Raw genomic sequence first — 72,089 nt, 5'->3', positions numbered from 1 at the left:
ACAATCTTGCCCAAAACGCCTCTTCGCAAGCTGATTTTTGGACGGCATTTTCCACACACAAATGAATAGGCAATTTGCCCGTTCGAATTCGCGTCGAAAAAAATTGAAATTTGTTCACTTCTTCTTGTCTATACGAGATCAAATTTTAACCCCCAAAATGGATTTTATTACATGTCGGACTCTACTTGTTCTATTAGGATACTTTGATTCGCTTCATAACAAGATAAACATAACATTTTTCTGCATTTTATAATGCGTTTTTTTTTGTCATTTTGGAACGTCATTTTTTGCTACCAACCGCAACGTAATCGCCTTACAGTAATTCCACGATTGACCAATTCACAATAGATTTCACCCTCTAGAGGGCATAATAACCGATTTTCGACTAGTGTAGCTTGCTGTTCGCGTTCCCGTGTCACGTTTCACGTAAATTTCGCAATCTCTCTACTTTGACTGATTGCACGCGGTCTGTTTCTCTCTCGTCTGTGATCTGTATTATATATAATATCCGCACAGGGTCATCATACCTATATCTTCGTGTCAAACATTGCCCTGATAGTACGGCGAATATACTCGTTCTTCAAAAGCTACGCATGGCGATTTTGTTCGAGATAGGTCGAGCTACTTAGGCTAAGCATATTTCTGTACAACTTTCTTTATCTGCGTCAATAATAGAATATTGATTTAAATGTAATTGACTACATCTCTACATCTCGAGTTTGTACACTCATCACTGAGCGATCTAGCGATCGGTTTCTAACCAATCAGATAGGACCCCTTTCTTGCGTTCGGAAAGGTGAGCTATCTTATTGGTGAAATACCAATCGCCCGTCCCTCGCCAACGGAGTATTAGGACGTGATTCATAAAAGAAAAAAAAATATTTTATAGAGGCTGTCGACACTGTGATCCGCCTCACAATTCGGTCTCCAAAGACAATAGACATTAAGTTTATCATAATTATTAATTATTATTATAGTCATTTCCATAATTATGGTTAACATAGCAAAAGCAAGCACCTTGTTGGTCTTATGTGGTGGGTTTGTACAAAAAAACTATAGAACTAAGGTGTAAATTATTTTATAGAGGCTGTCGACACTGTGATCCGCCTCACTATTTGGTCTCCAAAGACAACATAAATTAAGTTTATCATAATTATTATTATAGTCATTTCCATAATTATGGTTAACAAAGCAAAAGCAAGCACCGTGTTGGTCTTATGTGGTGGGTTTGGACAAAAACTATAGAACTAAGGTGTTTTTTCACATATATTGGAAATATCTGTGGTTTATTTCATTTTGACACGTTTCAAGAATGTATATCCCGTAATGCTTTGAGTACAATCGACCCGAACAATCGGATAATAACCAACTGATCTGCTATCTACTTTATAGAAGGCCTGGCCTGAAGGAATGCCTGAGTTGAGGGAAAACGTGGAAGATCTGCTGCTTACGGGAAAAGAACTTCTACATCGTGTTTTAGAGGTCATTGCCAGAGGGTTGAAATACGAGGTAAGTACGTATGCGTACACGCACCCGGAGTATAATTGTAGGGCGGTTGACCTGGGCGATGACAAAAAAACACGGCAAAAACCTCCGTCACACGCATATTTTTACATCAGTACAACAATAAAGGGCACCGTTTACATGAAAATACACATAGTATATATTTCACGGATTTGAATTTTTGTGGGCCACTGGAAATTGGTAACTGAAAAATTATTGACACTTACTACAGGTGTGAGCATGTACATTGGATGTGCTCAATTGGCAATATTATCAAGTCAATGGAATGGAAAGGTGAGAATAAAAAAATCCATATCTTCAATATGAAAGGTCAAAATTTTCAATTGACCGTCGGCTTTTCCTCCCTGCTACATACACTTTAAGAATATGTCATTAGATTTATATAATTTACTTCGAGGACTGTTATATATCAAAAATTTGAAAAATATCAAATTTTTATAATTTGTCATAAAATTTGTATTATATTGTGATTTTCAAAAATGAAAATTATTTGATATCAGAGAGACATGCTTCGTATTCAGAATGCAATTCGATAGCTCTGAGGTGCTCTCATGTCCCACAAAAAATACTGTCGAAACGCAATAAACGCTCATTTTAGATCCCTTAATAAGCCGTCATAATATGCGGTAAATTAAACTTTGCCTATTTTACTTCTCTGTGTGCCATATTTTTACCTATTTGAATATATTCTTTATGTGAATGGAAAACATGTAGGACCCACTGATTTTTGTAAAGAGTCATCAGAAAACAGGAACTGCTGAGGGCTGTTCGTCTATACGCTTGAACCATTACCCGCCTACTGCTGACATCGAAGTGGAGGAAAAGCAAGTGAGATGTGGAGAACATTCTGATTATGGCAGTATCACCCTCCTATTTCAGAAGGACCAAGGTGGATTAGAGGTATGGTTAACAGTGTCGTAGCGTGTGTCATCCGGGACGCGAATTAGTTTAGGAGTTATTTGAACAGGGTGTTTCATTAGGGGTATGGTTAGGGTCCTCTTATTCAAATGTTAACTACGGAAAAAATATTGCATCCGGGACGCTTAATTTATTTCTGCAACCATAATGGACCGCAATGCACATAACCCCGGGGGTTCTCCCTGGTTGAAGGTATACGGGGATATGCCACGGTTTTAGGGTACACTGATAGCCAGAATGGAGTCAAGTGATTCTCAAAGTGGAGTAAACTAGCACTGACTCTCAAAAAGAGTCGCCTGACTATCACAACAGTCAGTTGATCTACCCGTGGAGTCAATTATCTATGCCCGTGCAACGGGGCATAGATATTGTATTTGTTGTGTTTAGTCTTCGGCTTCTCCTTCTCCGTCTTCTCCTTCTTCTTCTCACGCTTCCTTTGCACTCCTCTAGCTCAAGAACTAAAGTATCCCCGGGGCCCATACTTGGTATAATGATGGCCCATGACCCCTAGAAATTTCCTAGCGTGGCCCCGACCCCAGAGGTCAAAGGTCATGGCTGTAGGGGGCAATATGTGTAAAATTTGAAGCATCTCTAGTCCAAGAACTATAACGCTCTCAGGGTTCATACTTAGTATAATGATGGCCCATGGCCCCTAGAAGTAACTTATGGTAGCCACGACCCCAGAGGTCAAAGGTCACAGGCTACAGGGGGCAATATATGTAAATTTTTAAAACCACCTTAGCTCAAGAACTATAGCGCCCTCAGGGTTCTTGCTTGGTACGATGATGACCCATGACCCTTAGATATTTCCTGCAGTAACATCGACCCCAGAGGTCAAAGGTCATGGGCTACAGGGGGCAATATATGTAAAATTTCAAACAGCTCTAGCTCAAGAACTATAGCGCCCTCAGGGTCCATACTTAGTATAATGATGACCCATGACCCCTCAATGTAACCTATTGTAGCCACGACCCCAGAGGTTAAAGGTCATAGGCTACAGGGAGCAATATGTGTAAACTTTTAAAACAGCTTTAGCTCAAGAACTAGAGCGCCCTCAGGGTTCATACTTGGTACAACGATGACCCATGACCCTTAGATATTTTCTGCAGTAACATCGACCCCAGAGGTCAAAGGTCATGGGCTACAGGGAGCAATATGTGTAAAATTTCAAACAGCTGTAGCTCAGGAACTACAGCGCCCTCAGGGTTCATACTTGGTACAGTGATGACCCATGACCCTAGATGTATTCTATGTTAGCCGCATCCCCAGAGGTCAAAGTCTAAAGACGTTAAAAAGCAAACTAGGTACGACATATTAACACAGTGTAGCGCAATAGGTAGTATTTTGTTAGCTACCTGTGTTTGCAATGATAAAGGTCTGAATCGTACGTCAAGGAAACTCATCACTTGACAAAAACTCCCTGAAAAGGGAATGTGTAGGTATTTTGATTTTGGTTCCTTGGACCACCTAGTACCTCAAAAGGTTGTCATGATGGGACAAGGGGTGTGGTTGGTTAAGGGGTGGGGTATTAGAGAGAGTGTGGTCCAGGCTGGTGGTGTTTTAGAGAGAGCGAGGGTCTGATGGGGTATAAGAGAGAATGAAGGCTTGGTAGGGTATTAGAGAGAGTGTGTGCTAGTCTGCTAGTCTGATGGTGTTTTAGAGAGATTGATGATCTGATGGGTATAAGAGAGAGTGAAGGCTTGGTAGAGTATTAGAGAGAGAGAGTGCGGGCCAGTCTGGTGGTGTTCTAGAGAGAGTGAGTGTATAGTGAGTATAAGAGAGAGTGAAGGCTTGGTAGGGTATTAGAGAGAGTATGGGTCAGTCTGGTGATGTTTTAGAGCGTGTGAGTGTCTGATGGAGTATAAGAGAGAGTGAGGGTCTGGTGGGGTATTAGAGAGAGTGTGGTCCAGTCTTGTGGCGTTTTAGAGAGAGTGATGGTCTGATGAGGGTATAAAAGAGAGTGAAGGTCTGGTGAAGTATAAGAGAGAGTGAGGTCTGATGGGGTATAAGAGAGAGTGTGGTCCAGTCTGGTGGTGTTTTAGAGAGAGTGATGGTCTGATGAGGGTATAAAAGAGAGTGAAGGCTTGGTAGGGTATTAGAGAGAGTGTGGGCCAGTCCAGTGTTATGAGCATTACATGTATATCAAATGAAAGCTTAAAACAAGTGCTTTCACATGGTGCTCACCAAGTTTTCGTTTGTGAATAGGGGAAGGGGGTTAGGTGTGGTCACGGGCATAGATATTCGTGTTTGGTAAAACACATTACTGTGGCATCTAGTTGAATCTGCTTGTGTAGTCGCGCACGACGTGATAGTTATTTGACACTGACTCTCAAAAGAAGTCGGACCTGACTTTCACTACAGAGTCAATTGACTCTACATTCAGAGTCATCGACGCGGTACACGTGTATTGCTATGGTAGCGGTCATTTTGCATTATGCTGCTGCTCTTTGCTGCTGTTCAGCAGTGCATCATATGTGTTGGTGTTCGGACAGTGTGATGAAATATTTTCATGCTGTAGGCTAACTTGGTCTTGAGCTGGATTCCACAGGAAACTTTTAACCTGATGGTGAGGTAAAGCTAATAATAGTAATCTTTCCTACCTGGCGTCGGACTGTCGAAGTGACCCTATAATAATGAAGCCGGGTGATTCTATAAATGGAGTCTGGGTTACTCTAGAAGCCAGAAACTGCGTGACTCTATGTCTAAAACGACTCCATCTTGGGAGTCATTAACGGTGACTGGCGACTCTTTAGTGGAGTCGGCAAATTATGACTCTTCAAGGAGTCAGATGACTCCTAATTTGGGGTCATTTTAGACATGGAGCTGCTTTTAGATTCTCCCTGACTCTTGTTTGGTTTTCAGTGTACATAAGGGAACTGGTTCTGAGTGAGGGGGCAGCAGATGTTTTTATTGTGTTGAAGCATCGTTCGTTTTCCTCCTGATTCAGTTTTTACAAAAGTATTGCACAATGAACACTGCAACCCTTTTTATATTATTTAATTTCATTACAGTTTTTATACTAAAGGTTTGATACCCGTGCGGGCGCATGTCTGTCTATTTTGAACTTTTATTTTATTTTTGGTTCAATATTGACAAAGCGCCAAAATCAAACTGTATGTTCTACGGCGCTTTGTATTGTGTTGGGAGTTTCACCATTTTCAATTTAAGATTATTGTGGGGTCAAAATTATCAATTCACAAAATCGCTCATGATAAATGGTTAGATACCACCCTTTGTCAACTGTCACTATCATGACTACACCAGGCACAAAAAGAAACTCGTCAGTTATATTCATCCTTGCTTTTCAATAACTTGATAATTTTGGATTATTCTGAAATATACATTTTGTTAATTTTGTTAAGACTTTTTTTTCTCATTCTCAACCCCCAAAATGAAAAGTTGCAATTTTAACGATTCAATTGTGCCTGTTACACTGTGTGCATTATTGATTGACCCGTGGTGCTTGTGTGCAATACAACGATGCGTTCCCATTGAAAATCGTTGAAAATGCAACTTTTGATTTTGGGGTTTGAGGCTTTGGAGATGCATATCTTGGTCAATTCTTGTTCGTTTTTCACGAACAGGGTGTCAAATGAGAAAGCAAAGTCCAATTAACAAAATGTATATTTCAGAATAATCCAAAATTATCAAGTTATTGAACAGCAAAGATGAATATAACTGACGAGTTTCTTTTTGTGCCTGGTGTATATCGATATCCTTATGGTTTATGACTTACGAACGTGATTGATTTGTACACGGTTACAGATTTTGAATCGTCAAGGACAATGGGTATCAGCTCCACCAATTGATGGGACTATTGTTGTCAACATCGGCGATGCTCTGCAGCGTTGGTCTGCTGACAAACTGCTTTCATCGGTATGTGTTATTAAAGCCAGACTATTCGCCGTAGAGGTGACGTAATAATTGGATTAACTACCATAGCAATAGATGAATACAATTTTGAGTCGATCGCCCTGCACTGCAAGCAGATTGCACTAATCACATGTGTATGTCACACAGCATCGTCATCCCTATATCTTCGTGTCAAAAATTGCCATGACAGTAGGGCGAATCCCCTAGTTGTTCAACAGCACAGCATGTTGATTTTGTTTCGCCGTGATAGAATAGTTTTGAGATAAAGGCGGGAGCACTCCAGGCAAAGTATAACACACCTCCTGTACTTGTACGAACACCACCTGTACGATAGATACATAACATTTCTTTTCCACCACGCATATACGTATGCTCCACTGCTGAAATCACGGTCTGCGCGCACATTACCATGTTACTAAGAAAATTCGATTTTGTTTTGGTTAGTTTTTGTTTTCAAGATGCAGGCGGGGAATTCAATACGCAGAGTAAAGGTTATCATACTCTTTCAACACATGTATTCAAGTGCAAGCCTTACAATTGTTTTTTACAGAAAGCAAAATAATTGGATATATTCAGAATTTTGGGGAAAAGGCATTCACAAATCTAAGCATGAATATCAAAAGGATATGGCACCCCCATATGAATGATATGATAGTAGCATGCAAAACTCAGGTAGCCAATTCAGACACACGTGCTGACAGCACTGGCTTCCCTGTTGACATTATAGCTATACAGGGTGTCTCAATAAAAATAGGCCCTATGGAAAGTGGTGCATAGCTTAAAATATCGACAGTAAAATAAAAAAATTCTTAAAGATTCAAAAACCATGAAGTGTCTGCTTAACAGTGGTGCAAAAATGATCCAAATCCATTCATGCGTCACTGAGATAATTAAGTTTGTACAAATAGACACATTTTTTTACCATTCCAATGGGGGTAATACACGTTAACAATAATTGTAGTTTAAATAAAAGAAATAAAAGAAAACGCCAAGTGTTGCTGAGTAGGAGTTTAAAATCAATAAAGAATGTTTTTCACATGTTTCTCTTTGGGTTAAAGGCTCGGATAGCAACGTTTGCACAGTATTTACTACATAACTCGAGAACCACATGACCTACAGAAGTAAATCTGTAATATCAATGCAATATTTGCAAAACTCTCTACCATTCGCAATATGATGTGAACTACCAAATCCCAATGATGCCTCTTTTCTCTTATTGATGTTGTTTATCAATTTTTGTTTATTTCACCATCAATATTATCACCTGGACATTTCATTTTAAGGGAATCAATTTCTTTTGAATCAAATATTTCAGCCACTTCAATATAAAGTTCAGCCCTACTGTTGCTTGACAAATGTATATATGAACAGCGACATTTTAACGTATTTTTTGTGGGACCTGAGAGCACATCAGAAATATTGTATTGCATTTCGAAAATGAGGAATGTCCTTCTGATATCAAACATTTTTTAATACGCGACATAATGCCGTTTTATGGCAAATGATTACAAATTTATATTTTTGAAATTTAACGGTCCTCTAAGTGAATTGTATAAACTTATTGATATGTACGTACTTAAAGTGTAACTGGGACGAAAAACTGTCTATCATAAAATCGAAAATGTTGACCTTTCATATTGAAGATTAAGATTTTTTCCCCAAATCACAAAACACACACAAAAAATGGGTCTTTTTGGGAAAAATCGATATCTTCAATATGAAAGGTTTTCAATTGATGGTCGGTTTTTCATCCCAGCTACATACCCTAAGTACATATTATTAGATTGATGAAGTTTACTTCGAGGATGGTCAAACATCAAAAATACAAAAAATATCAAATTTTAATAATTTGCCATAAAATGTGTGTTGTATCGCGAATTTCAAAAAAGTAACAAAAATATTTGACATCAGAAGGACATTTCTCGTATTAGATATGTCTGGTGTGCTCTCAGGTCCCAAAAAATACTGTGCAAACGTTGCTATCCGAGCCCTTAACCCAAAGAGAAACATGTGAAAAACATTCTTTGGGAGATTGATTGATTGATTTTAAACTCCTACTCAGCAACACTTGGCGTTTTCTTTTATTTCTTTTATAATAAACTACAATTATAGTTAACGTGTACTACCCCATTGGAATGGTCAAAAAAGGTGTATATTTGTACAAACTTAATTATCTCAGTGACGCATGAACGGATTTGGATCATTTTTGCACCACTGTTGAGCAGACACTTCATGGTTTTTGAATCTTTAAGAATTTTTTTATTTATTTTTTATTCTATTTTTATTGAGACACCCTGTATAATATATTTAAATCATAAGGTTAACAATTATATAGTACAATGGAACATAGTGAAACACTATACATGCTATGCAAACGTCTTTATTGTCTGCGTCAACAATAGAATATTGATTCTGTTAAATGGAATAGAATCTCTACAACTGAGTTTGTACTACATCACTGAGCGATAGCTATCGGTTTCTAGCCAATCAGATAGGACTCCTTTTCTTACCTTATGGTGAAATACCAATCGCTCGTCGCTCACCAACGGAGTATAGGCCTATAGTTCAGTATATTTAGTAAAGTGGCACTTGATGGTGTTATTACAATTCTTGCTAGGAAAAAATAATTATTTACCTGCGTGGACGCTGTGTGTCAGCAAACATAGATTGAATACAATACCGCTCTTTTCAAATAAACTTTTTATATAAATATTTGCAAACATCTAAAACTATATTTTCTAGAATTTCAGAGAATACTTTAAATATTGGCTGGTTATTTTTCACACAGTGATGTTAACTAGGCAATGGCCTATACTTCTAACATACACTATTTGTAGAGGTCACGCGTCAATGGTGAGAGCACTGTGTATTGTGTATAGGAAAACGGACAGTAACTGCAGTATGTATGGTTGAATGCATGGTACTGTGGAAACGTTTGTTGTATAGCCTGCCCTCGAGTCTATACAACAAAAGAAAAATTGGTCCATGATACACTACATGGATTATAATTGCATTTTTTTTAAATTGGTATCGTTTGTAAAAAAAGCAGCAGCAGCAAAATAAAAAAGAAAGAAAGAAAGAAAAAAGCGGCGTGATCTATAGTGCGCTACGCACAGACACAACACACTGACCACAACAGCCTCACATCATTCCACATAGACATTCCACAATTGACCTACCTAGTCCAGGGAATTTCAAACTCAATTTTCCACGAAAGCGTAAATGATTCGTCAACAATAAAACGTATTAATTATTAAATAACATTTTCCATTCAACTCTATACTTCAAAGGCAAATCAGGAATGTTTTGATGTATGTACTTGTCGGACAATCTGTGGTGGTTTAGGTATAGGCTAATGCGTTGCGAAACCCATTTCCACATATGGGCCCGTTTCACAGAGCCTTGCGACTGATTTTCCACACTTAAGCCCTCATTAAATCATGTAAAAATCATGTGCCCTCTGGCTATGTGAAACGGTTCCTGGTCCTCGTAATCAAATATTAGTTTTGATGAGAAAAATGAATTTGTATTTATTTCACAGAAACATCGTGTAGTAAACCCAGTCAGTGAGTCGGACAAGCGAGCCGATCGTTATAGCATTATCTACTTCGGAAGTCCCGACGTGGGAACCACCTTGGAATGTGTTGACGGTAGCAATAAGTACCCACCTATTAACTTGAAGGAATATAATGAGCAGCAATATAACAAACAGTACAATATATCGTGAAGATCCGTAACCAGCCTTGTTGAAATCAGTATAGGCATTTTGTACACACCTTACCTTTTTGCCAGAATTAATTATAGATTTGCTTTTTTGTGTCATTTTTATGTCACATAATTCTACTCGAGTAAGGAAGCTGATACAGAATCGATGTTATTTGTGTTTCAAGTTGAAACACATACTGTATTACCCCATGAAACAAATGTAAGAAAGGTAACCTACATGTAGTGGCGGCGCCAGGAATTTTTTTCGAGGGTGCATTGGGGGTGGGGGACAATGAATTTTAAGGGAAAATCAACCATTTTGCCCAAAATATCCGCAAAATGGGAAATTGTAAATATAAACAATTATACATAATATAATAGCCCCGATATCAACGTATTAGACAATAAACGATAGAAATTTGTAATTTTATTATGCTTTATCGTGTGAAAGTAGATAGGCAGGTATATTTTTTTATAGTGGATGCCCGGGGGCACTTCCATGACAGATATGCATCATGTGCCTCGGGATAGACTCCCTTTTTCAAACCGGCTTGTACCCAATGACCCCCTTTTTTGTGTTATGGTCCTACCTTCCTTCCTTCCTTCCTTCCTTCCTTCCTTTAAAGTGCAGCCTCAATTATGAGGAAAAACGCACTGCTTGTGTGCATGGGTAGGAACAACTTGAACATAAAATTGTAGACAGGTGCGTAATATACAGTGCAGGTTAAAAACTGGGTGGTGCGGAGCTACATCAGGAGACGATCCCTCAGCGCAATCTTGAAGGCGTCGAGGGATGAGTACTCAGCTGGATCCTTCTTCAAGATGTTCCAATCCTTGATGGTACGTGGGAAGAAGGAACTGGCATAGACTGATGAGCTGGTCTGAGGGTACACGAAGCGAGACTTGTGTCCTCTTGTCCGAGATGTGGATTGGGTAAGGTAGTTGGTCCAATCAATGTCGACTAAGTCTTGGTGGATCTTATACATCATTACAAGGCGGCTTTGTTGGCGTCTCTCTTGTAGTGATGGCCATTCTAGGTGTTTCAGCATGGCAGTCACACTGCTCTCCCGACTGTAGTCACTGGTGACGAAACGTGCAGAGGTACGCTGAACCTGTTCAACTTTGCGGATGTTACGCTGGGTGTGGGGATCCCAGGAGGTTGCAGCGTACTCCACGATTGGTCTTACAAAGGTTGTGTATGCAGCTGCCTTGATCTTACGGCTACAGTGACTAAGGTTGCGATTCAAGAAGGCCCGGGTGGAGTTAGCCTTCCTGGTGATGGCATCAACATGGGCATTAAAGCTAAGTCGTGAGTCCAAGTGCACTCCAAGATATTTTGCCGAGCTCACATTCTCCAGGCTGTGTCCATGGATGGTGTAGGATGGAGGGATTGGGTTGCGTTTGTTGGTGATCTGCAGGACCTGGCATTTAGATGCGTTGAATTTCATCAGCCACTTGTCTTCCCATGCTTGGAGGGAGTTGAAAGCAAACCTTTCTAGTGAGACACTTCAAGACACTATACCCAATGACCCCCTTTAAAAAAATTCATGTACTCAATGACCCCCTTTTTCTATTTCCTGCTATACCCAATGACCCCCCTTTTAATTCCCAAATTTAGGTGGTATTTGTGTTCTCCTCCAGAAATAATGAGATTTTTCACATTTCCAAGGTGGCCAGGTTGTTTTTACGCAGTTTGGCACTTATTTATGTGTACTTAATGATACTCTTTTGGCAATCCTGTACTCAATGACTCCCATTTTACTTTTTGTTACCCCAATGACCATCCTTTTTCAAAGTTTCATACCGAATGAGCCCATTTTTTTCAGGTTGTGTACTGAATGACCCCATATTTTTGTAATTGTACATTGGACCTGAATGCCCCCTACTTTTAACATGGCCGAGGCACATCCCAGCCATTTCAGATAGGGAGTGCCCCCCCCTGGAGTGGATGCTGGCGCACACTACATACGTGCATGCCCGACAAGAGGGTTCCGTGTCACCAAGGTCAATAGTCAGAAGGGTCAGTAGTCCAAAAACCCAATAACTAGTCAATAACCATGATAACCCTAACCTTACCCAACCATAAATCTAACCTACCAATAACGGATCGAAACCCTACTCCTAACCCTAAACATAATAACCCTCTAACTTTATTCCTTTCGGACTAATGATCCTTCGGACTAATGGGCGACTGTTCTCGTTTTGGGAATCTCGGATGGGGATGGCGTAGGGTCCTGATAGACGACACCCGAATTCATGCAATTGTCCAATCAGATTTTGTGTCTACAAACTAGATCACAACCACTGAATAAGGGCAGCAGTTATTTTTTTGTTCTGCACATATAAATTCCCAATTTTTGTCAGTTCTTGATTTCAAAACACACGGTTGTTTGTCAATACCCACGCTTGCGACTATCATGTTCTTTCAACACATATATTCAAGTTCAAGCCTTACAATTGGTTTCCTTTGTAACCAAAAATGACGGGAAATATTCTTCATTTTCTACCCCGGTATCCAAAGATTTATCGTCTGAATATCAAATAGCAGATACACCACTTTACGCTAGTGCTCAACTCGGCTGCCCAATTTCCCTAGCCCACCTAAGAAGGACAAGAGCGCGAGCGGTTACTTGAAATTATCTCATTGCCACCGTGACGTGGTTTAATCGTTCAGGAATTCTATAGATACGTGCCCTTCAACAATGTAGGATTTTTATTTTGTTACTAACAATAGGGTAGTTATCATTGATTAGAAGCGATGGGAATGTCAACTCTAGTTTGTATTATTGTTATTAGCGACGTGATAATAGACACACGTGTATTGATTTAGTGTCCCTGCCTGTATAATAAAATTATTTACCTGACGTTGTCGCTGTGCCATATGAACAAGCATAACATTTGCGCATGATTTCATCCGATTCTGAGATTATACATTTCTAAAATAAATTATTTTTCTATTTGGTTTGCCGAGAGGAGTAATTTAATTTGGGCTGACTGACCATAGCAATTGTAATTTGAATTCCATCCATATCAAACAAAAGAGAATCATGCGGTTTATGTGCCGACTCCCATTTCCATGCACATTATACACCACCCTTGATTACCAAATTTAAAACTGTTACCATTCATGATATTCACAAGTTTCAAAAAGCCGTATCATAATGAATTACTTCCACAACAATTTTCTGATTATTTTGCCTTAGTTAATGCTATCCATGATTATAGGATCAGGTCTTCTGATTTGTATTGCCCAACCAATTTTGTTACAGATTTTGCACTAAATACATTCAGAATACAGGGTCCCATATTATGGAACGACATTGATATTTCTGTTCATAAAGTAACATCAATCAAACAGTTTAAGTCACTCTATAAGATTCATTTATTATCAAATTCATATTTCGTCGGTTTATGCCAACATACGTTGTCTGTATCACCTGTCTTGCCCAGGGCAGTCGCTAGAGGGGGGTATGGGGGTGACACCCCCCTCCCCCAATAGAGATTCTTGAGCGCCGTCCTGGCTAAAAAAAATTGGGTATACGATTCACCAAATATTTCCGTCGGCAAAACATGCTGTACACCCCCCCCCCCATCATATTGGTCTAGCGACGCCCCTGGTCTTGTCTTGTCGTTTTCACCATGTCTGTATCTTTGTCTTAAGTGACTTGTCCTTCGTCTTTTTGCACTACAATTTTTCATTGTTCTAGTGCGGCCAAATATTCTCGACTGTGCTCTCTTTTGACCATCTTTCCTCCATTGTTTGCTTATTATTGTATTTTGTATGACATGATGTAAAAATAAATGATACTGAACTTAGATTTAAGACTAATTTCGGTTGTTTCGAATTTTGAAAATGTGGCTTCTGTGCATGAGATATTTGACATTTGACCTTATTTTTTCTGTAACTCATGAACTAAGCACCCTAGTGCAATATGACAATTATTTTTTTATTCTTAGCAAGAGGAACAATTGGAGGTATATTACAACATGATGGAACAAGTTTTACATTTTGGCCCCATTATGACATTCGACCCGTCGTGGGAAGCACTGGGCCACAGAACAAAATGGAACCAATTCTAGTTTTATTCTTTGAGGGGTAAGGATGCCAAAAACATTGGTTCCACTAAATGTAGGAAAGCTAAATAGTAAATATTTAATATAGTAAATCTACGGATTGTTACGAATTTAGTTTTCAGATTTTTCAGATTTCTTACCATCTCGGCTGGCCACAGAGGGCCATAAATTTTCTGGAATACAGCCCTCGAATTAAATGGGAGGGAGATTTAAATTGGGATGTCAAGCGAGGGCGACATAATTTAGTTTGAAATTGGCGATCATTTTGGGGATCAATATTTTCCACCTGTGTTTTTTCTTCTTTTTTGTGTGTCTGAATGGGCTGCTTGGACAATCACAACTTTTGCTGATCAGTTTGAGTTTGACCAACCATCAGAGCCCTGACACTGAATAATTTGCATGGCAAAATGACCCGTCTCCTCCGCAGCCAATTTGGTTTCGCTCCATCGAAATCAAGCTGGCCATGGAGGAGACTACCCTCCTTTGTGTTTGTGCATTTGTGTATGGAGAGCCTTTCTTGGAGTCCATAATGACTTAGGCTACGCTCTCAGCTAGAGTACGACGCTGCATTGTACTAGAAATACCTTTTCTGTGAAATCGCTATAGAGCCAATCGGGAAAACGTATTCAATTTATAAATATAGCATTAAATTAGTATCACCCTTGTGGCCCCCGTGCAGTGGAAAACCTTAATTCTTTCATTAAAAAGAAATTAAAATTAAAAAGAACACGGATCTACCTGTGCACGTATAAAATGGACACAGCAAGTTGTCTCAAATATGAATGAATTTTAAGAAACATACGGGATATGATGAACCATTGACCTGACGCCATGATAGTAGGATCTATTAGTCGTTTTATAATATACAATGTATATACCGTATTGTCATAATACCAATATTTGTCATAATATATAATGAGTAATATTTAGCATCGTATATGTGCAGTCCATATGCACAAACGAATACTGATCTTTATGATACTCAGGTTTTGTACATCACATATAACATGTCACGCAGGAGGTCATACGTGCTGACCTTCATCTATTGTATTTGTTCATCTGTGTATGGAGAGGATTAGCGCCATTAAACGCCATTAAAACTCCATCAGTATTAGGGCGTAGTTCAGTGAACTCACCGGATTGCTATTCCAAGTACTTTAACAATACAGATAATATGTATTAATGGGTCGAGGCGATTGCATTGAAAAACCTAATAAATTATTCATAACAGTTACGTAATCAATCGATAGTGCGGACACTTTTCACTTGCAAACCACCAAAATTCGTTATCTTTTAGCGTTGGAAAAGAAACCACGTGAATTGAGTGCCCTCTCAAGAATAGGTTCTCTGTGCAACCATGCAGGCGGCACATCAAGTGGGTAAGAATTGAAGTTGCAATTTACTTGTGTAATTTGAATATTGAAACGAGTTCATATTGGATGTTACGCTTTTATACTTGATGATTATGTTTGACACAGGTTGATACTATATAGCACTTTGAAGATTTGCTGAACAAGATTTTGGCTGCACCATTTCGATTTTGTTGGTGAACTACTGTGTTTTATTGAGCTCTTGTTGTTCCTAGTCCTGCCAGCAAAACTTTATCATAATGACATCTTGCAGTGGTACATTATATCTGGTTCCATACAGCAATACGCAGTATTGCTGTCTGGTAAGCAGGTACGAATTGAGACGTTGTGAATTGAGACGTCGGAGCCGGTCAAACACAGAGGACTAGCCTACATCCCGTATCCTACTATCACTCAAACAAGCAAATCTCTTCACGAATTCACTCACCTTGCGATCCTACATCATCAGTTGAAACAAACATCTAAGTTTCCAAAAACAACTTTGTCATTCCTCAAAACTACAAGTAACTTCATTAATAAAAAATTGAAATCATACTATTACCCGTTATTGAAAAATTTTGTTCGATTTATGTGAACCAAAAGAACGCACGAGTCGAGTTCAGTTTACCAAAATGGTAGCTCCTGCCTCCTGGTCACCTCAGATATGACGTCAGTATCAAGCTGCTTATTAATTAAACGGTGGATCGGATTGGTTGAAATCAACGCCACGTTTTTGACCTTACAGGGGTCAGAGATATGCATATTCATGTATGAAAACAGCGATGCGGATATAGTATCATCACCGAGAACTGAGAATTGCGACATTTTCGATGTTTGTACCGGGAATTTCAGACACGGAGACTCCGCGGAGATTTCGAAAAATTCGTCCAAAGGTAACCAAAGGGTTGGGGATCGCATTTTTAACTATCACTAAATGTTTCGGAATTGAGGTCGGCTAAAAAGTAGACAGTTTCGGGGACTGTAATTGGTGTAGATGTCACATTTTGAACAGTGAGCGATAAGTGACCAATTTCATGCTCAGCACAAGTGACTATCTTTACACAGGGTAGTGGTACATATAGGGATGCACTGTACGTTAAGAAATCCAAACTTCAAACATCAAGAAATATACCTTGTATTTGTCAGTTATTCCTCAGAGATGTTGTAGACCCTCTCTACACAGTGGAAAAACATCACAAGGAGAATGCTGCTCAATATGATAAATCCAAATCATGAAAATTAAGAAATTTTACAGAGCAATATTTTGACCACTTTTGCACTAAGTAAATTACTCCCATGAAGATTGCAGGTTTTGCCAACCCACCGAAAAGATGAGATCAATCAGGGCGATGTGACTTCATAAGGGCAATGTCGGGGATTATAGGACACAATCGATGGGGAGAGATGAGGTCCGACCAGGTCCGACCGAGTCTCCTACACAGGTTACGCTCCCTGTGGAGGGCGGAACCAAACTGGCTGATGTGGAGACTAAGCCAGTTTGCGTCGGTCTGATACTCGTCTTTGACCATGCGCAGATCTGGCTGGTCAGGAAGATATTTAATATCCCGAATTTATAATATGCCTACCAGTTCCATCTATAACCGATTTGCTAGAGAATATTTGTTACCATGTTTAATAAATTCGTATTAATCGTATAATAAAATGTGGCCAAATGTATATTTGTGTACATAGTGTGTGGATCCACTCTTCTACGGACTTGGCTACTAAGCATGTCGGGAAGGATATGGCGGTATGCTGACCTGGGTCAATATGTTCTGGGCAGATGAGGTCCGACCAATTGCCTACGACCTTGTGTGCGATCATGTGTAACAGGCAATTCCCGATAATAATAGAGGTTCCCTGGATCAATGTAGATCAATTACCTCAATTTCGGTATGCGAGTATAATACACTGTGATTAAAATCATCCACGCACGCCCAATCCCTGGTACAATGGGATTCAAATCATCCATGCACGCCCAAACTGTGCTTGTGATAGTCCCACAGCTGCATCCTTGGAGCCTAAAATGAGCCCATATTATTATTGTGATGTTTCTTATTCAATTCGCTGTCGTAGTGCACGTTAGCATGGTTAGAATATGACCGTTGCTAAGTCAACTGGATCACGCTTTTTTTTGTTCCGAACCACTGATCGAAATGATCACAACACAAAGTCTATAGCATATCAAAATTCAGAACAGGTGTATGAGCCCCGGTATGAGCCCAGGCCTGGAACAGTAACCAATGGTTACTAACGTACACTACGGCAGCGAATAGAGGCCCTGTAACTTCAGTGTCTAATAACGTCCTAACAGTTAGGACGCGGGACTACCGATTGTTATTGTTCTGCAAGGCTCACTCAGTCATTTAATAAGGCAATACAAACGATCGAATTTGGTATTCAAATGAACAAAATTTTGAGTTACACCTTTTCAGTGTAAAATTTTTTTTTCTCGGTCAAATGAAAAGCAATAATTTTCATTTTTTCATTAAATGTCAGGAAAAACTGTAATGCTTGACACTGTATTTTTTTTTCAAATCCTTGACACTGTATTTTTTTTTTTTTTTTTATTGTTAAAATTAGTCGTGAAATTCAATCATTTAATGTAATTTTTTCGATTTTGATAGGCTTCAACTCTGCCCGCGAGCCTTTTTTTGGATCAATCTTTTAGCTTTTCAAAGTAATATAGTTCGCTAAAGAAGGATTTTTCCCAACTTTCTAATGCACATCACCGTGAGCGATATATCATAGTTTTGTTAGAATTTCCGTTTTGATTCCATAATTTTTGACTACCAGCTGAAAAATTTTCAAATCCACGCGTGAAATCTTAGGCTAATACTAGCATTGTGGATCGATATCTCTGGGTGCCCGGCCTGGATACAGTGTTGCCAGAACTTCAATATAGCAAAGAAATTACCTAGTGTTTCAATTGTCATGAAGGTGACTGGTATAGTGCCTTTTGTTTGTGTTTGTTTGAAATTGCTTAAACCCACCGAAAGTCATAATGAAGCAGCCAAAACAATACAAGGTTAAACATGGAAGTTTATAACAACCTATTATAATGACCTAAAGGAAAAATCATTTATGGCAACAATGAGCCTTGCATTGTAAGTCATGGTTAAAATGTGTTGAGTACCCACCCCACCCCCATAGGCCTACATAATATTACATACCGGTACCTTATAATATTTATATAGCACGGCTATAGCTATAGCCTACATTTAGAAAGTAGGTCCTATAGCGCTAAATTATGACAAATAGGCCAACACAAACCCGAACGCAAGTCTGAAGGGTGTAATGAAAATGCCAACCCGCGATGGGGGGGGGGGGGGGTCATTCAAAATTCACCTGGAGATAGGAGGGACAGAAAATTAAAATCCCCTCTAATAACACGCGAATTTTTCTAGGTTTGGACAGTGGATTTTCCCAAGGACCTCATCCTAGGTAAATAAACAAACAAACAAACAGACAAAATGGTTTTCATAATCATGGAATCCATAGCCCCTATAAATTGATATTGCAGGCTATCACGGGAGCAAATTTCAAAATTCACCTCATTTACCAGAATTGGGGATTTGGGCTACCAAATCGCTGGTCAGGCAATCCTGGTTTTCAATGGAAAAGGGACCTGGTTGACAACAATTGAAATATCGATTATTTCTGCTGGTTGTTCTCGAGATAAAGTACTGAGTTTGATATTTTCGGAGCACGAAGGGAAAAGGGTAAAATAAAAACGGAAATTCTGACAAAACTATAATATATAGACCCACACGATGTGCTTTACAGAGGTGGGAAATATCTTTCTTTAGCAAACTATATTAGTTTGAGACGCTAAAAATGAATTCCGTAAAAAGCTCACGGGCGAACTAAAGGCCTATAAAAATCAAAAATATCACACTAAAAGACAAAATATGATGCTTGAATTTTAACACCAGGATTTAAAAAAATGTATATCCAAGCACTATGTCTTTAACTGACATTACTGAAGAAAAAAAATATTGCTTTATATTTGACCGAGAAAATAAATTTCATAGCAAAAGGTGTATCTCTGAATTGTGCTGATTTTAACATGTATCGATCGACTTTTAGCGCGACTATGCATTTCTAAAGAATTGGTAGTCCCGCGTCCTAACTGCTAATGATAAATGAAGATACTGGGTTACAATTACTGTAACTATTATTGTTCCGAGATTGTTGCCTGCAACTTCCAGCGGTTTGGAACAATGGCTGCCCTCTATACCTTTCCCCGCTTTGAGGGATACAAAATCGATTGAATACTGAATTTGCTGATTCGCTGGCTGATTTGGGGAGATTCGCAGCGATTGATATTTAGTGTCCATGGCGAGCGGAAAATCGCTCACTAGAAATCGAGTTTGGGCGAGCGGTGGTGAGCGAGAGCGACCGCTCGCCTCAAACGGCAAAGCCTGTTACGCCATTGTTCGTATTACTATTATCCCTATTTAATTTAAGATATTTCTTCGTCATTAAAGGATGTGTAATGGGCCGGAACCTAGTTTGGATTCCAGAGGGAGTTTGCCTGCAAGAGACACGGCCATCAGAAAAGGAATAGCTCAGATCGCGCGCGAAATAAGTTAGCAGTTCAGAAATTGATATTTTTCCCAGCCTTGAAAAAAAAATAGGCAGAGCTGGGAATCCGGGACCTCGCGGTTCTGAAACTCAATGTATTACCACTAAGCCAACTAATGTACCTTTTTGCTGTGAGAAGTTTGATAGTCATGTGCTGCACGATATAGGGACAGGAAAATTTGCTCCGTTTACAAACAAAGCACTCAAACACAGCAAATGTCGCCCTCATCGGTTCGAGCGTCTGACGACCATCTCTTCCAAACCATTACATCCGCGTAACGTTGTTGATGTACGATGCCTGGACATGGACTCGACTGTGCCTCCACCATTCCAAATATTTTCACCTGCTACGATACGTTTCAGAACTTCATAATTTGGATTAGGCCTTCAATACGTTTCAGATTTACAAAATTTGGATAGTGCTCTACTTATTAGGCCTACATTGTACTGATGTAGTACTACTGAACTAGAAGAAGCAGGCCTACATATTTACAAGTATAGCGAGGTATGTACATGTATCACCCTTGTATGTTTTATTATGAGTGTGTGTTTACGTGCCTCATTAAGTTAGTCCGGCTCATGCTCGTGGTCATAGAACTCCAAAACCTTTGTTTTTCATTTGACTTAAAGAATAGGGCACTTTATTTGTTACTGATTTAGAGGTAAGTAATAATGTTCTTAATTTTAGGTAATTTGTGAATAAAATAATAGTTCAAAACACTGAAAGTCGGGGAACTTTTTCAGGTAGGCCTATGCAGAAATGAAACAGTTTGAACTTCACTTGAACCACATAATTGGAACACAGTTGCTACTCTGTGATATAAAGATGATAACTTTTAACTAGAAAGTGTTACCATAGTTACCAAGCATTGGTTGCCAACAATGTTTATAGGAGAAGGTTCAGAGATCACATCTTTTTCAACTACACCAAGTATACCAGTACTACCACTATCAGGACAATATATTATTTGTATTTTTGCTCATGTCATGTTCTCTGAAAAACATAAGGTGCGAAATAAATAAAAAGCAAGACCGTATCTTGTCAAGCATGATACGGGGAACATGAAAACAAATATAAGGGAGCATGTCTCCCACTACAACATTAATTAATTATTGAACTAAAAATAAAATAAAGAAAAACATAAGAGGCGAAATAAATAAAAAGCAAGACCTCATCTTGTCAAGCATGATACGAGGAACATGAAAACAAATATAAGGGAGCATGTCCCCACTACAAAATTAATTATTTAATTGTTAAATTAAAAATAAAATAAAGAACAACATAAGGGCCGAAATAAATGAAAAGGCAAGACCTTATCTTGTCAAGCATGATACGAGGAACATGAAAAAACCATAATGGAGCATAAATCCACTACAAAATTAATCAATAAATCATTTAAAATTGATTAATTAATCATTTAATTAAAAAATGAAATAAAGAAAAACACAAGGGCCGAAATAAATAAAAAGCAAGACCTTATCTTGACAAGCATGATACGAGCAACATGAACAAAAATATAACATGAGGGCCGAAATATTTTTTAAAGCAAAACCTGATCTTGTCAAGCATGATACGATTACGAGGAACATGAAAACAAATATAAGGAAGCATATCCCCACCACAAAATCAATTAATAATTTAATTAAAAAAATAAAAAAATAAGGGGCGCAATAAATAAAAAGCAAGACCTTATCTTGTCAAGCATGATACGAGGAACATAAAAAGCAACAACAATGGAGCATACCCCCACTACAAAATTAATTAATTAATCATTTTAATAATTAAAAAATAAAATAAAGAAAAAAACACAAAGGGCGAAATGAATAAAAAGCAAGATCTTATCTTGTCAAGCATGATACGAGGAACATGATAAAAATATAATGGAGCATACCCCACTACAAAATTAATTAATTAATTAATCATTTAATTAAAAAAATAAATAAAGAAAAACACAAGGGGCGAAATAAATAAAAAGCAAGACCTTATCTTGTCAAGCATGATACGAGTAACATGAAAAAATATAATGGCGCATACCCCCACTACAAAATTAATTAATTAATCATTTAATTAACAATAAAATAAAGAAAAACACAATCGGCGAAATAAATAAAAAGCAAGACCTTATTTTGTCAAGCATGCTACGAGGAACATGAAAAAAATATAAGGGAGCATTTCCCCCACTACAAAATTAATAACTTATTTAATAAAGAAAAACATAAGGGGCGAAATAAATGAAAAGCAAGACATTATCTTGTCAAGCATGATACGAGGAACATGAAAAAACAATATAAGGGAGCATCCCCCAATAATTTTCTTCCCCCCAGTTACCCCCTCCACACTTTTGATTTAAAAAAAACCCAAAATTACGGGGGTTTTTTGCGCAAAATTTGTCGATTTTGCCCCCCCCCCCCTTGAAATTCACTTTTCTCCCCAATTTCCACTCCGAAAAAAAAAAATTCCTGGCCACTGCATTAGTTACTATATTACTAAGGCTAATACGCCGTTAAAACTATTGTTATTTTCTGGGTAACATTGTTGTCATGCATACACTGTGGTTGTCATATTTTGAGGAGTAAGTTGGCAAGTAAGCAAAGCGATTCAAAGATAGAGGAGAAAGTCGTTGATATTGCTGCGATTTTGGAAGTAAATAATAAGATATTTCGCTATATAGAGTGTATTCTAATGTGGAGCACCTCGCCGCAACCCTTTTATGTAGACCGTTTATGTGGTTTTAAGCCTGGAACTATAAAAATCTTTGATCATCCTGGTAAATAAATAGATAAATAAATAAATAAATAAATTACATAATTAAGTCATTAAAGGAGTATTTCGTGATCCTAGCATGCTATTTTTATGACATTTTTCAGTAGATATCCACAAAAAAAGCTTTTTTCCCAAAATTTCAGTTGATTCCGATTTTGCGTTTGCCAGTTATGCACGATTATGTGTATTACACTGCCCCATAGACAAATGTGTTGTAATTTCGTTCTGGTGTACCAGAACGAAATTCAAATTTCACGATATCTTTGCTAAACGAATTAATCTGCAAGAATTTTTTTGGTACATAAAGATCATGTAGCCAGAGGTTTCCAGTGATATAAAAATCTCAACTTTTTAAAGAAAAGTGGGGGATGATGCTGTGGATCACGAAATGCCCTTTAAATACATTAATTAAGTAATTAATTAATTAAATAATTAATATTTATCAATCAATTTTCATTCACTCTGACGTGTCACATAATGATTACTGAATGTACTATTTTGGATACCATCAGGATAGCAGAAGTATAGCAGACCTACCATAATTAGATTTCACAATAGAATCAAGGTTATTTAATTTCTTTTATTAGTGGTGGGTTAAAGAATGATGATGCTTCAAATTTCTTAGGGAACCAGCTTAGTTGATGCAGTATGATATCCTGAGCATTTTGACATCTTTTTCATCCAAATCGGCCAAAAAAGAGAAGGTGCCGCCAAAACAAGTATTTGGACAGGGGGGTTTGAAAATCAATATTTTCATCAACAATCATTATTATATGCCTGATTCTGTTAAAGTTGGTATTGATTTGTATGTAATTGATGTTTAGTATTCCTTTTCTGAAAGTTGCATAAAAATTGGAGTTGTCGTTTTCTTAAAATGGCAATTTTACGTCCAAATAAGGATATGAGGGCGCTTCGCATTTAACTTGCAAACGATCTTTAAAACCAAAATTTGAATGGCGTATGTATGAAGATAATAGAGACCTTGCGAAATGAAGTTACTTTAACTTTAACTTTAACGTCTAGACGATTATAGAGGATTATGTATTCAAAACCACCTTCTCTATAAATCATAGGTAGTACCTGCTCAAGAAATTTGTGCGATTTACATTGTACATGTACCGTTTGATTTTGGCAGACATTTGAATATTTCATAGAACGCTGCTATTCAACTGTGCAGGGGTCAATGCACTTTAAACTGTGTACGTTTCAATGGAAGGCTGCCTGAGAATACAAAAAATGGAGCTACGGTCAAACGAAAAGATATATAATGCCCAAATTTCTTGAAGATGTACCACATGTGATTATCTTCATACTGACATCAATAAAATTTCATGTGAAAAGAACGTGCGCATGTTTTATGCAAAGCGCCCTCACATCCTTATTTGGACGTAAAACGGCCATTTTAAGAAAACGACAACTCCAATTTTTATGCAACTTTCAAAAATGGAATTCTAGACATCAATTACCTGCAAAACAACACCAACTTTAACAGAATTAGGCATAAAATAATGATTATTGATGAAAATATTGATTTTCAGACCCCCTAACAGACCCCTCTGTCCAAATGCTTGTTTTGGCCGGCACCTTCTCATTTTTTGGCCGATTCGGATGAAAAAGGTGTCAAATTGCTCAGGAGATCATGCCGCATCAAATAGGCTGGTTCCCTAAGAAATTTGAAACATCACCCTTTTTAAACTTAAGGCTGTTTAACCTACCCCTACTTTTATGCCTTATTCGCCACTTGCAGGTTCCACCATTATGCACTATATGCAGGGAGAGCCTCGAACTGGCAGCATACATGAAAGGAAGAATTACGTAACCTTACACAGAATGTTATATGACTGGTTCAATTCCCATTCATGTATGCTGCCAGTTCGAGGCTCTCCCCGCACATAGTGCATAATGGCGGAACCGTGCAAGTGGCGAATACTTGTGACAATTGCATTCTAGTACACTAAGTAATAATTTGAATCTACAAAGAATTTCATGTATGGGGACACATGTTTTTAAAACTCAATATCTTATATCTCTAAACACACACACTTTTTTATTTAAATTATCGTATTCAGGATCTTCCTACGATTCAAGAATTAACAATATGGAAGTTGTGTGCCAAATAAATCTACCAAAAAACGTTTCAAAACGTAAAAAGCGGCCAAAGTTTAAAAAATCTTTCCTGTGTGGCTTTTCACCCTTTTTTAAACTTGGTCCCATTTAGTAAAGTAGTATTAACATGAAGAATGAGTCCTAATTTTTACATGCAACAATGTACTCTTATAGGTTTAAGACTGTTCGAAAGCGGTGCAATATGACGTAGGCTACCGTATGTATTATCAAAAACATTTCAAGGTTTATGTTTTATTATATTGCGTGATCATAAAGAGTAGTAGAGTATTATATATACTTAGCAAATTGACTGTGTGTCAACCTGCTACATATAGGCCCTACATCTGTACATAAGGCGCAGAATCGCACATGACGATGAAGAATTTAACAAAGTGAGTATTTGCTACAAAATACATTATAACGTCTATACGGAAAAAACTTCAATTACGCACGAACATTAATTCATTTGCTCTACAAAATAAACATTGACAACTAAGAAAACCAACAAGTAGCCTATAGATGACTTCGTATGGGTCTTTAAAAACTTTCATAAATGGGACCAAGTTTAAAAAAGGGTGAAAAGCCACACAGGAAAGATTTTTGGCCGCTTTTTACGTTTTGAAACGTTTTTGGTAGATATTAATTCTTTTTTGAGGTAAAAAATATTGCGCGCTAAGTGGTTCTTTGTAGCCATGCGAGGTGAATTAGTTGGATATCCATATTTCGCGGTTAATGGTGCTTTGTAGCCCTGCGGGGCAAACTAGTTGGATATCCATATTTCGGGGTGAGTGGTTCTTTGAAGCTCCGCGGGGCAAACTAGTTGGATATCCATATTTCGCGGTTAGCGGTTCTTTGTATTTGCGGGGCAAACTAGTTGGATATCCATATTTCGCGGTTAGCGGTTCTTTGTAGCCCTGCAGGGCAAACTAGTTGGATATCCATATTTCGCGGTTTGTGGTTCTAGTGGTTTTAACGACCCGTAACCACCCCAGTCAGCTGCATACCGCATCCAGCTATTTTAATTATCAAAATACTAGTTTTTAAATGCTATGGGGTAACAGAATTATTTTAAAAAAATAATAGCTGAACCCAATAGTTCAGCCAAGGACTGGAAACGACATATTGATGACTTTATATAGAGTGTATTCAATAAACCCAAGGCGGAACGAGAGTTGCTAAGTAACCGCTATCCGAACCATAAACACACATGCATGATCAGACAACGAGTATTCAATTTCCTCATAGCATCCCACGTTGTACACACGTCAGTCGAATTTGGCGGTGTTGGTTTGTTAGCCCTCCAAGTTATACACCAATCCGAGAAGCGTTTACTGTATTTGGCCCTCTATTGACGGCAACACAGATGTACCAGAGCGGGAGATTTAATTCGTAATTCAATACTCATGATTGTGTATTGAATATCACTGTTGTGTACAATTCCCGGGTACAATTCTGTATAGCACACAATAAATAATGGATGGAACCCCCGACCTCGGGACACCGCAGTTTTACATCGGGGACACCGCAGTAATGGCGAAGTCGGATAGGTGTATAACATCGTTCGCTTTGTGTTGAACATTGTATGTGGGCCTCGCTGTAATAACATAAAGATCAGTATGATCAGTGTGGTATCACAGAGCAGACCCTTGAGAGGGTCTGCTCATTTGGCTCATTTGCATGGCAGTCGGACTCGCCATTGTATTTGATCATTTGTGTATGGAGAGCAATGGCGACCCGTCATTGTATTTGTTCATGTGTGTATGGAGAGCCACTTTTGGAGCCCATGGGACTTAGGCTAGGTCCTCAGGTAGAGTCAGACGCTGTATGTACTTGAAACGCCCATTCTTGATTCTGCGTTCATTCAATGTTAGCATTAAATTTGTATTGCCCGGCGGCCCGGCGTAATGGAAAAACCTGAATTTGTTACATAAAAAGAAATTAAAATTAAAAAAAAGCAAGGTTCCACCTGAGTACATATTAAATTGGTGTAGAAATTGTTTTCAAATATATATATGAATTTAGACAAACATACGGGATATAATGAACCTTTGACATGACGCCATGATGACATGATTTTATTAGTCGTTTTGTATATCATAATACCAGTATTTGTAATTTTATATTATATAGAACTAATATTTTGCATCATAAATGCGCAGTTCATATGCACAGACGATTACTAATCTTCAAGACTTCAAAATAACATGTTACTAAGCAGGTAATAGGTGCTGGCCTTGTCCTATTGTACTTGTTCATTTGTGTATGGAGAGCTCACTGACCTGTTAATAGAGGTCAATGGGATAGCTTCTTTATGGGGCACTTCTCCATCGGTTTCAAGGCGCAGTTCATTGAACTCAGCGGGATTCTATTGCAAGTGCTTTTATATTATTACAAAACGGATCGTGGTTATTGCCTTGACAAATCTAATACATAATTCATACCAGGGATTAATAAACCCAGGGGTGCGGACATTTCATTGGTCGCAAACCACCGGGATTCGATACAAGTTTGCGTTGTAAATGAATGCGTGAATAAGAGTGTCATCCCCTTGGCGCGATATTTGATTTCTGAAAATACTCAAGTTGCCGTTCAACATGCCTAAAAATCATCAAGATATTGCAATACTGTCTAAAGTGATGTAAAATTGTGGCAAATTTGTATGATTTATCGCACATAATTTCTGCGTAGCGTGGAGAATCATTTACATAGGATTTTGGAGAAAAATGTGATAATTTTAGGGAAATATAGAATGGCGGAAGAAACAAATAAAACATTTTCCTGGAATGTGTAGACCATACTCTTTCTGTTCCTATTGATTTGGATACTGAAATAATTCTTAAAATGAAGCTGTTTCATCGGTTTCAGGGCGCAGTTCATTGAACTCAGCGGGATTCTATTGCAAGTGCTTTTATATTATTACAAAACGGATCGTGGTTATTGCCTTGACAAATCTAATACATAATTCATACCAGGGATTAATAATCCAGGGGTGCGGACATTTCATTGGTCGCAAACCACCGGGATTCGATACAAGTTTGCGTTGTAAATGAATGCGTGAATAAGAGTGTCATCCCTTTGGCGCGATATTTGATTTCTGAAAATACTCAAGTTGCCGTTCAAAATGCCTAAAAATCATCAAGATATTGCAATACTGTCTAAAGTGATGTAAAATTGTGGCAAATTTGTATGATTTATCGCACATAATTTCTGCGTAGCGTGGAGAATCATTTACATAGGATTTTGGAGAAGAAATGTGATAATTTTAGGGAAATATAGAATGGCGGAAGAAACAAATAAAACATTTTCCTGGAATGTGTAGACCATACTCTTTCTATTCCTATTGATTTGGATACTGAAATAATTCTTAAAATGAAGCTGTTGGGTGATTATGTTGGCGTTTCTAGAGTGTGTCATTATTGGCAAACATCTAGGGATATTGTTGAGAGGGCACTCGATTCACGAGATTTCTTTTGCAAGAACGCTAAAATAGCACGAATTTTGTTGGTTTGCGACTGAAGAGTGTCCGCACTATAGATTTCTGCCATGCAAATTAGCTAGTGTCAGTGGGTAAGAAAGTGGCATCTTTTGAATCGTTAAGACAAGCCACATAATCTTATGTAAACTCTGCTGGGTGTTTCGATCATGTATTATGCGTGTTTGGTCAAGTGAGGGTAATTTGTAAAGCATCAACTTGTGAACAAGTCATAGAGGGTTTGATCATGCTGATGATGTTGCCATTTTGGACGACTTCTGAGTGTTTAAAGCCCAAAATGAATGAATAAAATCGTGTATGAGATATTTGCAGGGATATTTGGGTGCATTGGGCACTTCTGGGTTGGGTATAATAGATTTCTATGTATACAATTAAGTCTGATATATTTTAGATGGAATATATATTTTCACTTGAAAAGTTAGTAGTTTTCCGAATTGCAATTTCTGAATATTATATAAAAGGTGAGAATAAGACTATAAATGTAAGAGTATGGGATAATTTTGATTGTTAATAAATGCGAAACGCCGGCGGTAGACATCAGCAATATCAGGGATTGCCGCGATTCTTGCAGTAGCTTTTATGAATAGAATACAATAGTGGATACAATAGCGGAACAATAGAGCTCTCTTACGGGCAAATAAACCTCGTCGCGTTTTGCTAAATTTCACTTCTTCTTTTTCATGAACTAACCGTACATAACTGGATACCAGCACATAAATACGTTATTCTTACCCGATAACGGCAGATCTATGCTGTCCTAATACGAGATGACCTGGATGGGGATTTTATTTTTTAAGTATATTTCCCGAATCCTGGGAAACTATATGCTTAACATACATGTACATGCTGTTGATTGCATTGCCAACTCACTTGGTTTATACAAGTTCAGGAAATTGAATACATGAATCCAAAACCCACCCAAGTCCATGGGAAGTGATTTTGAGAAAAAAACTGTATCATTTTAATGCCTTCAGTTAGATTTACCTGGTCAATATTGTAAGTTGTACGTGCAAATGGGTGAGTTAAACTGTATTAGGTATGACGATTAGCATTTCAGGGACTTCGTGGGGTTCATTTTAAATTCTGGACTTCTGGGTGTTTTTTTTTTAATCATATACAAAGACAATAATGTTGGAATGAGATTACCACTAGTAAGATAATACAAAATAAAGCACACAGTTATGTATAATGTTGATAAGCATTCTGCCATGTAATATAAACCACACACTTTCCTTGATTAACCCCATTTTTTTCAAAAGTCACTCTCCAGCAGTGAATGTGTTACAAGTGGACTTTTATACATACTGGATTTCAATCAGTGTGTTACAAGACTCAAATGATGGACTTGGGCTGATCCTTTCATACATGCTATTTTTCACATGCTCAATAGACACAGAGGATGAATTTGAGTTGTTCTTTCATACATACATGTACAGGCCTATGTATAGCAACACTTTCCCATGCTCAACTCAATTTGGCCAAAGTATGGACTTGGGTGGCTTTTGTATTCATATATTCAATTACATAATGTCACAAAATGCTACACACACCAATCGTACCCTTTTGCACAGCAAACGGTTAATGCATCACAGAGGGCTGGACAGAAAAGTAATTGCACATGGTATTATGCCCGCAAAACTAAAATATTTTTTGCCAAACATAAATCAATTTTGGGACATTGTCACAAAATATCATTTCAAAAATAACTGCTCTCCGTTTAGGTGAAATTTGTAGAAATTTGTAACATTTTCTAAAAATACACATATGTATTTAAAAAGGGGCCGAGTCGCCATTAATATACAAGTGGCCGCGAAAGAGACTTATGAGAAATGGTCATTTGGAATTAGTAGGCCTATATGTGGTCTTTGCAGGGGTTGCGTGGTTGATCCTCTTTAAATGAGTTGGGTTAACTCACCCCCCCAAGAAAATTTCAATTTAACCACGTAAAGTAACCTCCAAAATGTAAACCACTGCACCACCGCAGAGTATAAAGTTAACAATTGGCCCGGTAAACACATAATGTTACCTTTATTTTCCGCGCAATTATCAGAGAAACACATGACCAAAATAATGATCACGGATTTTGTCTGCGCCCCCTCATACAAATGACCCTGATACACGACTGAACATGTAAAATACTTGTACCGCATAAAGGATTTTTATCAGGGGCGTAGCAAGAGCTTCGGGGGGCCAATGGACAAGGAGCAGTTCGGGGTCCTTTTAACATATCTTCTATCAGCCCTAAGTCCTATCGATGGCCCATCTTAATAGCCCAAGTCCAGCTCAAAGAATAAGGGCTGTATCACTATACAGATATTTTTCAAAATAAATAATACCATCACACAAGAGTCAAGACTTATTCTTCTAACATGTCTAACACAATTATAATTAATAACAATTATTTTCATGTTTGTATTTTTATTATTTCCGTTTTGGTGCTTTGTTTGGAAATACAGCATGAAATGTCAAATTCTTATGTTTCCTATTATAGTGCTCCGTTTTGGTGCTTTGTTTGCAAATACGGCATGGGATTTTTTTAATTCTTATGTTATCTATTATATTGCTCCGTTTTGGTGCTTTGTTTGGAAATACAGCATGAATTTCTAATTCTTATGTTTTCTATTATAGTGCTCCGTTCTGGTGCTTTGTTTGCAAATACGGCACGGGATTTTTTTAAATTCTTTTGTTATCTATTATATTGCTCCGTTTTGGTGCTTTGTTTGGAAATACAGCACGGGATTTTTTTAATTCTTATGTTATCTATTATATTGCTCCGTTTAGGTGCTTTGTTTGGAAATACAGCATGAAATTTCTAATTCTTATGTTTCCTATTATAGTGCTCCGTTTTGGTGCTTTGTTTGGAAATACAGCATGAAATTTCTAATTCTTATGTTTCCTATTATAGTGCTCCGTTTTGGTGCTTTGTTTGCAAATACGGCATGGGATTTTTTTAAATTCTTGTGTTATCTATTATATTGCTCCGTTTTGGTGCTTTGTTTGGAAATACAGCATGAAATTTTTAATTCTTATGTTTCCTATTATAGTGCTCCGTTCTGGTGCTTTGTTTGCAAATACGGCATGGGATTTTTTTAAATTCTTGTGTTATCTATTATATTGCTCCGTTTTGGTGCTTTGTTTGCAAATACGGCATGGAATTTCTAATTCTTATGTTTCCTATTATAGTGCTCCGTTTTGGTGCTTTGTTTGGAAATACAGCATGAAATTTCTAATTCTTATGTTTCCTATTATAGTGCTCCGTTTTGGTGCTTTGTTTGGAAATACAGCATGAAATTTCTAATTCTTATGTTTCCTATTATAGTGCTCCGTTTTGGTGCTTTTGTTTACAAATACGGCATGGGATTTTTTTAAATTCTTGTGTTATCTATTATATTGCTCCGTTTTGGTGCTTTGTTTGGAAATACAGCATGAAATTTCTAATTTTATGTTTCCTATTATAGTGCTCCGTTTTGGTGCTTTGTTTGCAAATACGGCATGGGATTTTTAAATTCTTATGTTATCTATTATATTGCTCCGTTTTGGTGCTTTGTTTGGAAATACAGCATGAAATTTCTAATTCTTATGTTTCCTATTATAGTGCTCCCTTTTGGTGCTTTGTTTGCAAATACGGCATGGAATTTTTTATTCTTATGTTATCTATTATAGTGCTCCGTTTTGGTGCTTTGTTTGGAAATATATCATGAAATTTCTAATTCTTATGTTTCCTATTATAGTGCTACGTTTTGGTGCTTTGTTTGCAAATACGGCATGGGATTTTTTTAATTCTTATGTTATCTATTATATTGCTCCGTTTTGGTGCTTTGTTTGGAAATACAGCATGAAATTTCTAATTCTTATGTTTCCTATTATAGTGCTCCGTTTTTGTGCTTTGTTCGCAAATACGGCACGGGATTTTTAATTCTTATGTTATCTATTATATTGCTCCGTTTTGGTGCTTTGTTTGGAAATACAGCATGAAATTTATAATTCTTATGTTTCCTATTATAGTGCTCCGTTTTGGTGCTTTGTTTGCAAATACGGCATGGAATTTTTAATTCTTATGTTTCCTATTATAGTGCTCCGTTTTGGTGCTTTGTTTGCAAATACGGCATGGGATTTTTTAAATTCTTATGTTATCTATTATATTGCTCCGTTTTGGTGCTTTGTTTGGAAATACAGCATGAAATTTCTAATTCTTATGTTTCCTATTATAGTGCTCCGTTTTGGTGCTTTGTTTGCAAATACGGCACGGGATTTTTTAAATTCTTATGTTATCTATTATATTGCTCCGTTTTGGTGCTTTGTTTGGAAATACAGCATGAAATTTATAATTCTTATGTTTCCTATTATAGTGCTCCGTTTTGGTGCTTTGTTTGCAAATACGGCATGGAATTTTTAATTCTTATGTTTCCTATTATAGTGCTCCGTTTTGGTGCTTTGTTTGCAAATACGGCATGGGATTTTTTTAAATTCTTATGTTATCTAATATATTGCTCCGTTTTGGTGCTTTGTTTGGAAATACAGCATGAAATTTCTAATTCTTATGTTTCCTATTATAGTGCTCCGTTTTGGTGCTTTGTTTGCAAATACGGCATGGAATTTTTAATTCTTATGTTATCTATTATAGTGCTCCGTTTTGGTGCTTTGTTTGGAAATACAGCATGAAATTTCTAATTCTTATGTTTCCTATTATAGTGCTCCGTTTTGGTGCTTTGTTTACAAATACGGCATGGGATTTTTTTAAATTCTTGTGTTATCTATTATATTGCTCCGTTTTGGTGCTTTGTTTGGAAATACAGCATGAAATTTCTAATTCTTATGTTTCCTATTATAGTGCTCCGTTTTGGTGCTTTGTTTGCAAATACGGCATGGGATTTTTTAATTCTTATGTTATCTATTATATTGCTCCGTTTTGGTGCTTTGTTTGGAAATACAGCATGAAATTTCTAATTCTTATGTTTCCTATTATAGTGCTCCGTTTTGGTGCTTTGTTTGCAAATACGGCATGGAATTTTTAATTCTTATGTTATCTATTATAGTGCTCCGTTTTGCTGCTTTGTTTGGAAATACATCATGAAATTTCTAATTCTTATGTTTCCTATTATAGTGCTCCGTTTTGGTGCTTTGTTTGCAAATACGGCATGGGATTTTTTAAATTCTTATGTTATCTATTATATTGCTCCGTTTTGGTGCTTTGTTTGGAAATACAGCATGAAATTTCTAATTCTCATGTTTCCTATTATAGTGCTCCGTTCTGGTGCTTTGTTTGCAAATACGGCACGGGATTTTTTTAATTCTTATGTTATCTATTATATTGCTCCGTTTTGGTCCTTTGTTTGGAAATACAGCATGAAATTTCTAATTCTTATGTTTCCTATTATAGTGCTCCGTTTTGGTGCTTTGTTTGCAAATACGGCACGGGATTTTTAAATTCTTATGTTATCTATTATATTGCTCCGTTTTGGTGCTTTGTTTGGAAATACAGCATGAAATTTATAATTCTTATGTTTCCTATTATAGTGCTCCGTTTTGGTGCTTTGTTTGCAAATACGGCATGGAATTTTTAATTCTTTTATTTTCCTATTATAGTGCTCCGTTTTGGTGCTTTGTTTGCAAATACGGCATGGGATTTTTTAAATTCTTATGTTATCTAATATATTGCTCCGTTTTGGTGCTTTGTTTGGAAATACAGCATGAAATTTCTAATTCTTATGTTTCCTATTATAGTGCTCCGTTTTGGTGCTTTGTTTGCAAATACGGCATGGAATTTTTAATTCTTATGTTATCTATTATAGTGCTCCGTTTTGGTGCTTTGTTTGGAAATACAGCATGAAATTTCTAATTCTTATGTTTCCTATTATAGTGCTCCGTTTTGGTGCTTTGTTTACAAATACGGCATGGGATTTTTTTAAATTCTTGTGTTATCTATTATATTGCTCCGTTTTGGTGCTTTGTTTGGAAATACAGCATGAAATTTCTAATTCTTATGTTTCCTATTATAGTGCTCCGTTTTGGTGCTTTGTTTGCAAATACGGCATGGGATTTTTTAATTCTTATGTTATCTATTATATTGCTCCGTTTTGGTGCTTTGTTTGGAAATACAGCATGAAATTTCTAATTTTATGTTTCCTATTATAGTGCTCCGTTCTGGTGCTTTGTTTGCAAATACGGCACGGGATTTTTTTAATTCTTATGTTATCTATTATAGTGCTCCGTTTTGCTGCTTTGTTTGGAAATACATCATGAAATTTCTAATTCTTATGTTTCCTATTATAGTGCTCCGTTTTGGTGCTTTGTTTGCAAATACGGCATGGGATTTTTTAAATTCTTATGTTATCTATTATATTGCTCCGTTTTGGTGCTTTGTTTGGAAATACAGCATGAAATTTCTAATTCTCATGTTTCCTATTATAGTGCTCCGTTCTGGTGCTTTGTTTGCAAATACGGCACGGGATTTTTTTAATTCTTATGTTATCTATTATATTGCTCCGTTTTGGTGCTTTGTTTGGAAATACAGCATGAAATTTCTAATTCTTATGTTTCCTATTATAGTGCTCCGTTTTGGTGCTTTGTTTGCAAATACGGCACTGGATTTTTTTAATTCTTATGTTATCTATTATATTGCTCCGTTTTGGTGCTTTGTTTGGAAATACAGCATGAAATTTATAATTCTTATGTTTCCTATTATAGTGCTCCGTTTTGGTGCTTTGTTTGCAAATACGGCATGGAATTTCTAATTCTTATGTTTCCTATTATAGTGCTCCGTTTTGGTGCTTTGTTTGGAAATACAGCATGAAATTTCTAATTCTTATGTTTCCTATTATAGTGCTCCGTTTTGGTGCTTTGTTTGGAAATACAGCATGAAATTTCTAATTCTTATGTTTCCTATTATAGTGCTCCGTTTTGGTGCTTTTGTTTACAAATACGGCATGGGATTTTTTTAATTCTTGTGTTATCTATTATATTGCTCCGTTTTGGTGCTTTGTTTGGAAATACAGCATGAAATTTCTAATTCTTATGTTTCCTATTATAGTGCTCCGTTTTGGTGCTTTGTTTGCAAATACGGCATGGGATTTTTAAATTCTTATGTTATCTATTATATTGCTCCGTTTTGGTGCTTTGTTTGGAAATACAGCATGAAATTTCTAATTCTTTTGTTTCCTATTATAGTGCTCCTTTTGGTGCTTTGTTTGCAAATACGGCATGGAATTTTTAATTCTTATGTTATCTATTATAGTGCTCCGTTTTGGTGCTTTGTTTGGAAATATATCATGAAATTTCTAATTCTTATGTTTCCTATTATAGTGCTCCGTTTTGGTGCTTTGTTTGCAAATACGGCATGGGATTTTTTAAATTCTTATGTTATCTATTATATTGCTCCGTTTTGGTGCTTTGTTTGGAAATACAGCATGAAATTTCTAATTCTTATGTTTCCTATTATAGTGCTCCCTTTTGGTGCTTTGTTTGCAAATACGGCATGGAATTTTTAATTCTTATGTTATCTATTATAGTGCTCCGTTTTGGTGCTTTGTTTGGAAATATATCATGAAATTTCTAATTTTATGTTTCCTATTATAGTGCTACGTTTTGGTGCTTTGTTTGCAAATACGGCATGGGATTTTTTAATTTTATGTTATCTATTATATTGCTCCGTTTTGGTGCTTTGTTTGGAAATACAGCATGAAATTTCTAATTTTATGTTTCCTATTATAGTGCTCCGTTTTTGTGCTTTGTTCGCAAATACGGCACGGGATTTTTTTAATTCTTATGTTATCTATTATATTGCTCCGTTTTGGTGCTTTGTTTGGAAATACAGCATGAAATTTATAATTCTTATGTTTCCTATTATAGTGCTCCGTTTTGGTGCTTTGTTTGCAAATACGGCATGGAATTTTTAATTCTTATGTTTCCTATTATAGTGCTCCGTTTTGGTGCTTTGTTTGCAAATACGGCATGGGATTTTTTTTAAATTCTTATGTTATCTATTATATTGCTCCGTTTTGGTGCTTTGTTTGGAAATACAGCATGAAATTTCTAATTCTTATGTTTCCTATTATAGTGCTCCGTTTTGGTGCTTTGTTTGCAAATACGGCACGGGATTTTTTTAATTCGTATGTTATCTATTATATTGCTCCGTTTTGGTGCTTTGTTTGGAAATACAGCATGAAATTTATAATTCTTATGTTTCCTATTATAGTGCTCCGTTTTGGTGCTTTGTTTGCAAATACGGCATGGAATTTTTAAATTCTTATGTTATCTATTATATTGCTCCGTTTTGGTGCTTTGTTTGGAAATACAGCATGAAATTTATAATTTTATGTTTCCTATTATAGTGCTCCGTTTTGGTGCTTTGTTTGCAAATACGGCATGGAATTTTTAATTCTTTTGTTTCCTATTATAGTGCTCCGTTTTGGTGCTTTGTTTGCAAATACGGCATGGGATTTTTTAAATTCTTATGTTATCTAATATATTGCTCCGTTTTGGTGCTTTGTTTGGAAATACAGCATGAAATTTCTAATTTTATGTTTCCTATTATAGTGCTCCGTTTTGGTGCTTTGTTTGCAAATACGGCATGGAATTTTTAATTTTATGTTATCTATTATAGTGCTCCGTTTTGGTGCTTTGTTTGGAAATACAGCATGAAATTTCTAATTTTATGTTTCCTATTATAGTGCTCCGTTTTGGTGCTTTGTTTACAAATACGGCATGGGATTTTTTTAAATTCTTGTGTTATCTATTATATTGCTCCGTTTTGGTGCTTTGTTTGGAAATACAGCATGAAATTTCTAATTCTTATGTTTCCTATTATAGTGCTCCGTTTTGGTGCTTTGTTTGCAAATACGGCATGGGATTTTTTTTAATTTTATGTTATCTATTATATTGCTCCGTTTTGGTGCTTTGTTTGGAAATACAGCATGAAATTTCTAATTTTATGTTTCCTATTATAGTGCTCCGTTCTGGTGCTTTGTTTGCAAATACGGCACGGGATTTTTTAATTTTATGTTATCTATTATAGTGCTCCGTTTTGCTGCTTTGTTTGGAAATACATCATGAAATTTCTAATTTTATGTTTCCTATTATAGTGCTCCGTTTTGGTGCTTTGTTTGCAAATACGGCATGGGATTTTTAAATTCTTATGTTATCTATTATATTGCTCCGTTTTGGTGCTTTGTTTGGAAATACAGCATGAAATTTCTAATTCTCATGTTTCCTATTATAGTGCTCCGTTCTGGTGCTTTGTTTGCAAATACGGCACGGGATTTTTTTAATTCTTATGTTATCTATTATATTGCTCCGTTTTGGTGCTTTGTTTGGAAATACAGCATGAAATTTCTAATTCTTATGTTTCCTATTATAGTGCTCCGTTTTGGTGCTTTGTTTGCAAATACGGCACTGGATTTTTTAATTCTTATGTTATCTATTATATTGCTCCGTTTTGGTGCTTTGTTTGGAAATACAGCATGAAATTTATAATTCTTATGTTTCCTATTATAGTGCTCCGTTTTGGTGCTTTGTTTGCAAATACGGCATGGGTTTGTAATTCTTTTGTTTCCTATTATAGTGCTCCGTTTTGGTGCTTTGTTTGGAAATACAGCATGAAATTTCTAATTTTATGTTTCCTATTATAGTGCTCCGTTTTGGTGCTTTGTTTGGAAATACAGCATGAAATTTCTAATTCTTATGTTTCCTATTATAGTGCTCCGTTTTGGTGCTTTTGTTTACAAATACGGCATGGGATTTTTTTAATTCTTGTGTTATCTATTATATTGCTCCGTTTTGGTGCTTTGTTTGGAAATACAGCATGAAATTTCTAATTCTTATGTTTCCTATTATAGTGCTCCGTTTTGGTGCTTTGTTTGCAAATACGGCATGGGATTTTTTAAATTCTTATGTTATCTATTATATTGCTCCGTTTTGGTGCTTTGTTTGGAAATACAGCATGAAATTTCTAATTTTATGTTTCCTATTATAGTGCTCCCTTTTGGTGCTTTGTTTGCAAATACGGCATGGAATTTTTAATTCTTATGTTATCTATTATAGTGCTCCGTTTTGGTGCTTTGTTTGGAAATATATCATGAAATTTCTAATTTTATGTTTCCTATTATAGTGCTCCGTTTTGGTGCTTTGTTTGCAAATACGGCATGGGATTTTTAAATTCTTATGTTATCTATTATATTGCTCCGTTTTGGTGCTTTGTTTGGAAATACAGCATGAAATCTCTGATTCTTATGTTTCCTATTATAGTGCTCCCTTTTGGTGCTTTGTTTGCAAATACGGCATGGAATTTTTAATTCTTATGTTATCTATTATAGTGCTCCGTTTTGGTGCTTTGTTTGGAAATATATCATGAAATTTCTAATTTTATGTTTCCTATTATAGTGCTACGTTTTGGTGCTTTGTTTGCAAATACGGCATGGGATTTTTTTAATTCTTATGTTATCTATTATATTGCTCCGTTTTGGTGCTTTGTTTGGAAATACAGCATGAAATTTCTAATTTTATGTTTCCTATTATAGTGCTCCGTTTTTGTGCTTTGTTCGCAAATACGGCACGGGATTTTTTAAATTCTTATGTTATCTATTATATTGCTCCGTTTTGGTGCTTTGTTTGGAAATACAGCATGCACTTTCTCTTTCTTTTGTTTCCTATTATAGTGCTCCGTTTTGGTGCTTTGTTTGCAAATACGGCATGGAATTTTTAATTCTTATGTTTCCTATTATAGTGCTCCGTTTTGGTGCTTTGTTTGCAAATACGGCATGGGATTTTTTAAATTCTTATGTTATCTATTATATTGCTCCGTTTTGGTGCTTTGTTTGGAAATACAGCATGAAATTTCTAATTTTATGTTTCCTATTATAGTGCTCCGTTTTGGTGCTTTGTTTGCAAATACGGCACGGGATTTTTAAATTCTTATGTTATCTATTATATTGCTCCGTTTTGGTGCTTTGTTTGGAAATACAGCATGAAATTTATAATTTTATGTTTCCTATTATAGTGCTCCGTTTTGGTGCTTTGTTTGCAAATACGGCATGGAATTTTTTAAATTCTTATGTTATCTATTATATTGCTCCGTTTTGGTGCTTTGTTTGGAAATACAGCATGAAATTTATAATTCTTATGTTTCCTATTATAGTGCTCCGTTTTGGTGCTTTGTTTGCAAATACGGCATGGAATTTTTAATTTTATGTTTCCTATTATAGTGCTCCGTTTTGGTGCTTTGTTTGCAAATACGGCATGGGATTTTTTTAATTCTTATGTTATCTAATATATTGCTCCGTTTTGGTGCTTTGTTTGGAAATACAGCATGAAATTTCTAATTTTATGTTTCCTATTATAGTGCTCCGTTTTGGTGCTTTGTTTGCAAATACGGCATGGAATTTTTAATTTTATGTTATCTATTATAGTGCTCCGTTTTGGTGCTTTGTTTGGAAATACAGCATGAAATTTCTAATTTTATGTTTCCTATTATAGTGCTCCGTTTTGGTGCTTTGTTTACAAATACGGCATGGGATTTTTTAAATTCTTGTGTTATCTATTATATTGCTCCGTTTTGGTGCTTTGTTTGGAAATACAGCATGAAATTTCTAATTTTATGTTTCCTATTATAGTGCTCCGTTTTGGTGCTTTGTTTGCAAATACGGCATGGGATTTTTTAAAATTTTATGTTATCTATTATATTGCTCCGTTTTGGTGCTTTGTTTGGAAATACAGCATGAAATTTCTAATTCTTATGTTTCCTATTATAGTGCTCCGTTTTGGTGCTTTGTTTGCAAATACGGCATGGAATTTTTAATTTTATGTTATCTATTATAGTGCTCCGTTTTGCTGCTTTGTTTGGAAATACATCATGAAATTTATAATTTTATGTTTCCTATTATAGTGCTCCGTTTTGGTGCTTTGTTTGCAAATACGGCATGGAATTTCTAATTCTTATGTTTCCTATTATAGTGCTCCGTTTTGGTGCTTTTGTTTACAAATACGGCATGGGATTTTTTAATTCTTGTGTTATCTATTATATTGCTCCGTTTTGGTGCTTTGTTTGGAAATACAGCATGAAATTTCTAATTCTTATGTTTCCTATTATAGTGCTCCGTTTTGGTGCTTTGTTTGCAAATACGGCATGGGATTTTTAAATTCTTATGTTATCTATTATATTGCTCCGTTTTGGTGCTTTGTTTGGAAATACAGCATGAAATTTCTAATTTTATGTTTCCTATTATAGTGCTCCCTTTTGGTGCTTTGTTTGCAAATACGGCATGGAATTTTTAATTTTATGTTATCTATTATAGTGCTCCGTTTTGGTGCTTTGTTTGGAAATATATCATGAAATTTCTAATTTTATGTTTCCTATTATAGTGCTCCGTTTTGGTGCTTTGTTTGCAAATACGGCATGGGATTTTTAAATTCTTATGTTATCTATTATATTGCTCCGTTTTGGTGCTTTGTTTGGAAATACAGCATGAAATTTCTAATTCTTATGTTTCCTATTATAGTGCTCCCTTTTGGTGCTTTGTTTGCAAATACGGCATGGAATTTTTAATTCTTATATTATCTATTATAGTGCTCCGTTTTGGTGCTTTGTTTGGAAATATATCATGAAATTTCTAATTTTATGTTTCCTATTATAGTGCTACGTTTTGGTGCTTTGTTTGCAAATACGGCATGGTATTTTTACTTCTTAGGTTATCTATTATATTGCTCCGTTTTGGTGCTTTGTTTGGAAATACAGCATGAAATTTCTAATTTTATGTTTCCTATTATAGTGCTCCGTTTTTGTGCTTTGTTCGCAAATACGGCACGGGATTTTTTAATTTTATGTTATCTATTATATTGCTCCGTTTTGGTGCTTTGTTTGGAAATACAGCATGAAATTTATAATTTTATGTTTCCTATTATAGTGCTCCGTTTTGGTGCTTTGTTTGCAAATACGGCATGGAATTTTTAATTTTATGTTTCCTATTATAGTGCTCCGTTTTGGTGCTTTGTTTGCAAATACGGCATGGGATTTTTTTAAATTCTTATGTTATCTATTATATTGCTCCGTTTTGGTGCTTTGTTTGGAAATACAGCATGAAATTTCTAATTTTATGTTTCCTATTATAGTGCTCCGTTTTGGTGCTTTGTTTGCAAATACGGCACGGGATTTTTAAATTTTATGTTATCTATTATATTGCTCCGTTTTGGTGCTTTGTTTGGAAATACAGCATGAAATTTATAATTCTTATGTTTCCTATTATAGTGCTCCGTTTTGGTGCTTTGTTTGCAAATACGGCATGGAATTTTTTAAATTCTTATGTTATCTATTATATTGCTCCGTTTTGGTGCTTTGTTTGGAAATACAGCATGAAATTTATAATTTTATGTTTCCTATTATAGTGCTCCGTTTTGGTGCTTTGTTTGCAAATACGGCATGGAATTTTTAATTTTATGTTTCCTATTATAGTGCTCCGTTTTGGTGCTTTGTTTGCAAATACGGCATGGGATTTTTTAAATTCTTATGTTATCTAATATATTGCTCCGTTTTGGTGCTTTGTTTGGAAATACAGCATGAAATTTCTAATTTTATGTTTCCTATTATAGTGCTCCGTTTTGGTGCTTTGTTTGCAAATACGGCATGGAATTTTTAATTTTATGTTATCTATTATAGTGCTCCGTTTTGGTGCTTTGTTTGGGATTCCGGCATGTTATTTCTGAGTCTTCTGTTATCCTATTATAGTGCTCCGTTTTGGTGCTTTGTTTACAAATACGGCATGGGATTTTTTTAAATTCTTGTGTTATCTATTATATTGCTCCGTTTTGGTGCTTTGTTTGGAAATACAGCATGAAATTTTTAATTCTTATGTTACCTATTATAGTGCTCCGTTTTGGTGCTTTGTTTGCAAATACGGCATGGGATTTTTTTAAATTATTATGTTATCTATTATATTGCTCCGTTTTGGTGCTTTGTTTGGAAATACAGCATGAAATTTCTAATTCTTATGTTTCCTATTATAGTGCTCCGTTTTGGTGCTTTGTTTGCAAATACGGCATGGAATTTTTAATTCTTATGTTATCTATTATAGTGCTCCGTTTTGCTGCTTTGTTTGGAAATACATCATGAAATTTCTAATTCTTATGTTTCCTATTATAGTGCTCCGTTTTGGTGCTTTGTTTGCAAATACGGCATGGGATTTTTTAAATTCTTATGTTATCTATTATATTGCTCCGTTTTGGTGCTTTGTTTGGAAATACAGCATGAAATTTCTAATTCTCATGTTTCCTATTATAGTGCTCCGTTCTGGTGCTTTGTTTGCAAATACGGCACGGGATTTTTTTAATTCTTATGTTATCTATTATATTGCTCCGTTTTGGTGCTTTGTTTGGAAATACAGCATGAAATTTATAATTTTTATGTTTCCTATTATAGTGCTCCGTTTTGGTGCTTTGTTTGCAAATACGGCACGGGATTTTTAAATTCTTATGTTATCTATTATATTGCTCCGTTTTGGTGCTTTGTTTGGAAATACAGCATGAAATTTATAATTTTATGTTTCCTATTATAGTGCTCCGTTTTGGTGCTTTGTTTGCAAATACGGCATGGAATTTTAATTCTTATGTTTCCTATTATAGTGCTCCGTTTTGGTGCTTTGTTTGCAAATACGGCATGGGATTTTTTAAATTCTTATGTTATCTAATATATTGCTCCGTTTTGGTGCTTTGTTTGGAAATACAGCATGAAATTTCTAATTCTTATGTTTCCTATTATAGTGCTCCGTTTTGGTGCTTTGTTTGCAAATACGGCATGGAATTTTTAATTCTTATGTTATCTATTATAGTGCTCCGTTTTGGTGCTTTGTTTGGAAATACAGCATGAAATTTCTAATTCTTATGTTTCCTATTATAGTGCTCCGTTTTGGTGCTTTGTTTACAAATACGGCATGGGATTTTTTTAAATTCTTGTGTTATCTATTATATTGCTCCGTTTTGGTGCTTTGTTTGGAAATACAGCATGAAATTTCTAATTCTTATGTTTCCTATTATAGTGCTCCGTTTTGGTGCTTTGTTTGCAAATACGGCATGGGATTTTTTAATTCTTATGTTATCTATTATATTGCTCCGTTTTGGTGCTTTGTTTGGAAATACAGCATGAAATTTCTAATTCTTATGTTTCCTATTATAGTGCTCCGTTCTGGTGCTTTGTTTGCAAATACGGCACGGGATTTTTTTAATTCTTATGTTATCTATTATAGTGCTCCGTTTTGCTGCTTTGTTTGGAAATACATCATGAAATTTCTAATTCTTATGTTTCCTATTATAGTGCTCCGTTTTGGTGCTTTGTTTGCAAATACGGCATGGGATTTTTTTAATTCTTATGTTATCTATTATATTGCTCCGTTTTGGTGCTTTGTTTGGAAATACAGCATGAAATTTCTAATTCTCATGTTTCCTATTATAGTGCTCCGTTCTGGTGCTTTGTTTGCAAATACGGCACGGGATTTTTTAATTCTTATGTTATCTATTATATTGCTCCGTTTTGGTGCTTTGTTTGGAAATACAGCATGAAATTTCTAATTCTTATGTTTCCTATTATAGTGCTCCGTTTTGGTGCTTTGTTTGCAAATACGGCACTGGATTTTTTTAATTCTTATGTTATCTATTATATTGCTCCGTTTTGGTGCTTTGTTTGGAAATACAGCATGAAATTTATAATTCTTATGTTTCCTACTATAGTGCTCCGTTTTGGTGCTTTGTTTGCAAATACGGCATGGAATTTCTAATTCTTATGTTTCCTATTATAGTGCTCCGTTTTGGTGCTTTGTTTGGAAATACAGCATGAAATTTCTAATTCTTATGTTTCCTATTATAGTGCTCCGTTTTGGTGCTTTGTTTGGAAATACAGCATGAAATTTCTAATTTTATGTTTCCTATTATAGTGCTCCGTTTTGGTGCTTTTGTTTACAAATACGGCATGGGATTTTTTTAATTCTTGTGTTATCTATTATATTGCTCCGTTTTGGTGCTTTGTTTGGAAATACAGCATGAAATTTCTAATTCTTATGTTTCCTATTATAGTGCTCCGTTTTGGTGCTTTGTTTGCAAATACGGCATGGGATTTTTTAAATTCTTATGTTATCTATTATATTGCTCCTTTTTGGTGCTTTGTTTGGAAATACAGCATGAAATTTCTAATTTTATGTTTCCTATTATAGTGCTCCCTTTTGGTGCTTTGTTTGCAAATACGGCATGGAATTTTTAATTTTATATTATCTATTATAGTGCTCCGTTTTGGTGCTTTGTTTGGAAATATATCATGAAATTTCTAATTCTTATGTTTCCTATTATAGTGCTACGTTTTGGTGCTTTGTTTGCAAATACGGCATGGGATTTTTTTAATTCTTATGTTATCTATTATATGTGACCGTACAGCACGAATGAGCCGTAAATGTCCTCAATTGTATTCTGAGTTACAGTGTAAAATGGGCATGAAGGTCATATTCATAGGTATTTCAATTTGGTGCTACGTGTATCTCATTAAATGAGGTACACGTAGCACCAAATTGAGGTACCTATGAATACGACCTTCATGCCCATTTTACACTGTAACTCGGAATACAATTGAGGACATTTACGGCTCATTCGTGCTGTACGGTCACATATTGCTCCGTTTTGGTGCTTTGTTTGGAAATACAGCATGAAATTTCTAATTCTTATGTTTCCTATTATAGTGCTCCGTTTTTGTGCTTTGTTCGCAAATACGGCACGGGATTTTTTTAATTCTTATGTTATCTATTATATTGCTCCGTTTTGGTGCTTTGTTTGGAAATACAGCATGAAATTTATAATTTTATGTTTCCTATTATAGTGCTCCGTTTTGGTGCTTTGTTTGCAAATACGGCATGGAATTTTAATTCTTATGTTTCCTATTATAGTGCTCCGTTTTGGTGCTTTGTTTGCAAATACGGCATGGGATTTTTTTAAATTCTTATGTTATCTATTATATTGCTCCGTTTTGGTGCTTTGTTTGGAAATACAGCATGAAATTTCTAATTTTATGTTTCCTATTATAGTGCTCCGTTTTGGTGCTTTGTTTGCAAATACGGCATGGTATTTTTTAAATTCTTATGTTATCTATTATATTGCTCCGTTTTGGTGCTTTGTTTGGAAATACAGCATGAAATTTCTAATTCTTATGTTTCCTATTATAGTGCTCCCTTTTGGTGCTTTGTTTGCAAATACGGCATGGAATTTTTAATTCTTATGTTATCTATTATAGTGCTCCGTTTTGGTGCTTTGTTTGGAAATATATCATGAAATTTCTAATTCTTATGTTTCCTATTATAGTGCTACGTTTTGGTGCTTTGTTTGCAAATACGGCATGGGATTTTTTAATTCTTATGTTATCTATTATATTGCTCCGTTTTGGTGCTTTGTTTGGAAATACAGCATGAAATTTCTAATTCTTATGTTTCCTATTATAGTGCTCCGTTTTTGTGCTTTGTTCGCAAATACGGCACGGGATTTTTTTAATTCTTATGTTATCTATTATATTGCTCCGTTTTGGTGCTTTGTTTGGAAATACAGCATGAAATTTATAATTCTTATGTTTCCTATTATAGTGCTCCGTTTTGGTGCTTTGTTTGCAAATACGGCATGGAATTTTTAATTCTTATGTTTCCTATTATAGTGCTCCGTTTTGGTGCTTTGTTTGCAAATACGGCATGGGATTTTTTTAATTCTTATGTTATCTATTATATTGCTCCGTTTTGGTGCTTTGTTTGGAAATACAGCATGAAATTTCTAATTCTTATGTTTCCTATTATAGTGCTCCGTTTTGGTGCTTTGTTTGCAAATACGGCACGGGATTTTTTAAATTCTTATGTTATCTATTATATTGCTCCGTTTTGGTGCTTTGTTTGGAAATACAGCATGAAATTTATAATTCTTATGTTTCCTATTATAGTGCTCCGTTTTGGTGCTTTGTTTGCAAATACGGCATGGGATTTTTAATTGTTATGATTCCTATTATAGTGCTCCGTTTTGGTGCTTTGTTTGCAAATACGGCATGGGATTTTTTTAAATTCTTATGTTATCTAATATATTGCTCCGTTTTGGTGCTTTGTTTGGAAATACAGCATGAAATTTCTAATTCTTATGTTTCCTATTATAGTGCTCCGTTTTGGTGCTTTGTTTGCAAATACGGCATGGAATTTTTAATTTTATGTTATCTATTATAGTGCTCCGTTTTGGTGCTTTGTTTGGAAATACAGCATGAAATTTCTAATTCTTATGTTGCCTATTATAGTGCTCCGTTTTGGTGCTTTGTTTACAAATACGGCATGGGATTTTTTAAATTCTTGTGTTATCTATTATATTGCTCCGTTTTGGTGCTTTGTTTGGAAATACAGCATGAAATTTCTAATTCTTATGTTTCCTATTATAGTGCTCCGTTTTGGTGCTTTGTTTGCAAATACGGCATGGGATTTTTTTAATTCTTATGTTATCTATTATATTGCTCCGTTTTGGTGCTTTGTTTGGAAATACAGCATGAAATTTCTAATTTTATGTTTCCTATTATAGTGCTCCGTTTTGGTGCTTTGTTTGCAAATACGGCATGGAATTTTTAATGCTTATGTTATCTATAATAGTGCTCCGCTTTGCTACTTTGTTTGGAAATACATCATGAAATTTCTAATTTTATGTTTCCTATTATAGTGCTCCGTTTTGGTGCTTTGTTTGCAAATACGGCATGGGATTTTTAAATTCTTATGTTATCTATTATATTGCTCCGTTTTGGTGCTTTGTTTGGAAATACAGCATGAAATTTCTAATTCTCATGTTTCCTATTATAGTGCTCCGTTCTGGTGCTTTGTTTGCAAATACGGCACGGGATTTTTTTTATTCTTATGTTATCTATTATATTGCTCCGTTTTGGTGCTTTGTTTGGAAATACAGCATGAAATTTCTAATTATTATGTTTCCTATTATAGTGCTCCGTTTTGGTGCTTTGTTTGCAAATACGGCACTGGATTTTTTTAATTCTTATGTTATCTATTATATTGCTCCGTTTTGGTGCTTTGTTTGGAAATACAGCATGAAATTTATAATTCTTATGTTTCCTATTATAGTGCTCCGTTTTGGTGCTTTGTTTGCAAATACGGCATGGAATTTCTAATTTTATGTTTCCTATTATAGTGCTCCGTTTTGGTGCTTTGTTTGGAAATACGGCATGGGATTTTTTAAATTCTTATGTTATCTATTATATTGCTCCGTTTTGGTGCTTTGTTTGGAAATACAGCATGAAATTTCTAATTCTTATGTTTCCTATTATAGTGCTCCGTTTTGGTGCTTTGTTTGCAAATACGGCATGGAATTTTTAATTCTTATGTTATCTATTATAGTGCTCCGTTTTGGTGCTTTGTTTGGAAATACAGCATGAAATTTCTAATTCTTATGTTTCCTATTATAGTGCTCCGTTTTGGTGCTTTGTTTACAAATACGGCATGGGATTTTTTTAAATTCTTGTGTTATCTATTATATTGCTCCGTTTTGGTGCTTTGTTTGGAAATACAGCATGAAATTTCTACTTCTTATGTTTCCTATTATAGTGCTCCGTTTTGGTGCTTTGTTTGCAAATACGGCATGGGATTTTTTTTATTTTCTTTATGCTATCTATTATATTCCTCCGTTTTGGTGCTTTGTTTGGAAATACATCATGAAATTTCTAATTTTATGTTTCCTATTATAGTGCTCCGTTTTGGTGCTTTGTTTGCAAATACGGCATGGAATTTCCAATTCTTATGTTATCTATTATAGTGCTCCGTTTTGGTGCTTTGTTTGGAAATACATCATGAAATTTCTAATTTTATGTTTCCTATTATAGTGCTCCGTTTTGGTGCTTTGTTTGCAAATACGGCGTGGGATTTTTTAACTTCTTATGTTATCTATTATATTGCTCCGTTTTGGTGCTTTGTTTGGAAATACAGCATGAAATTTCTAATTCTCATGTTTCCTATTATAGTGCTCCGTTCTGGTGCTTTGTTTGCAAATACGGCACGGGATTTTTTAATTCTTATGTTATCTATTATATTGCTCCGTTTTGGTGCTTTGTTTGGAAATACAGCATGAAATTTCTAATTTTTATGTTTCCTATTATAGTGCTCCGTTTTGGTGCTTTGTTTGCAAATACGGCACTGGATTTTTTAATTCTTATGTTATCTATTATATTGCTCCGTTTTGGTGCTTTGTTTGGAAATACAGCATGAAATTTATAATTTTATGTTTCCTATTATAGTGCTCCGTTTTGGTGCTTTGTTTGCAAATACGGCATGGAATTTCTAATTCTTATGTTTCCTATTATAGTGCTCCGTTTTGGTGCTTTGTTTGGAAATACGGCATGGGATGTTTTTAATTTTTATGTTATCTATTATATTGCTCCGTTTTGGTGCTTTGTTTGGAAATACAGCATGAAATTTCTAATTTTATGTTTCCTATTATAGTGCTCCGTTTTGGTGCTTTGTTTGCAAATACGGCATGGAATTTTTAATTCTTATGTTATCTATTATAGTGCTCCGTTTTGGTGCTTTGTTTGGAAATACAGCATGAAATTTCTAATTCTTATGTTTCCTATTATAGTGCTCCGTTTTGGTGCTTTGTTTACAAATACGGCATGGGATTTTTTTAAATTCTTGTGTTATCTATTATATTGCTCCGTTTTGGTGCTTTGTTTGGAAATACAGCATGAAATTTCTAATTCTTATGTTTCCTATTATAGTGCTCCGTTTTGGTGCTTTGTTTGCAAATACGGCATGGGATTTTTTTAATTCTTATGTTATCTATTATATTGCTCCGTTTTGGTGCTTTGTTTGGAAATACATCATGAAATTTCTAATTCTTATGTTTCCTATTATAGTGCTCCGTTTTGGTGCTTTGTTTGCAAATACGGCATGGAATTGTCAATTCTTATGTTATCTATTATAGTGCTCCGTTTTGGTGCTTTGTTTGGAAATACATCATGAAATTTCTAATTCTTATGTTTCCTATTATAGTGCTCCGTTTTGGTGCTTTGTTTGCAAATACGGCATGGGATTTTTTAAATTCTTATGTTATCTATTATATTGCTCCGTTTTGGTGCTTTGTTTGGAAATACAGCATGAAATTTCTAATTCTCATGTTTCCTATTATAGTGCTCCGTTCTGGTGCTTTGTTTGCAAATACGGCACGAGATTTTTTTAATTCTTATGTTATCTATTATATTGCTCCGTTTTGGTGCTTTGTTTGGAAATACAGCATGAAATTTCTAATTCTTATGTTTCCTATTATAGTGCTCCGTTTTGGTGCTTTGTTTGCAAATACGGCACCGGATTTTTAAATTCTTATGTTATCTATTATATTGCTCCGTTTTGGTGCTTTGTTTGAAAATACAGCATGAAATTTCTAATTAGTATGTTTCCTATTATAGTGCTCCGTTTTGGTGCTTTGTTTGCAAATACGGCATGGAATTTTTAATTCTTATGTTATCTATTATAGTGCTCCGTTTTGGTGATTTGTTTGAAAATACAGCATGAAATTTCTAATTCTTATGTTATCTGTTATAGTGCTCCGTTTTGGAACTTTGTTTGGCAATACAACATACATTTTTGATTCTTATGTTTAATATATAGTGCTCCGTTTTGGTGCTTTGTTTCAAAACACAGCACTTTTTCCTCTCCCTAAATCGTGCGGTGTATCTTGATAGTAGTCCTTGATATTGCTGAGTAGATTAAATCTATACTGATATGTATCTAATGTACGATGTTATTCAAATCTGGATGTTCCACATACACTTGAAATATGTGAAATGGCTATCAATCGATCAATCAATCAAGCTTTCAGTTTTCAAGTTATCAACAATCAATAATAAACCGATGAATCATAGAATATTACTAATTACTTACTAATCTTCCAAATAATAAGTCAGTAAATAAACAAATAAATAAATAGGCATAGGACCCGTAAATAAATAAATAAATACACAATGCAGAATGCAGTTAGTATTTTATTTACTAAATTCCAAACATTCTATTTATAATTTTCTGCTATACACGCAAAGGAGCTGTGCTTTTAATATCCGCGCCTAATCAATATTGGGCATTTCGCTACATAGTCAAACTGCTGTGTGCCCTGACGGATTATGTACTAACCAGCTGCTAAACCAATATTGATACGGCGCTAAAGGCTACCGCTTTTCCAGACACAGTGACGAACCCTGTATACAGAGGTAAGTATCATCTTGTTACAAGGAATTCAAAGTAATTTTATTATCAATAGGCCCACATAGAGGAATACGACGTCTATCGTGAGCCAATCTGCATTCTGTTTTCCAAAATGAAGTGAATTTAAAACAATGGTGATGTACCACCATTTGGCTTCTACCTGTAAAAGCATGTAAGCTACATTGATACCGATATACCACCAATAGAACGAGAAGATTTGCCCCTTCATTTTCATTTGCATACTACTTTGTCCAATTGTTTTCTCATTTCTTCACAAAATGCAAAAAAATGCAAAAAAAATGCAATGGTTGTAATACCCCCTTAAAACGCATTGAAAACGCCAAATTGCAGTCACAAAATATATAATATTACTAAATCACCAAAGCGAATGGTAACGTAAGTATGAGGAAAAGAACTGCAATAAGAATAACAAACTATGTGCCCAAGGAGTTGTCTTTGGCATGTCGCCTTTTTGAAATATCACCAAAAATATCAAATTTTGGAAAACGCCCCAAAACTGTGATTTGGGGTAACTCGTTGCTTCCCCTCTCCAGATACCTGTACTTCAAGTTCGCCCATACCCCACGCCTTAAATCTGCTTTTTATTTTTCATTTTCCCGCCAGATTTCCTATAGATCTCAAAATGGAATCGGTTCCTATCGTTGACTTCTCAGCCTATAGTTTGGATCGAAACGAACCAGATCCAGAGCGGTTTCAGAAATTGATTGACGACATATACGAAGCGTTTACTACAATAGGATTTGTGTATCTGAAGAATTATGATGGTGTATTGGATAAAAAGGTAGCAAAATATGTCTTGTATTAGCATAGTTAAGTTCATCGGTTGTGTATAAAACTAAGGTACTATAAAACCAAGGTACTATCGCTAATAAGAAAATTAAAAAAACCAAAAATCGGGGTTTTGTTAATAAAATGGATGTGGTATAATTATGGTTCATAGGCAAGTGATAAGACCGACTTTTTGGCTAAAATAGTATGAAATTGAATTTTTTTTCTCTGTACACTTAAATTCACATTGGTATGTTCCTCTTATAGTTCTTTAATATGCCAGAAAAATCGGGCCAGAATAATGCTCACCGGATAAAAGGTCCAGGCACGCCACTAGAAATTATGAAACTGCAAACTGCTTCATAATTGGACCTTATATTGAACATTTTACACAATAATAGTATAAAAAGTGTCCACCAAATTATATTCTTATTTGTTTATTCCTGTTTGCAACCAGGTTGACCAAGTATATGAACATACCAAGAAATTTTTTCTTCTGGATTATGAAACCAAAATGAAATGTGAACAGGGAAATATTGGCGGTGGTTTCATAAACTTTGAACGAGAAAGGTAAGAGATATTGTGCTCATGAGCCACAAATATCAGGTGGTGATGACCTCAACTATTATAAACAGCTAAAAGTCTCAAAAAGGCGTTTTTATGGTAACCAAAGTAAAACTTGACATGAAAGTTTCTGGATGACATTTGACCTTCACGGTTGTTTGATGTGATCATTTAATCTTTTATTGCCTTTTTGTTGTAATTTTTATTCTATAAACTGTATATTTGTGCGTAAATTGAGGGCGCTATTGACATATATTTTTAACTTAGTTTAGCCCAATAATATGAGTTATTCCTTACATTTCATGATAAAAAGTAGTTCGTACTTCAACATTTGACCTCGGTGTGACCATCGACCTCGGTTGACCTCCGATTGATTTTTTGTCATGTTCCCCTCATCGAATGGTTTGCACCAAATTTAAGACCAATTGGCTAAAGTTTAAGGTTTGACCCTATGACGTTTGACCTCAGATGATCTCGGATTAATTTATGTATTATCATGAATGCAGTGATTGTGGCAGTCTTGGTGTTTGGTTACATTATTGCTACTGCACTGCTACTGACCCTTGTGTGACTTTTGACCCGGAGCTGAGTGAAGCTTTGGCCAGTGGTTCTTCTTACCAAGTTTGGTTTAAATAAGCATGTAATTTAAAGTAGGAATAGCATTTTAAATTCTGTTAACCCCTATATTATCATTGACCATAATGGTGTACAACGTTTTTGGCTCTATGGGATCAAAAACACAAAATGCTCCGATTTTGACAAGAGATGTCAAAGTGTTCGTTTTGAATTGCTATCAGACATTTTTGATGTCAACTACCTATGGTAAAAGTGCAGCTTTGCCCCCCGCCCCCCTCCTTCCCCCGTGGCACCTCCTAACCACCCGGGCTCGCCCACTAAGAGTGATTTTGAATAGATAGACTGGCGTACGATCACGGCGTTTGTAAATGGCAACATTGTCATAACATAATTATGCAGGCTTAGATTTATAAGTGAGGACTTTCTTGTTGTGCCGTGTTTATGTATAAATAGTCACGTTCGGTTCTTAATAGCATGACGTTTAATCATTGTTTGTTCTATATACAGCTCAACCGGAGATGTAATGAAGAGACCGCATATGGATTTAAGGGAGAGTTTCTTATTCTTACCACCGTCAGCGACAACAAAGGTACACTTTTAGGAAATGCTCCCTCTCCCGCTTCCTTTTGCTCCCTCTCTTCTTTCTCTCCCCTTCTCTCGCCCTTCTTCTCTTTACCCACCCTCTTTCCATTAAAATGGACCCATATTGTTAGACTGATAGTAATGACTCCATGAGTTAAAGGTTCGATAAGCTTCAGGAGTATTAATAATCCGGGGCGTCGGTGTAAGCACTGATCGCCGACGAGCCGTCTGTGTGCTGACATACCAACAATACAAATTGGGAGCAAAAAAAAAAAATGTTATATCAGAAGTTGCACGTCGGGTCGTGGAATGCATTGCCCTTTATCATGTTTATCTAATTTTATTTAATATGCCTATAATTTAACCCATAAACCAGTCCATAATGGTCGCTAGACCATTTTCTCGGGTGGGGGTGGAGAAATAATTTTTGCTGGTATATCAGGGCCGGATTCGCCTTTTGCTGGCCAGGGCAACATAATTGCCACCCCTGGCTCTTCGGATCAAAGTGTTACGCCCCTTCCCCACAACTGTAACCCATTTTTTTCAACCGGCCGCAGAATTAGTTAACCGAAAAAGTGCGCATGTGATTATATTCCAACTTCTAATGTTTAATTGCAACATTTCGAAACCATAAACCCAAACTGGGTGCTATAATGTACAAGATTGGGCTACGAGTATACATTTGACCAAGTTAACAATCGGTAATTGCTTCATTTTGCATATGCATGACTTTCTCATTATACTCAAAATCGGATTTTATTATATTAAAGGAAGTTGTTTACGTGCATATAGACTCCTTCACAGCCGGTTTCTGTCGTGTATGTTTGCGAGTGATCCACAAGCAGACTGGGTTGCCAGGGACTACAGGACAAAATACCTGTTTTTGACTATAATAATGTAAATCCGCTATACAGATAACACAATTAATTGGCAATCTGAAAATAAGCACTTATTTTGTAAACAGATGATTCTCTGTGATTACTTATGGATGGAAACTTAGGAAATTGCTGTTAATGAAATAATTGATATATTAAACATACATTTTGTTTTGTCAGCGATGAACATACGTTCACAAATAAGGTTTTTAGGAACCATTTGACATTAAATATTTTGAACAATTGCTCTATGAAAAATGATATAAATGCACCACTGCTGATCCAGGCTACTGATAAGTGGCCAACAAGTGACCACTAATTCTTCATTTGTTTGGTTTTTTATTATCATCTTCCTATCAAAATTTTGCCCCTCTCTAGATCGTGTCCCTGGATACGTGCCCACTTGGCCCTTTGTAAATTCGGCCCGGGCTAGTGTTAAAAATATGTTGAGCGCAAAGTGTGAGCTCGAGTCCCATGGACTTGCTACTAAAAGAATACTACTGGGACAAATGCGCGCGAAGCCCGTGAAAAATTTGCCATTTCATGCTTGAATGGAGCAAATTTAGGATAATTGTGTAATAAAAAATCGTGCCAAAGGCAGTGCCGTAGATTTACTTTTGACATTGGGAGATGGGATTGGAAACAATGCTTGAAATAGCCCCTTTTGGCGACATGACATAAGTTTATTGTACAATTGCGCGAAGCGCGTGAAAATAATTTGCATATTGAAGCTAAACTGGTGAAATATGGTGCAAAAGTGGAATAAATTCGCGCTAAGCACCTTGAGGCTAAATGGCCAAATATAAGGTTATTTTGATCAGAAACCTGCATACAGGCGTCAACAAGGGGGGTGTGATTGTATGGACCATTCCACCATCAAAATATTGGGGAATTTATCCCCCATCCTCAAGGGATCCACGCCTAATGGGTAAAGGAATTTATACATGTATTACAACTTTTGGTCAATATAGTCACGGTATTTTGAGCCAGCTCAGGAGGTTTGGACTTTTTACAGGCATGGGGGGGGGGGTCTGCCGCAGCACTCATATTTTATGAGTTAAATAACAGAAAGGATGGAATAAGATCTGATGTTTTACCAAGTTCAAAATGAGCTAAGATGAAAAAATATGCTCTCAGAATGACTTTACCAGGATGAATGCGCGTGAAGCACGTGGAAATTTGGCATTTTAATGCTAAATTGGTTTATTGAAATAAAAGTTAAAATAGTCCAAAAAAAAGATGCAAATCGTAAATTTTGTCACAGCATTTCTGTCGACTGAGGGCAAGGAACCTTGTTACCGCAGGGCGACAGTCTTTCCTTTTCCTCCTCTCTCTTTCTCTTTGATTTGCCGACGGATTTAACGATTGGGCAAATCTAGCTACGGCCCTGCTAATAATGAAGACCATAATTATACTGATGGATTTGTTATGGTAGAAAGGCTTACATTGATATCAAAGAAATGTTTATGTACTGAGGTCAACAGTTCTTTGAAGTCAACCTGGGAAACATGTTGCCCTTATTGTAGCCCTATGATAAGCTTGGTCTCAAAAGACAATAGACATAAAGTTTGCTCCTCCCAACATTTTGTCATAACATCCTAAGGTAAAATTTTGTACCATTTCGCCATAGAAGTGACGTAATAATCGGATTAACTACTATAGCAATAGAGGAATACATTTTTGAGTAGATAGCCCTGCACTACAAGCAGATTGCACTATCACATCTATGGTTCAATGCATGCATAAGTACTACGTGAACGTTGTAGTGTAGGCCGATATATTCAAAATTGTATTCCTCCCTCTATTGCTATGGTAGTTAATCCGATTAATTGGAGTCAAGTTAGCTCAATCGATAAGGCGTTCGACTATGGTGCAAGAGGTTGCGGGTTCGAACCCTGATGGTGCCTAGTACGTTCTCGTGAAAAAAAAAGTTAGCTAGAAATTCCCTTGGACAAGGAACTTACTGCTAATTGTCTCGTTGTAACCCGTACGAAACTCGGGGAGCTGATCCTGGTTGCGAAGGTTATTTGTGGAATGTCTAGGGTGTGCGCTCTTGTAGCAGCAAAGTCTCTGAATTGTTGTTAAATGGTTTATGGAATGATGTGGGGCCGTAGTGGTCAGCGACAACCTGTAAAGTGTGCTGAGGCTTGTGGATCAACGTCTAGGCGTTGTGCCTGTGCGTAGCGCACTATAAGTCACTGCGCTTTTCTTTTTTTTTTCTTTTAATTACGTCACTTCTACGGCGAATAAAACTAACTTAGAATAATATGACCGTTTACTAACTGTTGTGTTAAAATGAAAGATGTCCATGACTTCATGGCTTAATAACCCCAAATGAAAGACAAAAACTGCCCTTATCAAAAGGTGTATTGGGACATGGAATGGGACTGGCCACCTTACAACTCACTGTGCTGAGCTCTGAACCAAGAAAGGGATTTGAATGGCTGAATGATCATGAATTGCTTACACATTAGAGTAAATGTTCACTTGGTGGGGATTTTAAACTGCACTCAAATACATGTGTTTTTCATTAGTAACAAGCCATGAATCATTTTTGTGACAAGCATTGGCCTACTTTGTGACTTTTGAATAGGGCAGTTTTTGTCTTCCATTTGGGCTCATTCAGCTATCAAGTCATGGACATCTTTCATTTTCGCACAACACTTAGTACACAGGCATATCATTTTTTTCTAAGTTGGTTTTATTGTGACAAAATTTTACCTTACGATCTTATGACGAAATGTTGATAGGGGGACTTATTTCTTGTGATGTTTTATAATGAGTTTGTATAATAATACCTGATTTCTTAAACTTCACATGTAATAGCGAATGCAAGCGAGGCTTGTGGTTCGTTATCCGCCTTGCGGTGATTGGGGTTGGACAAAAACTATCAAACAAGGGTTTTTATTTCATATTTTCACAATTTTTCAAGAACCATAAATCCTGTATTGCTTTGAGTGCAACATTCATTATAACCATTTAATCTACTTTACAAGATCTGGCCTGAGGGAATGCCCGAGTTTAAGGAAAATATGGAAGATATGCTGTTTACGGGGAAAGAGCTTCTACATCGTGTGCTAGAAGTCATTGCCAGAGGATTAAAATGCGAGGTAAGTAGGTATGCGCACTCGCGTAGGTGCGCCCCACATAACTCCACCACAAACCACACCCCAACACTCACACCCCTGTTGTTGCATTGTGTGTTTTCGTCTGTGGTTTACCGGGATAAATGCACCCAACGCCATGAATTACGAAAATAGGTAAATGCCAAATTATGAGCCATTTTAAAACGGGAAATTTGACAATATTTATGGATTTGAGCATTTGTGAGCGAAATGGGCAATATAATATTTATAAGTGTATTGAAATGGGTTTGAAATGTGTATTTGATAAAGCCATAATCAGTGCAGTAAATTACATTTCTTATTATCGTAGCCATGGTAAATGTTTATTTTCTTTTTGTACCATCTTCACCAACCTGCACATCATTACTGGAATAATGTAGGATCCACTGATTTTTGTGAAGAAGCATCAGAATATAGGAACAGCTGAGAGTTGCACGTCTATACGCTTGAACCATTACCCGCCTACTGCTGACATTGAAGTGAAGAAAAATCAAGTGAGATGTGGAGAGCATTCTGATTGGGGCAGTATCACCTTCCTATTTCAGGACAAGGATGGATTAGAGGTATTGTTGACAGTGACGTAGCGTGTGTCATCTGGGAATGATTGAGGGGGCTACGGTATCCCCCTATAGAATAGGTCAAATTTGGACCTAATGGGTTGGGTGGGAGCCCGGGGGGCACTGCCCATTTCGAACTTGAGGTCTAGGGAAGTGATGGCCCGACCAAAAAGGAGGGGTCAAGGGAACTGATCGTCCGGTTAAAAAGAACTTGGGAACTGATCAGCCGCCAATACGGTCTAGTGAACTGATCCAGGTTAAGTTAAGTTTTGTTGCAATTTTTTACTTTGTTAAGCGCCTTGAGAGCTTTTGTTGTGATACGCTGAAAAATAAAATTATTAAAATTTGATTTGTGGTTCGATACCGCCCTATATCCTGTGGTCTTCTCCAACCCTACTCAGGAAGTAAGTGTTTTTTCTTCAACCCCGGGGGCACTTCAATATGAAATGGATATGGGTGTAGGGCTGGCACTTTCGCACTAAGGGGCATTTGGTTAGAGCAAAATGTAAAAAATATGGGGTCATGGGGTGAGAGCATGATTTTTGGCATTCGGTGAGAGCAAAAGGTAAGAAACATGGGGTCATTGGGTGAGAACATGACCTTGTTATTCTATTTGGCCACTTACGGTTTAAGACTTTCGAACGTGACTGATTTGTACACTTACAGGTTTTGAATCGTCAAGGACAATGGGTATCAGCTCCACCAATTGATGGGACTATTGTTGTCAACATCGGTGATGCTCTGCAGCGTTGGTCTGCTGACAAACTGCTTTCATCGGTATGTGTAATTAAAGCCAGGCTATGTTCCGACGTCATTGCGGCAATTACGAAAGACGTCGCTTTTTGACACAGCAACTTTTAGTTCTCGGCCTTTTTTCGTCCAATGAGCTTTGTCCGCAGGGCTTTGTTTACTCTGTCGATATAGACAAATTTCCCAAGGCGTCGTACTATAGCCTGCCCTCGTATCTATACAACAAAAACTATTTGTTCGATACTACATTGCATGAATTATGATTGCATTTTGAAAGGAGCGGTATCGTTTGAGTTGTCAGTGATACATTGTCAAGTGGAACAAAATCGATTGTCAGCATTTTGTGTAAAAAATGCAGCAACTAGAAGTGCAGTGGTCCTGCGACCACAAAGACAGTCGTTTTGACCTTTGACCCTAGAGATTTTTAACCTACCTATAGAGACTTGCTAATGTCAATGTATGTGTGCAAATGTGGCATAAGCAGTATCTTACAGGACCGGAAGTGACCCCTGAAAGACTTGACCACAAATATGTACACAACCTAGAGACACTGATTAATTACAATGCATTTGTGCAAGTGGCGCCACCCTACTATGTTGTATATGGTAGAAGATGCATTTTGAATAAGTGACTCCTTACTGACTTTGACCCAAATCTGTTTATACCCTAGAGACACTAAGGTTTACAAAAAAGTATAAGGTGTCTAACGGTTATTCACAACATGGGGATTTAAACATAGTCCGGCTGCTAAACTCAATTTTGCCACAGAAGCTTGTTTTCTTATCCATAGTTTTGTTTTTGATGGATATTGTTTCTCAAGGCCACCAGCTTCAAAAAATGGACCTCTGTCAGCATTAGGCATTTTGAGAAATTTATATCGCATTTTCCATGGTGTTTTTGATAAATACTAGCCTGAAGAAAGTTTCTTGACGCAGACGCATTTTGAAGGTATTTCGTCTCGGGTCGATAGTGGCCCATTAATGACCTTTGATCCTAAATCTGTGAACAGCCTAAAGGCACTGGCTAATGCCAATGCATGTGTGTAAAAGGCGTCATCCTACAATGTTATTTATGTCGAAAAAAAAACATTTTCAAGGCATTTCGTCTCAGGCCGGAAGTAAACCTTTAATGACCTTTGACCCAAAATGACAAGAAACGCATTGATTGATTGATTGATTTTATTTGGTTCCATAATACAAAATACATAAAAATATTATATTGCACAGTTAAAAATACATTACATAAATATAACACTTGACAAAATAAGAAATTAAAACATATACAATGTGAAGATAAAAATACACTAGGAACCGGGATAACCCATAAAGCCAATGTTTCAGGCTTATTTCCAATGGGGTCCTTGAAAGAAAGATTTTGGCAAAAAGGCAAGAGTATAAACAAAAGAAGAAAGAAAGCACACAATGGACAACAGACCCCACTGGAAATTAGCCATTACTGAAAAGTTTCCTGATTGCACTCTTGAAATGATTAAGATTGGGGATATTTTTGATGTCATTTGGAAGCATGTTCCAATCCCGAATTGCACTGTAATAAAAAGTAGTGCCAGCTGAACTTTTGATTTTAGGCACATGGAAATTAAAAAGCCGCCTTCTAGTATTATAGTTGTGAATTTCTGAGGTTTTGGTAAAAAACTGGGCACTTGACCCATAATAAATTTTGTGCACATGACACAATTTTAAAAATTTTACTCGACACTCTACATTTAAAAAATTCAGACTGTTAAGTTCGGTTTGACCAATATGTGACCGGGGTTCTAGATGTAAAATATAGCGCACCATTTTATTTTGAGTGATTTGAAGTTTGTTTTTAAGCCGTTGACTGAGACCGGAATACCATGAAGAAGATGAATAATCAAAGTGGCATTGAATTAAAGCCGAACACAGAATTTTGCGACAGTTTTGGTTGAGACAGCTGCCATTGCGATACATAAATTTCATCCTGAATTTGCCTTTTGAATAATATTGTTTGCAATTGCTTCCCCAGACACAGATTGGTCAATGTTAATACCCAGATATTTCACAGACTCCTGGCCTTTGATAATCTGGCCAGAGCATTCCACAGAAAAATTTTCAACATTTTTTATTTTCCTTTTGGATCCGAAGATAATACTTTCAGTCTTGCCGACAATTTGTTGTCTACCAGCCAATTGCTGCAAGACTCAAGAACTTGGCCTAATTTTTGTGATATGACACTAGGATCTGTATGAGAAAATAGGATTGTACTGTCGTCTGCATACAACATCAATTTACAGTCTGGGTCTATACTAATGATCATATCATTAATGTAACATAAAAATAACAGTGGCCCCAGTATGCTACCCTGGGGCACACCACATGAAATATTAAGGGATTTAGAATTAGCATTGTTAATTTGAACTATTTGCTGCCTATTTGAGAGATGTGAATGAAACCATTCAACAGATTCAACTCCCATTGCATTTAATTTCTCACATAAGATTTGATGGTTGACCGTGTCAAAAGCTTTTTGGAGATCAATCATGATCATGCCTGTATATAAACCACGGGAAGATTGAGTTTTGATATGGTCCATCAAATGAATGAGACAAGAATCTGTTGAAAACTTGCTTCTGAAACCCGATTGGTGTTCATACAAAATGTTATTTGATGTCAAAAATCTTCCAATTGAACATAAATTGATTTTTCAAGAATTTTTGATATTGCACTCAAAACACTTACTGGTCTGTAATTACTTACATCAGTATTTTTGTTCTTTTGTAAAGAGGAGTAACTTTAGCCAATTTTAGCTCGGTAGGGACAGTACTGGTCATAATCGATAAATTAACAATGTGGGTTATAGGAACTTTCAAAACTGAGGCACCATCCCTTAAAAACCTTGATGGAATGTTATCAAGCCCAGTGCTCTTATTTGGGTTGAGATTGAGCAGCTCCTTTTCAATAAACTCTTCACCAACACACCTCAAGGAGAAGCCGACAGATTTGTCACGATAGAAATTCTGAAAAACTGCAGAGCTGGTAGTGTACAGATTCTTTGGAGAAGGCAGTTTCTCAACTAATGTGGAAGCAACACTGGTGAAGAATTCATTAAAAGAATTGGCTATTTTGTGGGGATCATAGCAAGTGACACCATCAATATCTAAAACAACTTTGCTACTCTCTTTTCTTTTGGAGCTATAACCAAGTTCTTTTAGTTGCTGCCAAAGTTTTTTAGGATTGTTTTTGTTCTCATCGATTTGACTTAAATAATATTGAGATTTAGCTCTACGAACATTTCTTTGAACATTATTTCTGAGTTTACAATATTCTTTGTAAAGATACTTTTTCGATTTATCCTTATTGAATTGATACAAAATATTATCTCTTTCTTTTATGTCATTTAAGATGTCACTTGAAATCCAAGGTTCTGTTCTTTGTTTCAACCTGATTTCTTTAATAGGTGCCATTGCATCAAAGACTCCAGTGACCAAATTCCTAAATTTTGACCAGGCATCCTCAACATTCTGCAAATCGCAAACCGCAGACCAATCAATCTCAGATAAACGGTCAAGAAGAGCCTCAGGGCTGTAGTTTTTAAGAGACCTAATTTTAACAGTTTTGTGGGTGCCGATTTTCCCTTTGCTAGTTTTTCTAGTGCAAAAAATAAGGAAGTGGTCACTAAAGCCAGTACAAATAGTACCAAAATGACATATTCTTTCCATGGAATTGACAAGAATATGATCGATTATTGTTGAAGAAGTATCTGTAACACGTGTTGGTGAAGATATCAACTGTTTCAGATCAAACAAATTCAAAACATCAACATAATTCTTATAGAGATATACAAGTTTCTTTTTAAAGTCTATATTGAAATCACCCAAAATAATAACTTCAATGTCAGACCTGATATTACTTACAACCTGTTCAAAAATAGGAGGTCTGTAGACTGTACCAATCATGATGGGCTTTGATTTTGGAAACAAGAGTTCAATCCATGTGACTTCCAGTTGATCATGATTTAAGTCAGATCTGGGTAAAAAAGCAATATCATTTAATACAACAAAGACAAAACCATCATCACATGATCACATTTACTGTTTATCATTACGTACTTGAGTCCATCAATACATATATATCTGTAACTGATGAGTCAAACCAAGTTTCACTGAAAAATAACTGCAGTAGCTAGTTCTGAGTTCAAACATTTTATGTTTTAGAGAGCAGCGTTAATATGATAATGAAGACCTTTTTATTATTATCAAAGTAACTAAAAGCATCAGGTCCGAGTTCCCGGGTTAACACATCCCCACAATTAAGTTATAAAGTTTGACATGTTATTTTTACTCCTAGCAATCTGCTTTTGTTCTAAATTATAATGAAAGTTTGTATCAAACCCGTTCTTATAGGGCGTTAGATTTAGAAAGGTCATTAAGTCACTTCCTGTTCCTTCAAAATGCCTGCTGTACCATCACTGAATACCAGAACTGATTTTTGTCATCAAAATGGCAGACATAAATTAATCAACCTGTCAGACTTTTAAAACTGTTTAACACCAAACAGTTGGTTATTTTGGGTGGCCTAATCTGAAATTTTCAGACTATTTTTCTGTAACATTTCAACAAAGAACTGTCCATAGAAGAATCCAGTAAACTTTAAAACCCATCATCCTGCAATCATCTTGACAAGCATGCTGACCACCATACACAGTAGCCCCACGTCATTCCAAAAATCAAATACCAATAAGTCACTTTGCAGGAAACGCATATTTAAATATAATTTATATTGCATTTCGTATAAATTCAATAATTAGTAGTAAGACCTTTTTGATATATTTGATCAATCAGTAACTCTAACGTCAACGCAAAAGATCAATTTTGGTCCGTAGTGGTCCCGGATTGATTACGTAACTGTTATCCAATGCATCCCCACAATTAAGTATTATCAGATTTATCAAAAATTGAAGAAATCTTGAGTTGAACTACGCCCAAATACTGAGCGCCATTACTCAGCATCTCACGTTTCTTGTCACGATGATTAGCAGCACCAAACTGATGAATGGGTATTAGTAGATCAGTTTACTGGATTCTTCTATGGACAGTTCTTTATATATTTGAAATATTTATTATGTTACAGAGCAATAGTCTAGATGGATCATGATGATAATCAAAATTCATTCATATTTGGCAAATTTCACCCAAAGAATAACTAACAGGTGGATCCGGGTTTTTTGTCGGTTTCATTTCTTTTGATGAAACAGTTTTTCCAAAACGTGATACTAAGTAATGCTATTTGTACATAGCGATTCCCGACAGAAAACATAACAACATTTCACATAATAAAACGTCTGTATTGTCGATGACAAAATTAAACTGAACTTTGCCTGGAACATTGGATTCGGTGTATGTGTAACATTATTATCCTCTTTGTATCCGTAAATGACATGGCATTTTGAATTCTATGAAGACTATTTATACATCCGACCATGGAACAAGTGACGATAATGACAACACGATACTTTGATGTCAAATCTAACCCCTATAAACACGGGTTAATGTCAATGCATGTGTGGGCAAGGACGTTAGGCGTGACCCTGAGACTGTCTCAAAATTTCACCGCGGAGTGATTTATATAATGTGCGTTATGCATGTGTGGCCAACTTTTTAAACGCCCCCCCTAAAACGAACATTTAGGATCATTCCACAAGCCTCAGCAGCACACTTGTCACTGACCACCATCACCACTGTCTTAGCCCCATGTTAATGACGCAAAGACGTCATTCGCAGACCTAAACCATCAAATAACAACTAAGGCACTTTGCAGCTAAGGGGTGTTTCACACTTTACGTCGGATTCCATAATTGACCTTAGCCTGTTTCCAAACGTACTCCAAGGGTTCAAAAAATCAACAATTAGTAGTAGTTCTTTCTTTCCAGCTTGAATATTTTGATACATGTATACTTGTCGGACAATCTGCAGTGGGTGAGGCCCTCTCAAGAATAACTACGGATACTAGTCGGACAATCTGCAAAGGTATGCACTTTCACAAAGACCTGGACCATTTAACAGAGCCTTGTGACTGATGAACCAGATATAATAAGCCCTCGTTAAATCAATCGTAAGCCTTTGTGAAACGGACCCTGGTCATCGTAACCAAATATAGCTTTGATGAGAAAAAATTAATTTGTGTTTATTTCACAGAAACACCGTGTAGTAAACCCAGTCAGTGAATCGGACAAGCGAGCCAATCGGTATAGCATTATCTACTTCGGAAGTCCCGACGTGGAAACCACCTTGGAATGTGTTGACGGTAGCAATAAGTACCCACCCATTCAAATGTTGGAATACCATGATCAGAAATATATCAAGATGTACAATAAATCGTGAAGGTTTATAAATATAACCTTTTGGTAATCAAGATGCCAGAGTTAATTATAGATTTGCTTATTGTCCCGTAAAAGAATGAAAGCGAGTGCCCAACTAACAAAAAAAAGAAACAGAAAATCGGGAAGGCAGAGCAAACGAACAGGGCAGTAGCCCGTTTCCACCAAAATTCACCCCGATCATGGGCCAAAATAGTGTAAAATAAAAAACGTGCGCTCATTGTACCAAGAATCCTTTTCACCCGCCATCATGGCCATGCGGATTTAGGTTTTCTCTACCGGAAGTCAATTTGTGCCGAAATTTCTTCCCACAATGCAATATGCGTATTGCATAACAAAGAATATTGATTAGCCTCCGAACTGTATCTATTGTTATGCAAAACGGATTGACTTCCGGTAGAGAAACCCTAAATCCGCGTATTGTGTAAATAAATATGCGTACAATATTTTGTGCTAAGCTTGCACTTGGTCACAAAGCCTTGTTTGAAGCTCGAAGACTTTTGTTCTGGCTACGCCCCTGTATATTATGCAGTTACTCAGTTCTGTCTGTTTGTGTCTCACTTTCTTTCTGGCGCCGCCACTGCTAACTTTTGTAAAATACGATATATCACAATTTAGTGATCACTGATGCGATCAGTTATCATTTTATATACTAAACAATAATTTGTTTAACATACAGGCTCGGGCACCCACATTCTTACAGTATTTGCTTTGGGACCTGAGAGACAATTTTATGTGTGTAGGGAAAAGAAACAAAGAACATGTCGCTGAAATACTTCAAATATTGGTTATGATTCTTCCCTTTTTGGCTGTCATTCGATATCAAATTTAGATTTTTTTTTAATTCGCGATATATTATAGCAAACTAATAAAAATTAACGTTTTTGACACTTAACAATCATCGAAGCAAAGTTGGTCAACTTAATCTTATGATACGTTCTTAAACTGTATGTAGCTGGGATGACGAAAGCTGACCATAATCTGTAAAATTGTGACCTTTTGGGAACTTCATGTATATCTTCAATATCAATACGAAAGGTCAATGGTCGGCTTTTCCTCCAAGCTACATACACTTTAAGTACGTAGCATAAGATAAAAATAATTTACCATAAAATTTGTATTGTATCGAGAATTTAAAAAAATCGGAATTATTTTATATCGGAAGGACATTCCGCGTATTCAGAGTGCAATTTGGTGTGTCTGATGTACTGTCAGGTCCCCGCAAAATATGCTGTGCAAAGGTGGTTACAGAACCCTTAAATACTGTATTAAATTACGTGAACTTGTTGCCTCAATTTTATGGAGTAAAATTAACAATCCATGAGTTGCTAGTAGTCCAATAAATTCCCATAAAAATCGTGCAAATCATGTTAAATTTGGCAGAGATACAGTACTTACAGCGCTGATCATTATTAGGATATGGAGGCATTTAAACAGCATCCTTAGGCCTATTTGGTGGGAAAAGGTTGAACTTTTACACACGTCAACTTCAAAATTGCTCGGATTCTGTTAAAAATACAAGCAATATTTGTTTCTCTAGTCATAAGGATTCAGAAAAGGTATAGTGTGACCTATCTACGATGTACAGTTATGGGTTTACGAGCAAAAAGGTAACCATGTGACGTCATTGGTTTAATTTGGGCACCATAGTGAGCAAAATTGAAAAAATTATTGGTCTTATGATAAATCAGAAATATATACTTTGTGCGCTATGTAGGAGGTTTCGTTACGTTAATAACACATCAAAATCGACAATACCCATTGAGTCGCATTGAGTTCTATTGAATCAATTTGACTATGACAAATTATTGTGTTTATACCTGGATAAGAAAGCACCAAGACATTAAAACTATTCTTTTTCTGATTTCTTGCAAGAAGACAAATAATTTGAAATAATTTAAATCAAAATCAGAGCAATTTTCATTGTCGCCCCCAACGGGGGCAAAATTGAACCTTTGACATCACAATGTTACTCATTTGCCGATTACTCCATAACCGTACATCATAGATGGGTCAAAGTATACTTTTTTGAATCCTTATCCAGGGGATCACGATGGTGCGAGATTTGAACAGGTCTGAGTTATTTTGAACATGACCCTCTGTACAAAGTTCAATTACGTTTTTCTACTCAATTTGTTCGAATTCCTCCATAACCTAGATTATTTAAGACTATAAGTACTACACATCCAATACTGCCAAATATGACAACTTTAACATGATTGGCACGATTGTATTGCATGTAAATTGAAAACAATTGCACTATATAATAGTTGTTTCTATTAGCTTATTACAAAAAGCAACGCTAAGAGGCTGATTTTTGTGTTATCCCGATAAGTTCGAGTCGTATTAAAGCCATAATGTGCGATTTGCTCCACACCAACGCCCTCAATTTTCCTTGAATTTCTACTTTTTGCATGATTATAATGCTCACTTGTGTACTGAAATAGCACGTGAAATTACAGTTACAGTTAAGTTTTTATCAGTTTATATTAAATCCGGAGATCTCCGGTTTTATTCAGAGTTCACCGATCGAGTGATGGCTAAACACATCGCGTGCATGTGTCATTAAATTCGTCATGACGTATGCATATTGCTATTCGTCTTGCGTCTGATTAATGTTTGTACATCCCAGCTGCCTGAAGCTCCGCCAATAATCATATAAAAATACTATCGGCGATAATACACGCATTGTAGGCACTAAAATGAAATGGCAATTTTACCTAATTTGTTTAGCACAAAACCGAAAGGGGACAATATGATCAGTGAAAAGTAGCATTTAAATATACTCTTTATGCAAATCGCGCATCATTGCTTTAATTAGTTGCATGCTAACATTTTTTGTTCTGTTAAAGGATGTCTCGGACAATCACAACATGCCTTATATAATTGAAAATTAATTATCAACCACGAATCACGTGGGTTTTTAAACAAACTCATTGACCAGCAATACGTCCTAGTAATACAAAGAAGGCTGACAACAACTGAGCACAAGTAACCATGACGTCATTGCACTAGGCAATTTCGGCGCGTGAATTTTGAATATCGCGTGTTGAGAGCCGGGCTGTTTTTATTAGTTTCGATGGTCAATATGAGTTTGTTTCAAATAAAACCACGTGATTCGTGCTTAATAATTGTTTTTATAACATATAAGGCATAATGTTGTGATTGTCGGAGATCATCCTTCAACTTTATTGCATGAAGTTGTAATAATTTTTACTCAATGCAATTATGCTTGTTTTGGTTAACTTATTTATTCAAGTTGTGATTACTTATAAAAAATAAAGATAACTTGAGGAATATACAAATCGTCTCAAAAGTTTGGTCTAAGCAATTGGAACCTTTCTTTCCTAAAGGCACCATGTCAACACAGAGGATGATTTAAGCACTACCCAACACTCCACTGGGGTCAACTTGCGGTTAGCACAGCTGTGTGAGTGAACATGACACCACTGCTTGCCCACTGGATAGACGTGAATGGTTAAATCATGGTTAAATTTGAATTTGGACTGATATATTTACAATAAAAACACATTCAAAATGTTGGTCTATTTCACATTTTATGTTATCTACAGAAGGTGTGAATTATCCTTTGTGCATACATCACTTTTGTTCTGAAATCGGCCAAGTAATAATGACGCACACACAAATTCTAAAACAACATCTTTTGCACAGAATTCAATGGGATTTGAAAAGTAAAATGGCAGTTGCAACTCTAGTGATAACACTTTTACAGTGCATGATGGGGCTTCCTTAAATCATCCTCTGATGTCAACAATACCGAGAAAAATTGCCAATGTGTTGAAGGATTCCATATTTCCTATCTATACAGCTGTTAATGGCAGCGCGGATGTGGTCACGTACGTATAAATACGTATTTATAAATAGTCGAAGCCTACTGCTCGATGTCTCTTCAAATTACATCCTAATGGGTCGTACAGTCAAGCTATTTTCACGATTTCTATCACTAATTCGGGTCAATGCACGTCTTTCGTCTACTCCTGCTTTGGAATCGTGGCGGGATATTTAACGCCCTTAATTGATGGCATGGTCGTTTCAGTGTGCACTTTTGGCTTTTCGCTTGCACTTTTGATTTGCGACATAAGTTCATGTTCAACCAGTTTCAAGCTAACGACCCGTCGACAGACTTGGCAATATTTTGGTCCAACGACGTCGCATAAGTGTCTCGTGTGATAATGATACCGGTATTGAGAAGTGGCTTTACTTTGTTTATTTGTTGTCTTGTTTTGAGAATTCACGCTCTTTTGTAAGGAATCGCTCTCAGCAGGAGCAATCGGTAAACGTACAGGTGACGAAGCCCTTCGAATTGATCTCGTCGCTGACACGGCTGGAAAATATCCTATTCCGTGTTTCTTGTAATAGTTTTGAATAAGCATCTTTTCTTTGTTATATGCAGGATTTGGTAAGGTTTGATTCGCTGTTAACGGTGGAAAGAAGTCATAAGCGTCTTTCTTTTCAGAATAAATACCTTTTTGGTCCACTTTGTTAAGTTCTGATAACTCGTTGAATTTGCAGTGTTTCCTTTTAGCAACCAGAGGAAAATTTGTTCGTGATGTTGTCGGCTGGGCACTTCTTGATCGTGACGATGCAGCATCGGCAGCCATGGTTGATCGGATTCTTTTTCTTCAGCGCGTTCTTCTTGATTTTGTCTAACTGTTGCCGGAACATTCCACAAAGGACCTTCGTTGTAATTAGACTCGCAGAGGCGTCTTTTTACTCTCATCTTTGAGTTACCAATAATGGTGAATTTGGAGCATCCTAGTTTTGGTACTGTGTGCAAATTGACAGTGACGCCATGGTCCAGTACAGACTTAAAATGCTGATCCGGTGATGTGGACGAGTCCATGATGAACAAACGTGCAGATGGTTTGTCAAGATGGTCTGGTTCAATTTTCCCAGTTGAATACTACAAATTAATAGTGACAATTCAGTGCAAAATTTTATTTATATCGTCCCTTGCGCTAACTTAGCGACTTAATGAAATGTAAGCCTTGCGTTGTTACTGGTAAACAGTAAACACAATTATGCATGTACTTCTTGTTTGTCATGTTTAATTCCTTTATCTGTTTTGTTTGACCATGGATTAGGCTCTTCCAGAAAATAGATGCACACCCCGAGGAATTTGGATTTCCGGACTTTTTGTCCAGTCGTTATTGGAAATCCAGACTTTTAAAGTGCCCACACTATTAAAGGCGAATAATTTTGTAGAAAAATATTTCACATCGGAAATCCTCAATTTGAGCTTATTTTGGACAATTCCGTGATTTTTCGGTCATTTAATCAAATTAATTGTATTTCAAAGCTTTTGATTTCAGTCGTTTTCAAACATTTTATTGAAAAGTTACTCCTCTATTGAGGGGTGTGCACTTATTTGTTGGAATAACCCATTTATCAAAACAACAGGTGAATAACAAGCTATAACAAATTAAACTCAAACATTCAGTAAAATAATATGTCAAATGGGAATCGGTTCTGCAAACTCGTATTGTTTGTTCAGTGAGATTGTATCTGTTCCTTTAAATGCAAACAAGTTGAAACGCGGGGTAGGGGACTTTGAAGTGACGTGGATGTGCGGACATCAGTAACTTCGTAGATTTGAAGGTGCATTTCATCTTTCCGTGAGACTGGGAAAAATAAAAGGCTGTCTTTCCGTGAGACTGGGAAAAATGTTGGGTCAAAATATAAAATTAATGTTGATGAATGTTTGTATACAATTTTTTTCAAAAAACTGGGTCATTCGGTGACGGTATCACAAATTTATTAACAATCCTTAAAAACACTGGTCTTTTGGTGACAGTAAAACCAAAATGGTGGTTATTCGGTGAGAGTGAAACAAGAAATGTCTTTAAAAAAGACTACGCCATGGATGAAGTTCATGTTTCATAATTTTACATTGACAGGTACTTGGAATGCTAGTAATTTTTTGTGTGTAGCACATACACAACTAACCGGGTGGGAAATATGTTACCACCAATGACATACTATAGGAAATTCCCCTAAATACCTTTTTAATAAATCGAAAAATATTTGACAAAATGCAAACGATTAAAAACGTATGTAGCCGTATTTGTGTTACACATATGTGATGCGATCAAGCAAATCAGTCGGAACTCGGCCATAATAAATTTTCAGTTTCTATAGGATAGTAAAAAATTTTTTTTGGATTTTGCAGAAAACCCCATTGAAATTGAACAACTAGTTCCAAAGATATGAGCAATTTAAAAGTTTCCAAAACAAGAGAAAACAAAAGGAAAAACTTTCTTTGTTTGGCTATATCTCTAAATCAATATTTCCGAGTTCCGACTGATTTGGCTTGATCGCATCACATATGGACAATTATAGCGTCACACGTCATTTTTTTTTGGGGGATCACAATGATTGTGTAAAAAAGAGGTTTTAAACAGTGGTTTTGCATCTGAGTCCAAAGGAGTCAGCTTTACAGTAGGCCAGGTCTATTCTATAAAACACACTGCTATGGACTCGGATGCAACGTTTAAAACGGCCTCTTTTCTTACGAACCATTGTGACAATACAATCGCTCAAAATTAAAACAAACATGACAAATAGGGCTATAGGCCTACATATACTTCTTTTTACATTTTTACATTTCGTAAAATATTTTTTGACTTCATTATTAGGGGACCTTATAAGTAATGTGTGGACCGTATACATGTATAAGAAATTCTCAAGAATCTTCATGTTGAAAGCTAAATTGAAAACTGTGTGCTAAATAGGTCTACATTTGATTCATACTTGTACAACAAAGGGATCAATGGAAATCGCATGAAAAAAAAACAAATCTCAATGGGCATCATTTGGTCCTGTGGCACTTTGATAATTTTTTTCAATTTTACACTTTTTTAAAGCCCTAAATTAAGGTGAAATTTTGTATTTACCTTGCCAATTTTCAATCTTAAACTATTTTTGTCAAATTATTGACCGGACGCGGGCCAATTTTCAACTTGCACTATTTTTTTTTTTTTTTTGGGGGGAATTGAATTCACTTAGGGATGGTTTTTAGGGGTAGAAATTTTAATTTTATAAACGCATCCCTCCACCTGCACCGACTCAAACACAAACAATAAATCGCTCAAAGTATACTTCGGATTTATACCGTTTATTTTGTCATGATCAATATTTTCTCGGACGCATGCAAAGTTGTCCGTTAATCAAATGATACATTTTCGTGATTTTCAATTATTGGCTCATCTGAGAGGCTGAACGGAATTCCCGTCATTTTTGACAGGCCAATATTGCCGGCTTTGCACAAGTGACAG

General features: G+C 36.2%; 2 protein-coding genes across 2 annotated transcripts in view; both read left to right on the top strand.

Moving 5' to 3' along the window:
- LOC140165828 (uncharacterized) overlaps positions 1-10,445 on the top strand; it is a 20,542-nt gene extending 10,097 nt beyond the window's left edge. Inside the window, exons 3-6 of the mRNA XM_072189151.1 lie at positions 1,393-1,509; positions 2,239-2,424; positions 6,208-6,318; positions 9,857-10,445. Coding sequence (XP_072045252.1) covers positions 1,393-1,509; positions 2,239-2,424; positions 6,208-6,318; positions 9,857-10,042 — 600 coding nt within the window. The 3' untranslated portion in view covers positions 10,043-10,445. The remainder of the gene's footprint in view (positions 1-1,392; positions 1,510-2,238; positions 2,425-6,207; positions 6,319-9,856) is intronic.
- A 40,116-nt stretch (positions 10,446-50,561) lies between these two features.
- Positions 50,562-64,798, top strand: LOC140166642 (uncharacterized). Its single transcript, XM_072190141.1, has 8 exons — positions 50,562-50,627; positions 51,247-51,424; positions 51,869-51,981; positions 53,059-53,140; positions 57,005-57,118; positions 57,514-57,696; positions 58,357-58,467; positions 64,613-64,798. Exons 2-8 carry the CDS (start codon positions 51,266-51,268, stop codon positions 64,796-64,798), a joined length of 948 nt encoding a protein of 315 aa, XP_072046242.1. The 5' UTR covers positions 50,562-50,627; positions 51,247-51,265.
- Positions 64,799-72,089: the final 7,291 nt, after the last annotated feature.

This window comes from Amphiura filiformis, chromosome 12, assembly GCF_039555335.1.
Source record: "Amphiura filiformis chromosome 12, Afil_fr2py, whole genome shotgun sequence".
Taxonomy (NCBI): domain Eukaryota; kingdom Metazoa; phylum Echinodermata; class Ophiuroidea; order Amphilepidida; family Amphiuridae; genus Amphiura; species Amphiura filiformis.
This window is presented reverse-complemented; position numbering and strand designations above follow the sequence as displayed.

Bases quoted from the DNA above. Each gene is read 5' to 3' on its own strand.
- LOC140166642 (XM_072190141.1), top strand. From the start codon at position 51,266: ATGGAATCGGTTCCTATCGTTGACTTCTCAGCCTATAGTTTGGATCGA. The intron at 57,697-58,356 runs GTATTGTTGACA...GTACACTTACAG, and splicing joins AGGACAAGGATGGATTAGAG to GTTTTGAATCGTCAAGGACA. The intron at 58,468-64,612 runs GTATGTGTAATT...TTTATTTCACAG, and splicing joins CTGACAAACTGCTTTCATCG to AAACACCGTGTAGTAAACCC.